The 59,340-nt window shown below is 52.8% G+C and overlaps 1 protein-coding gene across 1 annotated transcript; it reads right to left on the reverse strand.

Moving 5' to 3' along the window:
• Positions 1-26,478: 26,478 nt before the first annotated feature.
• LOC121271586 (lysoplasmalogenase-like protein TMEM86A) lies at positions 26,479-32,249 on the reverse strand. Its single transcript, XM_041177619.1, has 3 exons — positions 32,199-32,249; positions 30,111-30,375; positions 26,479-26,906 (listed from the first exon to the last, which is right to left on the reverse strand). Exons 1-3 carry the CDS (start codon positions 32,247-32,249, stop codon positions 26,479-26,481), a joined length of 744 nt encoding a protein of 247 aa, XP_041033553.1.
• Between the last annotated feature and the right edge of the window lie 27,091 nt (positions 32,250-59,340).

Below are 59,340 nucleotides of genomic sequence, written 5' to 3' on the forward strand. Positions count from 1 at the left end.
ATTCTTCCTTCAACAAGACCATGATGATGATTCCTTTTTGTTGGAAAGTGAGATCGTTCCAGAGGCATAATGCGGCAGCAAAATTGCCTCCTCTTTCAACACGGGGCCAAGATTGGACGGACTTGGGGTTGGAATCTGCCCAGCCTCCAACAATGAGCTGTTGAGAGCAGTGTTAGGTTTAATCTAGGGTTGCCCATGTGCAAGAGGCAAGTTGAGAGAAAATGCTGCCTCCTGTGTTTCTGGGATGTGCAACAGTCACTCTTCTCTTCTCCTCCACCCCCCCCCCACCCCACCCCACCCACCTCCTCCCCCCTCCCACTCCCTTACCACAATAGAATGGTAGCTTCCTCACCTTGGCGAGGGGTTGCAGCCCCACTGTCTATTTCTGCAACAACATTTGCAGTCCTCCTACGCAGTGGCTGTAAGTGGTGTTTGCTGCTGTCTGCCTGTATAATTTTAATCATTTGCCTTTGTTAGATATTGGCTTTTAATGTACAGTTAGAGGTACAGTGTGTTTACTGGCTGGGGTGTAGTCCCCTCATTGTAAATGTTCATTCAAAATAATTAAAAGTACATTTTTAATAAACTTTATCTGCTTATTTTATGTAACTGTTGTAGGAATGATTTAACGTGTGCCCCAAGTCGAGATTAAATTTCCGCTTCCAGGCCCGTTACTGTTGGGGAGTTAGTAGAAAATCCAGTGCGCTGCTGAATGTAGACAGTTTGACTTCACCTTGATATGTCTGAACTTTCTCTTTGCTTCAACCCATCGTTTTTTAGGAATGATGTCGAGCCCTTTTTTGAGATGAGATTTACCAGAGGCTGGAGAAGCTGAGGTTGTTCGTCTTCAGAGCAGTCGGTCTCACTTTTTGCCTTGCTGCATGGGATCTTTTACCCTGAAGACATCTACTAGCCCTTCCCCAACCAGCACAAAAAAAAGAACAAGCCATCAGAATTAATGAGAATTTATGGAAACCTATAAAATAGTTTTTTTTGCCTGTAAATGCAATAAATTGTGCTTTCTTATCCTGTAGGGATTTGAGCCCAAAATGGAGACTGGCACTCCCAGTGCAGTACTAAGTGGGTGCTGCACTATCTTTTGCAAGAGTTATTGCTCTGCCTGGCCTCTCCAGTGATGTAAAATCTCCCATTCTTTCTATTTGAACATGAGTAAGGGAATTCTCTCTGGTGTCCTGGTCCATATTCCTTAACCAACATCACTAAAACACCTTGCAAGTTTGTGGGATCTTGCTGTGCCTTTCCTACATTACAGCTTCAGAAAAGTATTTAATTGGTTGAAAAGTGCTTGAGATTGTGAAAGGCACAACGGAAACCTAAGTGCTTTCTTTCTATCCTTCCCTATTTTATTATTTATACAGAATGTATCGGGAGAGGACTGACAGACCAGGGCTCTTTTCTCTTGGAGAAGAGAAGGCTGGAGGTGGGGATAGGGGCGACCTAATAGAGGTCTTTAAAATTCTGAAGGGTTTTGATAGAGTGGATTATGGAGAGAATGGTTCCTCCTGTGGGGACGAGCATAACTCATGGCCATCAATATAAGATAGTCACCAAGAAACCCAATCAGGAATTCAGAAGAAAAGCCTTTACCCAGACAGTGGTGAGAATATGGAACTTGCTGGCACAGTGTGTTTGAAATGGATAGTATAGATACCTTTTAAGGGGAAGCTGGAAAAGCATTTGAGGTCAAAGGGGACAGGGGGTTACGATGGTGGCTTTAGATGAGAAGAAGTTCGAGTGGAGCTTAAACTCCAGTATGGACTGGTTGGGCTGAGTAGCCTCTTTTTGCGTTGCTTATCTTCTGCATCACCGGTTAGCACAGGCTGGTGGTATTGGAAAGCAAGTTTTATGATGTTCCTTCAGTCAGAGCCTGAGCAATCGCTGGTGCTGTACCTTTGCCAAGAGTTCCACATTAAGCGGAAACCTATTACTCAACTCCAGAAGTCTATGTTTGGTCAACCCTGTAAATCACCTCGAAGAAAAGTGTATTTCGGTTAATGTCTAGTATAACAGTGCCAGAAGGTAAAAGATCAGTGTGTCAGCACGTGACCCAACGGTCACCAACATGGTTTGAGATCTTTTTGTTCATGGGATGAGGGCATCACTGGCAAGGCCAGCACTTGTTACCTATCCCTAATTGTCCTTGAGTGTCAACCACATTGCTGTGGGTCTGGAGTCACAGATAGGCCAGATCACGTAAGGATGGCAGATTTCCTTCCCTAAAGGGGCATTAGTGAGCCAAATGGGCTTTTGCAGCAATCAATGATAGTTCCATTGTCACAATTACCGAGACTAGCCTTTGGTTCCAGACTTTTTCACAAATTGAATTTTAATTCCTCCAGCTGCCATGGTGGGATTTGAACCCTCATCCCTCCCAGCGTTAGCCTGGGCCTCTGGATTACTAGTCCAGTGACATTACTACTATGCATTCTCTAATTCTCTTCTACAGAGTGATGGGAAAAACACAGGGAGAGGGTAGCAACGTGATGTGAAGTCTCCTTGCTGCACAAGGAGTGTTTTTCCCAACCACCTGTGGTGTTGCTTATTGCAGGGCTATAGGGAACGAGCAGGAGGGAGTGCAATTAATTGCAGCTCTGGGGTCAAAAGGCCTTCTCCAGTGCCGACAGATTCTATGATATATGGTGATAATGATGTGGCAGTGTCACCTGTCATATTTCTCCTCATCACCGCTTCACATCCTTAGCCAGCATTAGTCACTCTGGTGGAGAGAAGTTAACAGTTCCTTTACCCCTCACTGTCAGTGAGTTAAGTAAGGAACATTTAAAAAAAAAAAAATTAATTTGTGGGATGTGGGCGTCGCTGGCTAGGCCAACATTTATTGCTCATCCCTGATTGCCTTTGTTCAGGGGGCATTTTTAAGAGTCAACCTCATCACTGTGGGTCTGGAGTCACGTGTAGGCCAGACCAGGTAAGGACAGCAGATTCCCTTCCCTAAAGGTCATTAACGAACCAGTTGAGTTTTTACAACAATCAGCAATGGTTTTATGGTCATCATTAGACTTTTCATTCCAGATTTTTTATTGAACTCAAAAAATTTCACCATCTGCTGTGGTGGGATTGGAACCCAGGTCCCTAGAGCAATACCCTGGGTTTATGGTATACTAGTCCAGTGACAATCCCACTACCTCCCCACTGCATAGGAACAGGAGGAGGTCATTCAGCCCCTTGAGTCCTTCCTATCACTCATTTAGATCATGGCTGGTCTGTATCTTAACTCCCGCTACCTGTCTTGGTTCCCTAAACCTTACCCACCAAAAATCTGTCCATCTCAGTGTTGAGATTTCCAATTGAACTTCCCAGCTTGGCTCTAATTTTAAAGTTCTGCCCCCCCCTTGTTTTGGACTCTCCTCGCTGTGATATTTTGGGCTTTAGGCTAGAATGAAGCAAGGAATGAAGGGTCACCTGATAAACGTGTTAATATGACCGCTGGACATTAAATTATTTCTCCCCCTTGTTTCACTTATTAGAAAGCTGACTACAGAGAGACAAATTTTGGGGACCGTTGTAGGATTTTTCTTTCAAGGAAGAGGAGATGATTCCAATTTGTGAACAATAATTCCCTTTTTTTGTAAAATCGACAACGTGCTGCTGATTGGAGGTGAGATGGTGAGTTTGGAGGATCAGTGAATGGGGCTGATGTGTGGATTGGAATGAGGCAGCAGGTGTAATGCTCTGTTCAGCAGCAGAGGGCAGGCTAACCTAATCAAAGGGAAGAGCAAACAAAGATGTAAATGCATTAACAGTGACTCTTACACGATGATTGAGTCATAGGTCCCTTCACTAACACACTGCAATGTTGCGGAGTGTGCCAGAGAAAGAAATAGGCCGACCCCTCCTAAAAAGAAATAACTTGCATTCTTATAGCGCCTTTTGCAGCCTCTCGATATCACAAAGTACTTTACAATCAATGTAGCTCTTTTTTGAAGTGTGTAGTGTTACGAGGATGTGCTTTTTTTAAAAACAAAAGCGATACTCTCCAAATCTTTATCTGGCTGGATTAAAAAGAAACACGCAGTAAGTCTATTAAGACTGCCAGTCAGAATATATAACTTACATTCCTCCCGTGTTTGATGAAAAGTGAACAGACACACACTGGGGAGTGTGAAAGACCCCATCTCCTGTTGGATTTCACGCTATCCTGAAACTCTTCAAACAGTTCTGAGATGAGACATCAGAATCCAGCTGCCTGTTCTACAAAACGATGATTGCAGCCGACATGGTAATCACATTCCCCTGGAATATACAGGCAGCAGGGCTTTAAAGAGCTGTTTACCAAGCCACAGAGATCACAAGGAGAGATCAGAATGAAAGGCTACAAAGAAGCTGTTTCTCCCTCTCTCTCTTTCTCTTTTAAGTATTGTGCCAGAATTTGCAAAATAATCATCCTGAGAAGGGAACTCTGCTGCAAACCGAGATCTTTTGAGAGTAAAATGTAGAAGTCAGCTCCATACAACTACACCCAGGGAGACAAAATGGCCACAACATGGAATCTCTGCATCGCCAAAGGACAGTTAACCGTATATTTCTTTGATTGTCTGCTTCACAGAATGTAAAACATCTTTAAGCCTTATTCTACCCTCTGTACCAGTGTGTGTGTGTGTCCCAGGGAATGTGTGTGATGTATGAATGGTGGCTGTGATTTACCTAGTTCTTTTTAATTTGGGAAGTAGTATCATTAAACTTATCTTGTTCTGTGTTTTAAACTCAGAAAACCTGTCTAATTCTTTATAATCTGCAAGTGTACACGGTGAGACTCCCGCAGAATTGGCAAGGAAGCTCCTCGCTAAGTTCCCAAAAAACCTGGTTTCAGTCAGACTTGGAGTGGTAGGATACAGGAGTCATTTTACTTCACCTCACATGGTTGTAACAATACTCACTGTTCTAACATCAGAAACTCAGCATTCAATTCAGGCACAGTAAGATCCCACAAGCAGCAATGTGATAATCGGCAATGCTTTTCGATCTTAGGGGTTAAATTCTAGCCCCAGGATACCAGGGAGAAATCCCCGGCTCTTCCCTGAACAGTGGCTGTGGGATCTTTCATGTCCACCTGAGAGGGCAGACAGGGTCCTCCTGGTTTAACACCTCATCAAGGAGGGAACATAATCTCCAACACTCCCTCAATACTGCTTTGAATTTCATACACCAACTCTCTGGAAGGGGTGGCTTAAGCCTTCTTACCCAGCATCAAGACTGCCATCAACAGAGCCAGGGCTGACTTCTATGAATACGATATAAAAAAAGTATCTCCAAATTCACTCCCAAAAACTCTACACCAGGAATCTAAATATTGACAGAGTGAGCGTGGCTGGCTAATTTTAACCCCATTGATAAAACTGTCTTTAGTCAAGGAGAGGAGGACATTGAGAGATCTGTGAGCCTGGGTGATGGTAGTGTGCCTGAATGTTTAACTGGTGTCAGGCATCAATCATCAGTCACCATTTAATCACTCCAGGAAAGTTCCACAGGAAAATGAGCAGAAAGACGTCACATACTGGGCATGCTGTTTGCAAACATCTCTCCGAGAGCCAGCTGATATCCTGTGTGTGTTTTTTATTGCCTTTTTTTTAACCTTGTATCGGTTTTAACAGACCCAAAGCTTCAGCTGAAGGTCCGTTTAAAAAAAAAATGGTGGAAGGATAAGCCCAGCAGCCACCAGTTTAACCTCGGCAGTAGGAAAGCGTTTAGAAACAATAATTCAGGAGAAAATTAACAGTCACTTAAGCAAATGAGGGTTACTTAAAGAACCCCAACATAGATTTGTTTAGGGTAAATCATGTTTCACTCACTTGCTGGAGTTTGTTGATGAGGTAACAGGGAGGGTTGATAATGCTGTTGATGTATGTACATGGACTTCTAAAGGCATTTGATAAAGTGCTGTGCAACAGAGCAAAGTTCGAGCTCATGGAATAAAAGGGACAGTAGTAGCATGGATACGAAATTATCTGACTGACAGGAAACACAGGGCAGTGATGAACTGTTGCTTTTTGGACTGGAGGAAGATCGATGGTGGAGCTCCCCAGGGATCAGTTTTGGGACCCCTGCTCTTCCCGATACATACCCATGACCTAGAACTTGGTGTACAGGGCACAATTTCAAACCTTGTGGGTGATACGAAGCTTGGAAGTGTGGCGAACCATGAGGAGGACAGTGTAGAGCTTCAAAAGGATATTGGTGGAATGGGCGGACAAATGGCACATGAAATTTAATGCAGAAGAGTGTGAAGTGATTTGTTTTGGCAGGAAGAGTGTGGAGAGACAATATAGAAGAAAAGGTACAACTCAATAGGGGATGTAGGAACGGAGGGACCTGGGTGTATACGTGCATAAATCATTGAAGGTGGTAAGACAGGTTGAGAGAGCAGCTAATCAATAGGGGCCTAGAGTACTTGAGCAAGGAAGTTATGTATTAAAAACTTGTTTGGCCTCAAGCGGGGTATTCCACCAAGTTCTGGACACCACACAGGACGGAATAGATAGGGAGAAACTGTTCCTATTGGTAAAGGATCAAAAACCAGAGGGCACAGATTTAAGGTAAAGCCATGAAATTAGTGGTGCAGTAACGTGAGTGCAGTATGTTATATCAAGCAGTTGCAGTAACCATGGGACCTGGCACAGGAGAGACCACCATGGAAAGGGACTGTAACATCAAAGTTCAGCCTATTCAAGACAGCTGACTAACTGTTTATTTGCTATTCACAGGTCATTCACACATTGGGAACTGGTATAGATGCTTAACCATTAGAGCCTGCCCTGCACCTATTTCCAGTCCCCGAGGAAGGCAGCCTTGGCACACTCATCTCCGTAGGAGACAGTCATGAGTTTGAAACCCATTCCATAGATGTGAGCCCCCCTGATCTCGACTGGCACTCAGTGCAGTGCTGAGGGAGGCGCTGTATTTCAGGGATGGTGTGGCCAGTTAACTGGATATTAAAAATCCGACAGCCACTATTTTGGGGAAAAAAATGGGCAGCAGAGTTTTTCCTGGTGTTCTGGGATCTTTCCTTCAACTAACATCACCAAAAAAACAGGCCATCCTGGTGATCATGACTTTGCTGTTTATGAGATTTTTATGTGGGATGTTTGGCTGCTGTGCTCCCTGTGTTACTACAATGGGTACACATTCCAAACAAAGGCTACTTATTTCGCTATAAAGCTCTTTGTGGCATTCTGATGTTGTGAAAGGCTCCTATATAAATCCAAATATATATTTATAGTTTTTTTCTTTTTTACTTTGCTTATTAGGATGTTACTACATTGGAGGTTGTGAGACTGAAAGGTGAGGACTCTTCACTCGCTAATCTCAAATCAACAGTAATTTGAAGTGGAAAGCTAAAATATTGACAGAGCAATGAGTCTTTGAATGAAGTTGATTGTTTTAACTCTGTTGTTTTATCTAGTGACTGAGGGCTGGCTGACAGGTCTGTCAGATTTAGAAAGGCTCTATTTATGGTCACACGCAAATATATTTTAAGCTGGTCTTACAATTGTAATGACAGCTGTTTGACACCTTACCAACAGGTCAAACCACTTCTGGGTGTTCCACTGATGAGGGAGATTGGGAATATTCCATGGCTGAGAGTTAATCTTATTTTCCACAAATTTTGTGCCCAGCAAGATGAGGGATCTTAGTGCTTAGAATAGAAGGTTTTCCATCTCTGTGTCCTCATCAAACACTCCCAGGACAGGTACAGCACAGGGTTAGATACAGAATAAAGCCCCCTCCACACTGTCCCCATCAAACACTCCCAGGACAGGTACAGCACAGGGTTAGATACAGAGTAAAGCTCCCTCTACACTGTCCACATCAAACACTCCCAGGACAGGTACAGCACGGGGTTAGATAGAGATCTCCATATTAAACATTCATTAGATATTAAGTTAGGGAATCTCCTTATCTCAGTGATCAACAGACTGTAGATGTTATAGATGCAACAGGTTCAACAATGACACATTTAACAGAGAACACCTTGTACCTGATTTACCTCAATGTTTTGGCTGCTGTTATCTTGGCCTAAGGCTGTTGTTAGGTGACCCTGGAGTCCTGTGCCCATGTCCGAACCCATTTGTATTATTCGTTTAAACTAGTGGGACTGGGAATAATAAGAAAGATTTGCCTTTCTGCATCACCTTTCGCAACCTCCAGATGCCACAAAGTGCTTTGCAGCCAATGAATACAGCACCTGTTGTGCTGCATGAAACACAGGAGCCAAATTGCACACAGCAAGCTCCCACAAACAGAAATCTGATAGTGGCAAGATTATATGTTTTGTAATAGTTTAGGGATAAATAATGGCCAGGACAGAAGAAAGAGCCCCCTTGCTCTTCTTCAAAATAGTGCCATTAAACTTGGATCCAGTGACTTATGCCCAATTTGGTAGCTCTAGGCTCATGGCTGGTGGGAACCAACGCAATCTCATGCCAGCAGGTGTTGTTAAGGAGACTCAATGCTGCACACAAGGTCCACAGTAATGATGCCGATAGATACAAAACTCTCAAAGAAAGCTGGCACGGTAAGAGTGCCTCTCTGTGCCATGCGACAGTCGAGGCATTGAGTCAAAATTCCTCTCTGGGGAGGCCACATGGTGGTTGTGAACCCAAACTGCAGACCACATGTGCTTAGGTTGTGCGATGATCTGGTCAGATGGCTTTGAGAACTACATCCAGTCATGGTTATGGATAGAGGCAGTGGAGAAAATTACCATGAGGCTGACCCCTGGAATCTGCTTGGTAGAGGAGTGCAGAACCATCGGTCCAGGAAGAGGCCATTCAGATCCTTGGGCCTGTCCTGCCATTCAATGAGACCAAGGCTGACCTATACCTCAACCCCATTGTTTTCATATCCCTTCATGCCTTTTCCAAATAAAAATCTGCCAATCTCAGTCTTGAAACTTCAAATTGACCTCTAACCTCACAGTGTTCTGGGGAAAGCATTCTAGATTTCCATTACCCTTTGTGTAAAGAAGTGCTTTCTCATATTGCCCCTGAATAGTTTAGCTCTAATTTAAATTTAAATCTAAAGGAAGTCATGGTGAAACTTTATGAAACCCTGATTAGACCTCAACTGGAGTCCAGTTCTGGCCACTGCACTTTAGAGAGGCTTTAGAGAGAGTGCAGAAAAGATTCACGAGAATGTTTCCAGGGATGAGGGACTTCAGTTACGTGGGTAGGGTGGAGAAGCTGGGGCTGTTCTCCTTGGAGAAGAGAAATTAAGAGGAGATTTGATAGAGGTGTTCAAAGTCATGAGGGGTCTGGGGCGGAGTAGTTGGAGAGAAATTACTCCCATTTTCATCTTCAGTGCAGCAGTGCATGACACGGCTGTGAGAGTGACCATTGGAGTTGAAGTTCCTTCCTCTCAGGTCAATAAGATAAAAGCAAAATACTGCAGATGCTGGGAATCTGAAACAAAAATAAGAAAATTCTGGAAAAACTCAGCAGGTCTAACAGCATCTGTGGAGAGAAAGACAGAGTTACCTTTTCGAGTCAGCATGACTCTTTTCTGAGCTCTGCAGAAGAGTCATACGAATTCGAAACATTATCTCTGTTTTTCTCTCCACAGATGCTGTTAGACCTGTTGAGTTTTTCCAGCATTTTCTGTTTTTGCTTCTTCTCAGGTCCTTCCCCAGTGTGCTTTGGGGGAACAGAATTTTCCTGGAAGAGTCCTAATTTCTCCTTTTCTAGTTTAATGAGTCCAAAGGTCGATGTCCTTCAGTCTTCTCTCTTCTGCATCAGTCTTTCTTTGACAGAGAGCTACTGCCCTCACAGTTCAATAATCCTGAAGTCTGCACTCAGATCACCGCAGTCCTGCCAAGTTCCATTTTGCTGATGATGATGTCCTTCAAGGAAAAGAGGAACGTCCACATGTCTCCAAGACGTCTTCCCTAAGGAGTGAGAACACTGAGAGACTGAATTGCTCATTACAGTGACTTGGGGAGCGGGAAGAGTAGGAATAGGAGTTGGGTAGAATCTGTAGCAGTAAAAGGGAGTTACAGAAATAGAACGTAAATAGTTTAAATCATAGGTTCAGATCATTGTTGAGAAGTTGATGGAATACTTGGGGGAAGGTGTAGTGTAATGGATTAATAGAATAAATATGCTAATGTTGGTGTAGATGATAATGTATCAGTGACATCAGGCAGTCAAGAGAGGATGGAACACTCTGTGCTCAGGAGAGACATACCTACCCTATAGCCTGTTTATATATTGTGTTGATAAAATAGTTTAAAACAAGCACCAGAGTAAGACTACAGTCAATCTTTGGAAGATAGGTCTCACAAACACCAGAATCCAGAATCTATGCCAAGAATACACAGAACATGGTGGCAGTAACAAGCACAGAGGACACCGATTTAAGATGATTCGCTGAAGAACCAAAGGCAACATGAGGAATAACATCTTAATGTAGCAAATGGTTAAGATCAGGAATGCACTGTCCGAGAGTGTGGTGAAGGCAGGTTCAGTCGTGTCTTTCAAAAGAGAATTGGACAATTATCTGAAGGAAAAAAAATAAAATTGCAGGACTATGGGAAAAAGGTGGAGCCGTGGAACTAGCTGAATAGTTCCTATAGAGAGCCAGCATTGACACAAGGGGCTGAGTGGCCTCCTTCTGTGCTGTAACCATTCTATGATTGATCCTATCATTTTAAGGTTATACCTCCTTGTTCTGGACTCTTTCCACCAGAGGAAATCATTTCTCTCCATCAAAACCCTCCTTCAGTTATTTAAAACACCTCAGTTAGTTTGTCCCATAATCGGCTATGCTCAAGGGGTCACTGGGGGATGGATGACAGTTTGCAGATGGGAGACAGTTTGTAGTTCACTGTGGTGCTTTGGGAAGGTGATCCACATTTGCTGTTGGGATTGAGGGGTGAGGCGGGTGCTGAAAAGAGATACGTCCCTGTACTTGGAGAGAATGGATTATAGAGCATGAGTAACCTCATATTAATCTCAGGCTAATCCGACCCACCTTAATTCACCCAACAAGGAAGATCACACAGCCTCCATCACCACATTTAACAGGCTCCTAAGGTTTTACCTTCCATTACTCCACCCATAAGTTTATTCCAAAGGGTGCCTAGTCTTGTTGAAAACAAACTTCCTAATAGCAATTCTAACTTTGTCTTCACAATTCCCTGTCACCCCTGAGCTCACTGACCTACATTGGCTCCTGGCCAAGCAACATCTTGACTTTAAAATTCTCATCCATGTTTCCATGGCCCCTCCCCTCCCCGTCTCTGTAATCTCCTCCAGCCCCACAGCCCCCTGGGATACTTCCACTAATCTAATTCTGGCCTCTCGAGCAACCCCAGCATTGGTGGCTGCAGCTTCAGTTGCCCAGGCCCTAAGCTCTGGAATACCTTCCTCCACCTGTCTACCTCACTTTCCCCCTTTAAGATACTTCTTAAAACTGATCTCATCGCCCAAGCTTTTGGGCATCTGATGTAATATCTCCTTGGCCTGGTGTCATATTTTGTTTTCTAATGCTCCTGTTTTATTACCTCAAAGGCACCATATAAATATAAGTTATTGTAAACTAATTGTGGATTCTGAACTTCTTCCATAAAAAAATGAAAAGTAAGTTTCTGGATTAACTGTTCCCATTCTCCAAACTACCTCATTAACCTGTGAACGACCTGCTCTCAAGCATGTTTCTTTTCCCTTTGCTTGCTTTATAATTATCAGTTGGTAGCACCAAATGTGAATATTGCTGAAAAGAGAGACATGTTGCTGAAGCTTTTCGTCTTGCACTCATCAGGACAAATGCAAGAATACCAAATTTCAAATGATCACAATAATTTATACTATAGGAGAAAAGGGTGCTGATTGGTTGGCAAGTCGATATGATCAACCAATCATAATGCCAACCAATCAGCACCCTTGTTAACTCACTTCAAAGTACTTCCTTAGCTGTGAATTGCTTTGCAAAAGGTACTATAGTATCTTTCTTATCTTTTCCCAGTTTGGCTGAATGTGTCAGGTTCAATAAACAACACAGAGGAGGCATTGTGACTGTTGAAAATATTTATTAATGTCTCTTCAATGCTTCGCTTTTCACACGAAACACAAGTCAGTGAGCTACTTAAGCACAATCTCACATACAATATAAACAGCAACATGCAGCCATGGCTTAGGAGGAGGAGAACACCTTGGGGTGGTGGGGGGAGCTTTCAAACATTCCTTTCTTTCCAGGAATACACTAAGATTTATAAAATCCCTCAAGTGGGTCAAGAAGAAGGGGCCTCACCATCTTCTCAGGGCACCCAGGGATGGGCAATAAATGCGGACCTTGCCAGCGATGCTCAGGTCCTGAGAATGAATTAAAAATGACTAAAAGCCTTATACTGAGGGTGGAGGGAAACACAGAATGTGATAAAACTGAAAGTCTTCTATTGAGGGTGGGGTATATGACAAAGAGAATGTTATAACTGAAAGTCTCATATTGAGGTTGGGATGTAACAGAGCGAGCGTGAGAACCGAGAGTCTTATATGGACAGTGGGGTAACATTGTGCTGTATAAGTTGGTTCCATCCTGTGCCCTGTTGTCCCCATGATTAAAATCCTGGTCACACGACAGAAATTCAGGAACAGCGGGATGAGGGGAGATACATGGTCAGGCGGGTTGCATATGTTCAGCAGAGTTGAGCTGATTCCAGGTATCATCCAGTTGGACAGTTTGAACAGTGGATCCCAGTGGAGCTGAACAGGAGGGAGAAGAGACGGATTAATTATAAATCAGGAAAAATGACTGTGCTTTGATCTCTATAATATAATAGCTTCTTAATCAGATCAATCAGGACCCATGTGCTAAATTAAAGTTGTTTTTGCTGATTATTATAGGCTGGTAGACCTCCTGTGGTGTTGTTCATCAAAGGGATCACGGTTTTATAACAAGGCTGATGTCACCCATAAACTGTGACAATGAATGTGTTACAGGAAGGCTGCATGACATTATAGGAAATACATTCCATATACGAGACTATTAATGTGTTATCAATTTTCAGTCCACATGTGTTAACCCAGATGTGATGACCCAAATGTTACAATCTAGATATTAAAATCCAGATGTTACAATCTAGCCCTTACAGTCCAGATATTATAATCCAGATGTTCCCTGGGTCTTTAATAAAAAAACAAAAACATTCATTTTTATCCCCAAAAATATACTTCATTCATAAAATGCCTAAAAGTTCATTCCAAACCATTTCATATTGATCATTACGGAAAGTGATACTTAACTTTTCTCCATGTAGCATGTTGCACCTCTGAGGTGCCTCAATACAATTACATTTACTGTGTACATTCAATGACAAGCATACAACCCAAGGGGCTCTACAATGTTACCAACCCCTCGGTACACTATGGCTGAAAGGTCTTAGGTAGTGACCTTTTCCCATTGTGTCTTTGCGGCGGCTGCCCCAAGCTTTACTGCGTCCCTCAGCACGTAATCCTGGACCTTGGAATGTGCCAGTCTGTAACACTCGGTCGGGGACAACTCTTTGCCCAAGTTTCAGGCAGATCAAAGAGCGTCTTTCACTGAGTTGATGATCCTCCAGCTGCAGTTGATGTTTGTCTTGGTGTGTGTCCCTGGGAACAGCCCGTAGAGCACAGAGTCCTGTGTCACAGAACTGCTCGGGATCAACCTCGACAAAAACCACTGCAGCTCTCTCCAGACCTTCTTTGTAATGGCACGTTCCAGAAGGAGGTGTGTGAAGGTCTCTTCCCCATCGCAGACACTTCAAGGTGGTGCAGAGACTTGGGGCATGCTTGAAAGATCTGACGGGGAGGGCCTTTCTCACCACTAACCAAGCTATGTCTTGGTGCTTGTTTGAGAGTCTGGCGATGAGGCATTCTGCCAAATGACTTTGACAGTCTGCGCAGGGAGCCAACTGGCGGAATCCACGGTCACTGTTTCCCGCAGGGCCTCCAGGACATTATGTGCCAACCACTGCCTGATGGACTTGTGATCAAAGGTGTTTGTCTGCACCAACTTTTCCGCGAGGTCCAGCTGCTTGGAGAGTCAGGGTCAGACTCAACGCTCGCAATACTGGGGAAGAGGTCGTACCTCAGCACCTAGTGCCACTTCATGTTTGCTTATCAAGAGCCATGGTACAGCTTGATGCAGCTGCACATGAAGGTGGCCATCAGGATGAGGGCAATGTGGGGTGTGCTCCCCACCTTCTGTCAGAGCTTCATACATGGTGCAAACCATGACTGGATTAACTGCCGACATTCACTGTCTAACCTCACACAGGAAGAATGGAGGCTTGAGTGAGGTACCAGTGGCTGTAGTCCTACCCCCTCCCTGTCTAAGAGGAAGGCGAACCTTTGGAATTCTCTACCCCAGAAGGCTGTGGAGGATCAGTCATTGAGTATATTCAAGGCAGAGATTGATAGATTTCTGGGTATTAAAGACATAAGACCATAAGACATAGGAGCAGAAATTAGGCCATTCGGCCCATCGAGTCTGCTCCGCCATTCAATCACGGCTGATAAGATTCTCAACCCCATTCTCCTGCCTTCTCCCCATAACCTTTGATCCCCTTATCAATCAAGAACCTATCTATCTCGATCTTAAATACACTCAATGACCTGGCCTCCACAGCCTTCTTTGGCAATGAATTCCATAGATTCACCACTCTCTGGCTAAAGAAGTTTCTCCTCATCTCTGTTCTAAAAGGTCTTCCCTTTACTCTGAGGCTGTGCTCTCGGGTCTTAGTCTCTCCTACTAATGGAAACATCTTCCCCAATCCACTCTATCCAGGCCTTTCAGTATTCTGTAAGTTTCAATCAGATCCCCCCTCATCCTTCTAAACTCCATTGAGTTTTTGTTTTGCAAAAGACATCAAGGGATAAGGGGATAGTGAGGGAAGGTGGTGTTGAGATAGGAGATTGGTCATGATCTAGTTGAATGGTGGGGCAGGTTCAAGGGGCTGAATGGCCTACTCCTGCTCGTGTTTCCTCTGTTCCTACGCCCTACCTGTGCGAGTTAATGGAGTTTCCTACACATGAACCTCTCGGCGTTTTCTCCCGAATGTCTTCGCCCCGACGTCAGTGGGAATGAAGTTGCTGCTCAGTGCTCCAGCGCGGCTCAGAAAGTTGGCCAGGCGATGCGTCACACATGTGGCCGTGTTGCAGGAACGCTTCTGCTTGCGGAGCAGGAGCAGCCTGCCCAAAAAGAGCGGGAAAGAATGGGTTAAAATCGCTGGCAAGACAGTCAGGCAATCAGGGCAGCGAGGGAGAGAGGGAGGCATAGAGAGAACAGACAGGTTACAAAGCTGGCAAACTGGGGAGATAGAGGGACGGACGATGGAGATCCAGACAGACTGAGAGACAGACAGACAGAACGACAGGGCCAGACAGCAACACAGGCAGGGAGACAGACAGGGTCAGACAGTCAGATAGGGCCAGAAACACACACAGACAGATAGCCAGAAATGTAGAGAGGCAGAAAAGGAGAGAGTCAAAGGGCACACAGGGTGGTAGAGATACAGGGAAACTGAGAGTTGGATAGAGGGACTGACAGACAAATGGGGGAACACCTTCTCGTTCTCTGGTTATGGTGTTCCTGCATGTAGGATGTTGTGGGATTGAGCAGCTGGAGTTGCCCACTTGATCCTGTTGAATAATGTCCATGAACATGAATCTTTCCAAAGTGTTGGCTTGCTGGAGATCTGAAACAGAACAAAATCCCAGGGGTCAGCGGCTGAAGCAGGCACAAGGTAAGGCACTCAGTCAGAATAGCGCACGCACCTCAACTCACACTCCACGCTCATTTCTGAACCTGCAGGTCAGTGGGTTCAAGTCCCACTCCAGAGACTTGAGCACAAAATCCAGGTTGACTCTCCCTGTACTGAGGGAGTGCTGCACTGTCATGTGTGCTGTCTTTTGGATGAGCCATTAAACCGAGTCCCCCACTCTTCCCTCTGAGGTGGATGCAAAAGATCCCATGACCACTATTTGGAAGAGGAACAGGAGAGTTCTCCCCGGCGTCCTGGCCAACATTCATCCTTTGACCAACATCACTAAAATGGATTATCCGATCATTGTCACTTTGCTGCTTGTGGGATCTTGCTGTGCTCAAATTGGGTGCTATGTTACCTATATTGTAACAGTGACTACACTTCAATGAGCATCTCATTGGCTGTAAAAGTGCTTTTGGGACATCCTGAGGTTGTGAGATGCGCTATATAAATGCAAGTCTTTCTTTATCCTTCTTTCTACATGGTCCCAGGTTAAACGAGGAAGTAGAAAGATTTTAAAAATATATATACACCCCATTACCCTCCCGAGAAGCCACTTGGTGTGCAACGGTGCACAGGAAGATCCCAAGTCCAATTTCGGATCTGTGCTGTTAGTGGATCTCAGACTGCGCTGTGTTGGTGACTGAGAGAGAAAGTTCCACTCGAGTTCCCTGGATACTGTTTCTGGAAAGTGCTTCTCACTAGCCTCAGTTGGGATACACTTTATGGACAAAAAGCTTCATTATCTAGGCAATTTAAGTCCTGGAATTGCACTGCAGTGAGAATCAGTCCCATAACAGAAAAATCTGCAAACAAACGAGATTCCCAAGTTCCCTGCTCCCCACACCAGCCCCCGCCCAGCTCCTTTCCCCCCACTGAGATCCCCCACCAGTCCTGATCCTGATCTGGATCCAGAACTGAATCAAGATCCACCCCACCAGGGAACACTGGATCACCCACCTCAAAGAAGAAATGTCTGAATCAGTCGTCAGTGCCAATGTACAAACCAGGGCCACAGAGAGAGGAAAGGTCAGAAAAACCATGGCAACCTGAAAATAACACATGGCAGGGTGAGAGGGCATCACTGCCCAGTTCCTCACTGGGCAAAGTACCAACCAGAATGGAAACACCATCCTCAGTATAAGACTTTCAGTTATAACACTCCCTCTGTTACGCAGCCAACTCTCAGTATAATAGCCACTTAGTATAAAACTCCCACTCTCACACCCCAACCCCAGGACTAGCTCTACAAACCCTGAACTGGAGAAGGGGTAAAAAGAATCAGTCAACGTTCCCATTCCCAATTCCTAAGTGTTTACCCAGGTGGAAGATAACAAACCGCCCCCCCAGCACCCCCCCAGCCCCCGGTGTGAGTTTACTGCGGGTGTGATTTCCTGGGGTCCTTTCTCAGACATGCAGTGAGCGGAGCCTGTGAAAGTCCACACCTCCAGAGAAAAAGAGGAAAGTTTAAAACTGGGGAGTGGGAGAGTGAAATCAGATAGAACTCTCTATTGCGATCACAGCACCCTGTAGCATGCCTGGGAGGAGTGGAGTGACTCTGTAATAATGAAAACATTCTCTCCCTATCTGTTTAAAATAAAAACAAGCAATAATTAGGGAAACAAGTTGAGATGAAATTGAGGAGCTAACCCTTACCTCTCTGAGCAACGATGCTGTTTAAAAGCTTTGGTCCCTTGCTGTGTTCTGCCTTTTCTGCTTCTGATGTTGTCGGGAGCTGCCTGCAGTCTTTTATAGACTCAGGAACAGGTAGAAAAGGTGCAGATGTCAGTCAGATGGGACAAAGCCAATCTCTTTCCAGAACTAAGGAGTGTTTTTTTTTCACCCTGTTCTCTGGTGACAGGTAGGATGTGGCTGCAGAATAGCTGCTCCCTCCTGAGGTGGGACCATCCTCCGAAATAGGAACAGAAGGAAAAGCAAACTTACCTTTCAGTCCAGGAATCGACCTCTCTCTCTGTCTCACCTCCTGCCTCTATAAGATTTTCCTTCAAATTCACCCCTGACCAAATCTGTTGGCCCTTTTTAAATATTTCCATCTTTGCCCTGGTCTCAGTTTGTATCTGATGATGCTGCTGTGAAGCACCTTAGGACCTTTCACTTGGTTAAAGGTGCTATACAAATGCAAGTTGTTGTTGCGCACCACACTTGGAGCATTGTGCGCCATCCCACATGACAGACAGGATAGGTAGGCACAGGAGAAGATGGGGTAAAAAAACAGACTTACCAGGATAACCCTGCAGCTTAGAGATTGTGAGGACTGAACAGATGAGGGCTTCATTGTCCAGAGAAGTGAAGGCTTGAGGCTGACCCATGAGAGAGCTTTGAAATTATGAATGGGTTTCGATAGGGTAGATGTGGAGAAAATGTTTATGACTGTCGGGGGAGCGCAGAACTATAGGCTAGAAATACAATACAGCCACTAAAAGATCCAATAGGGAAATTCAGGAGAAACCTCTGTACCCAGAGAGTGGGAGAATGTGGAACTCGCTATCACAGGGAATGGTTGAGTTAAGTAATGCAGATACATCTAAGGGGAAGCTGGATAAACACACGAGGGAGAAAGGAATAGAAGGATATGCTGATTAAGTGAGATGAAGTGGGGTGGACTCTCAGGTGGAGCATAAACAACATGAACCAGTTGGGCTGAATGCCTGCTTCTGTGCGGTAAACTTGAGGTAATGTTATGTATGGAACAGCAAAATAATTGAATTCACCCCCATGGTTCCCACTCTTCCTTTGAAGACACTGACTATTACTGGGGTGCACTTCCAAAGGGGTTGGGGGTACAGAGTCATCCAGTCTCACTGGGTAGATCGTCCCTCAACTCTGAGACTGGAATAGTGGGCAAGGCTAAGAGTTCTGCAGTCCTCAAGGAGTTAATACAACTGGAATCACATAGACACTGCCCTCTGCTGGAAGATAAATTCAATCCAAAACATCAGGAACAGAAGAAGGCGAGAAGGGGGGAATTTGTCAAGAAAGTCAGAGGAGAGACAGGGAAAGAAAATGTAAGTGGGCGGGATATAAGAAAAGTGAAAAAAGAAGAGAAGGACACTTAGAGAGGAATAGAAAAAGTGTGTATTAGAATGGCTCAATGGGTAGCACTCTAACAAGGTTGTGGGGCCAAGTCACAGTACAGAGATTTGAGCAGCAAATCCAGGCGGACACTCTCAGTACATTACTGAGGGAGTGCTGCACTGTCAGAGGGTCAGTACTGAGGGAGCGCTGCACTGTCAGAGGGTCAGTACTGAGGGAGTTCTGCACTGTCGGAGGATACGTATTGAAGGAGCATTGGACTGTCAGAGGGTCAGTGCCGAGTGAGTGCAGCACTGTTGGAGGGTCAGTACTGAAGGAGCATTGCACTGTCAGAGGGTCAGTACTGAGGGAGTGCCGCACTGTCAGAGGCTCAATATTTAGGGAGTGCTGCACTGTCAGAGGCTCAATACTTAGGGAGTGCTGCACTGTTGGAAGGTCAGTACTGAGGGAGTGATACACTGTCGGAGGTTCAGTACTGAGGAAACGCTGCACTGTTGGAGGGTGAGTACTGAGGCTACTGCCTGTTGGAGTGTCAGTATTGTGGGAACCCTGCACTGTCGGAGTGCCAATACTGAGGGAGTGCTGCATTGTTGGAGTGTCAGTACTGAGGGAGTGCTGTACTGTCAGTGAGTCAGCACCGAGGGAGTGCTGCACTGTCAGAGGGTCAGTACTGAAGGTATGCTGCATTGTTGGAGGGTCCGTACTGAGTGAGTGTTGCACTGTCAGTGGGAAGTACTGAGGGAGAGCTGCACTGTCAGAGGGTCAGTACTGAGGGAATGCTGCACTGTCAGAGGGTCAGCACTTTGTTTTATTCACTGGATGGGGGCATCGCTGGCTGGGCCAGCATTTATTGCCCATCCCTAGTTGCCCTTGAGAAGGTGGTGGTGAGCTGCCTTCTTGAACCGCTGCAGTCCATGTGGTGTAGGTACACTCACTGTGCTGTTAGGGAGGGAGTTCCAGGATTTTGACTCAGCGACAGTGAAGGAACAGCAATATATTTCCAAGTCAGGATGGTGAGTGGTGTTCCCATGTACCTGCTGCCCTTGTCCTTCTAGATGGGAGTGGTCTTGGTTTGGAAGATGATGTCTAGGGAGCCTTGGTGAGTTTCTGCAGTGCATCTTGTAGATGGTGCACACTGCTGCTGCTGTGCGTTGGTGGTGGAGGGAATGAATGTTTGTGGATGTGGTGCCAATCAAGTGGGCTGCTTTGTCCTGGATGGTGTCGAGCTTCTTCAGTGTTGTGGGAGCTGCACTCATCCAGGCAAGTGGGGAATATTCCATCACACTCCTGACTTGTGCCTTGTAGATGGTGGACAGGCTTTGGGGAGTCAGGAGGTGAGTTACTCATCACAGGATCCCTGGTTTCTGACCTGCTCTTGTAGCCACAGTATTTTTATGGCTAGTCCAGTTCAGTTTCTGGTCAATGGTAACCCCCAGGATGTTGATAGTGGGGGATTCAGTGAAGGTAATGCCATTGAATGTCAAGAAGCAATGGTTAGATTCTCTCTTGTTGGAGATGGTAATTGCCTGACACTTGTGTGGCGTACATGTTACTTGCCACTTGTCAGTCCAAGCCTGGATATTGTCCAGGTCTTGCTGCATTTGGACATGGACTGCTTCAGTATCTGAGGAGTCATGAATGGTGCTGAACATTGTGCAATCATCAGAGAACATCCCCACTTCTGACTTTATGATGGAAGGAAGGTCATTGATGAAGCAGTTGAAGATTGTTAGGCCAAGGATACTACCCTGAGGAACTCCTGAAGTGATGTCTTGGAACTGAGATGATTGACCTCCAAAAACCACAACCATCTTCCTTTGAACTAGGATAAAAGCAAAATGCTACAGATGCTGGAAATCTGAAACTAAACAGAAAATGCTGGAAAAACTCAGCAGGACTGACAGCATCTGTGGAGAGAAAAACAGAGTTAATGTTTCGAGTATGTTTGGCTCTTCTCCAGCTCTGAAGGAGAGTCATACGGACTTGAATCATTAACTCTGTTTTTCACCACAGATGCTGTTAGACCTGCTGAGTTTTTCCAGCATTTTCTGTCTTTGTTCCTTTGTGGTATGACTCCAACCAGTGGAGAGTTTCCTCCGATTCCCATTGACTCCAGTTTTGCGAGGGCTCTTTGATGCCACACTCGGTCAAATGCTGCCTTGATGTCAGGGGCAGTCACTCTCACCTCACCCCAGGAGTTCAGCTCTTTTGTCCATGTTTGAACCAAGGCTGTAATGAGGTCAGGAGCCCAAACTGTGCGTCATTGAGCAGGTTATTGCTAAGCAAGTGTTGCTTGATAGCACTGTTGATGGCCCCTTCCATCGTTTTACTGATGATCGAGAGTAGGCTGATGGGGCGGTAATTGGCCATAGTGGATTTGTCCTGCTTTTTGCGTACAGGACATACCTGGGTAATTTTCCACATAGCCGGGTAGATGCCAATGTTGTAGCTGTACTGGAACAGCTTGGCTACGAGTGCAGCAAGTTCTGGAGCACAAGTCTTCAGTACTATTGCTGGAATATTGTCAGGGCCCAGAGCCTTTGCAGTATCCAGTGCCTTCAGCCATCTCTTGATATCATGTGGAGTGAATCGAATTGGCTGAAGACTGGCATCTGTGATGCTGGGGACCTCCAGAGGAGGCCAAGCTGGATCATCTACTCGACACTTCTGGCTGAAGATTGTAGCAAATGCTTCAGCTTTATCATTTGCATTGATGTGCTGGGCTCCCCCATCATTAAGGATGGGGATATTTGTGGAGCCTCCTCCTCCAGTGAGTTGTTTAATTGTCCACCACCATTCACGACTGGATGTGGCAGGACTGCAGAGCTTAGATCTGATTGGTGGGTTGTGTGATTGCTGAGCTCTGTTTATTGCAGGGTTTCCCAAACTGTGTTCCGCAGAACCTTGGGGTTCCGTGTGATCTGTCAAGGGTTCCGGGGTAGGTCTGGCTTGTGCAACTCATGGCGTTCAACCCTTTCAACTTTGTACATTTGAAAAATGCTATAAAGCTGCTTCTCCAATCAGAGGCTGGTTTCTCCCTGCATTAGTCAGCAGCCAATGCAGTGAGAAACCAGCGTGTGATTGGATGAGCTGGTAACAGCAGGAAAGTAAGTTTTCAATGTAAGTTCCAGGTCAAAAGCGAGGGAGAGAGTGGACCACAGAGTGAGGAAGAGAGCATACCCGAGAGTGAGAGGTAGAGCACGCTGTGGAACAAGGGAGAGCCGGCCATGGAGTGAAGGAGAGAGCAGACCTTAGAGTGAGAGGTAGAGCGGGCCCTGGAGTGGAAACGAGAGTGGGAGTGGGACAAGGAGGAGAGCGGTGAGAGTGTATGGGTTTGGGAGAGAGGAGACAATGTGCGTGTGTGAGAGAGAGGCTAGAATGTGTGAGCAAGAGAGAGGAGCAGAGAGTGTATGCGTGTGAGAGGGAGTGAGGAGGGGAGAGTGTGTGTGTGTGAGAGGGAGTGAGGAGGGGAGAGTGTGTGTGTGTGAGAGGGAGAGAGGAGCAGAGAGTGTGTGCGTGTGAGAGGGAGTGAGGAGGGGAGAGTGTGTGTGTGTGAGAGAGAGAGGAGATGTGAGTGAGGGAGAGAGGGGAGAGTGTATGTGCGCGAGAGAGTGTATGAGTGTGTCTGTGTCTGATATGAGAATCCATCTCTCCAGCATCACCCCTAATATTAAATAAATTTGAAACCAAAATAAGCAGCATCACTCCTCCCGTTAAAAATGACAAAAGAAGGTAAGGCTTAAGTGCTTTGATGAAGAAGAGAACTTTTTAATGATAATAAATGTATGTATATAAGAAATAGAAACAACTTATATAAATTTGTTTTTGTATGTTTGTATATTTGCACAAAACCATAATATTTCTTATGGGTTCTGTCAATACTCTAGGGAGGTCAAGAGGGTTCCCTGTCCGGAAAGGTTTGGGAAACACTGATCTATCAAACGCTGCTTCCACTGTGTGGCATTTAAATAGTCTGTGTTGTAGCTTCACCAGGTTGGCACTTCAATTTTAAGTATCCCTGGTACTGCTTCTGCCCTCCTGCTCTCTTCATTGAACCAAGCTTGATCTCCTGGCTTGATGGTAATGTTAGAGTGGGGGATAGGCCGGGCCATGAGGTTACAGATTGTGTTTGAGTACAATTCTGCTGCTGCTGATGGCCCACAGCGCCTCATGGATGGCCAGTCTTGAGTTGCTAGATCTGTTTGAAATCTATCCCATTTAGCACGGTGGTAGTGCCACACAACACGATGGAGGGTATCCTCAGTGTGAAGACAGGACTTTGTCTCCACAGGGACTGTGTGGTGGTCACTCCTACCAGTGCTGTCATAGACAGTTGCATTAGATTGGTGAGGACGAGGTGAAATATGTTTCTCTCTCTTGTTGGTTCCCTCACCACCTGCCGTAAACCCAGTCTAGCAGCTATGTCCTTTAGGACTCGGCCAGCTCGGTCAGTAGTGATGCTACCGAGCCACTCTTGGTGATGGACAATGAAGTCCCCCACCCAGTGTGCATTCCTGTGCCCTTGCCACCCTGAGTACTTCTTCCAAATGGTGTCAAACATGGAGGATCACTGATTCATCAGCTGGGGTGGCGGGGGGGCGTGGGGAGGGGGGGGTTGCAGTAGGTGGTAACCAGCTGGTGGTTTCCTTGCCCGTATTTGACCTGATGGCATGAGACTTGATGCGGTCTGGAGTCAATGTTGAGCACTGGCATAGGGTCAGTACTGAGGGAGCGCTGCACTGTCGGAGGGTCAGTACTGAGGGAGTGCTGCGCTGTCGGAGGGTCAGTACTGAGGGAGTGCCGCACTGTCGGAGGGTCAGTACTGAGGGAGTGCCGCACTGTCGGAGGGTCAGTACTGAGGGAGTGCTGCACTGTCAGAGGGTCAGTACTGAGGGAGTGCTGAACTGTCAGAGGGTCAGTACTGAGGGAGTGCTGCACTGTCAGAGGGTCAGTACTGAGGGAGCGCTGCACTGTCGGATGGTCAGTGCTAGGAGAGAGCTGCACTGTCAGAGGTTCAGTTCTGAGGCAGTGCTGCACTGTTGGAGGGTCAGTACTGAGGGAGCACTGCACTGTCGGATGGTCAGTGCTAGGAGAGAGCTGCACTGTCAGAGGTTCAGTACTGAGGCAGTGCTGCACTGTTGGAGGGTCAGTACTGAGGGAGTGCTACACTGTCGGAGGGTCAGTACTGAGGTTGCGCTGCACCTTCGAGATGTCAAACCAAGGCTATATCTGCCCTTTCAGGTGGATGTAAAAGATCCCATGGCCAACTCTACAAAGGGAACCCTGGTCTCTGGCCAATGTTTATCCCTGAACTAACATCAGGCAAACTGGTGATCTGGTCGTTGCCATGCGTGGGATCTTGCTGTGCAACAAATATCTGCCTAGTTTCCTACATTACAACGGTGACCAGACTTCAAAAACCCCATAAAGTGCTTTGGGAGGTCCTGAAGTTGCGAAACCTGCTGTCAAAACGGAAATGATTTCTCCCTCCCAGCAGTTTCTGGCTTCTAATCCCTCCCCTGACCGCGTGGTTGTCCTCTGGGCGGGAGCAGAGCTTCTGAGTGCAAAGGCCTGCTTGAAGTGGCTCGGGTTTTCCCTTTTGAGTGACACAGTTCGAGTTTCCACCTAGGACTCATTTGCAGAGTCGTAGATATAAACCCTCTCGTGGGCCAGGGACAACGTTCAGCTTTTCTGACCCTTTCGAGAGGTGACCTGGTGCAGGGTTATTAATGCACCCAGAATGGGGCTTGTCACACACAAAAAAAAAAGCTGTCAATTTTAATAAGCGTTTTAATTAATGAGAAACCTGATTTCTAATCACTGAGAAAGGATTATAAAAAGCTGCACTGAACCACTGACGAGTTTCACTGGTGTACGGTTATTAAACATATTAAGTATTCCTAAATTCGTAAAACTTTTTTAGCGTGCCAGCCCATTCATTTGCCGAAGACTCCACATGGGCAAAATCGACAGACACGAGCTGTGATCATTAATTCGATCTGGGGGTGAGGTACTGTTTCAGAGGTAGGGGGTAGGGGGGTAGGAGGGAGGGAGTGGGAGTTGAGGGTGGGTCAGTTTTGGGCTGGGTCAGTTTGAATGGCAGAGTCACATTCCGGCATCACTCGTTTTCTCGGTCCCCGCACCGAGGATCACGGAAACTCGGGCGTTAGAAACTCCATGATCTCTTGCGCTGGCTCGGCCGAATTCAGCCGGGTCTCACTGGTCAAACCAGAGCCGCAGTCTCGAGTCTCTGGTCCCTCGAGCAGTGAGAGTTAGCAACACCAGGGTACAGTTTTTTTTCCCCTTTAATTCTTTCATGGGATGTGGGCATCACTGAAAAGGTCAGCATTTGCTGCCCATCCCTAATTACCTTTGAACTGAGTGGCTGTCTAGGCCATTTCAGAGGGCATTTAAGAGGCTGTGGGTCTGGAGTCACATGTAGGCCAGACCAGGTAAGGAGGGCAGATTTCCTTTCCTAAAGGACATTAGTGAACCAGATGGGTTTTTGCAACAATCAATGATAAGAACATAAGAAATAGGAGCAGCAGTAGGCCATTTGGCCCCTCAAGCCTGCCCTGCTATTTAACAAGATCATGACTGACCTGCCCCAGGCCTCAACTCCTCTTTCATGCCAGCTCCTCATAGCCCTCAACTCCCCGATATTTCAAAGATCTATCTACCTCCTCTTTAAATACTTTCAGTGATCTAGCCTCCACAACTCTCTGGGGTAGAGAATTCCAGACATTCACTACCCTCTGAGAGAAGAAATTCCTTCGCATCTCAGTTTTACATGAGTGTCCCCTTATTCTGTAACTATGTCCCCGAGTTCGAGATTCCCCCACTAGTGGAAACATCTTCTCAACATCTACCCTGTCAAGCCCCCTCAGAATCTTGTCCGTTTCAATAGATCACCCCTCATTCTTCTAAACTCTAATGAATAAAGGCCTAACCTGTTTAGCTGTTCTTGATAGGTCAACCCCTTCATCCCAGGAATCAGCCTAGTGAATCTCTTTTGAACTGCCTCCAATGCCAGCATATTCTTTCTTAAATACGGGGACCAAAACTGTACCCAGTACTCCAGGTGTGGCCTCACCAACACCCTGTACAGTTGTAACAAAACTTCCCTATTGTTAAACTCCAACCCTCTAGCAATACAGGCCAAAATTCCATTTGACTTCTTAATGACTTGCTGCACCTGCATGCTAACTTTCTTGTGTTTCATGCACAAGAACACCCAGATCCCTCTGCGCTGCACTCTTTTGGAGTCTCTCTCCATTTAAATAATAGTCTGCCTTTTGATTTTTCCTACCAAAGTGCATGACCTCACACTTTCCTACATTAGTTTTATGATAATCAGATTTTATTAATTGAATTTAAATTCTACCAGCTGCCATGGTGGGATTTGAACCCACATCCCTAGAGTATTAACTTGGGGCTCTGGATTACTAGTCCAGCAGCATTGCCATGACACCTCTGTCTCCCCAGACAACACCCAGGACCTGAAGTTAAATAAGGACTGCTTGCATACGCAGATTTAATTCATATTAAACACTCTTATTCACTTGCACCATTCACGTTACATTATGTCTGAGTGGAAAACGCCTGCTTTTAGTCCCTTTGAACAGCTGCTGAACAGTTTTCTGCTTTTAATTCCTCTTCCAGAAATTGTCCTGGTCACTCTGCTCAATGATGGACAGGGTGATGAGCATCTGGGCTGTGTAGTAGGTCGACATGATGAAGGCACGGGCGTGGGCCAGGGGGAAGCAGAACCGGTCAACAGCCAGGACGAAATCGGAGACTATGAAGACCACAGCTCCCGCCGTTGTGCAGCCGCGGCCCCAGGACCGTCTGTAGCGGGAACAGGCTGCCCGTGCCATTGCTCGCCAGCTCATCATCCCCAGCACCAAGATGTAGCCCGCCAAGGCATAGACCATGGGCCCCTGCAGGTAGGAGTAGACCGCAGTGTAGAAAGCTGCTCCGAGTGCCATCAGCAAAAGAGCTAACCAAAGTCTCAGTGGTCGTAACCCAAACGCCCAACTGTACAGAATGTGGGAGATCCCAAACATCGCCATACCTGGAAAAGCAAAAAACGCAACTCTCTGAGTCAAAAAAATAATAATTCTGGATTGCCTCCCGCCCTTGATTTTAAAATCCTTACCTTGTTTTCAAATCCCCTCCATGATCACACACCTCCCTATCTCTGTAATCTCCAAATGTTTTTCTTAAATTCATTCATGGGATGGGATGCAAGCATTTATTGCCCATCTCTAATTGCCCTTCTTTACTTCACTTAAGAGTCAACCACAATGCTCTGGGTCACATGTAGGCCAGACCAAGTAAGGACAGCGGGTTTCCTTTCCTAAAGGACGTTAGTGAACCAGATGGGTTTTTACAACAATTCCAGATTTTTGTTGGATTCAAATTTCACCCATCTGCTGTGGTGGGCTTCACACCCTGGTCCCCAGGGAATTACCCTGTGTCCCTGGAATGCTAATCCAGTGACAACACCTCGGTGGCACTGCTTGCCCATGTTAAGCCCTCTAAGATCTCTTCCACTGCCCCAATTTTAATCGCTCCATCATTGGCGGCCGTGCCTTCAGCTGCCTGGGCCCCAAGCTCTGGAATTCCCTCCCTAAACCTCTCCGCCTCCCTGTCCTCCTTTGAGATGCTCCTTAAAAGCCATCTCTTTGACCAAGCTTTTGGTCACCTGGCCCAATATCTCCTTATGTGTCTCAGGATCAACTTTCATCTGATTTGCATTATTCTGAAGCATCGCAGGGTGATTGACTCCCTTAGGGTGCTGTGTAAGTGCAAGTTGTTGTTGTAGATAGCAAATTTTGGTAGCATGTGCCACTTTGGGGGGCATCACAAGCTGCCCTCACCTGCTATTGGAATGCACTTCCTTTTCACAGCCTCACCCCTTTCAACGCACTCCACGTGTAGCCACTGATGTAACCTGGAAAACGTGGCAGCCAATTTGTGCACAGCAGGATCCCACAAAAAGTAAATGTGGTAATGACCAGAGCATCTGTTTTAGTGATGTGGAATGAGGGATAAATATTTTGACCCAGGCACAACTCCCCTGCTCTTCTTCAAACTAGTGCCTGGGAGCTTTTACGTTCACCTTAGACTCAGTGTAACATCACACTTGAAAGACAACACCTCTGACAATGCGGCACTCCCTCAGTCCTGCACTGGGACTGTCAGCCTGGATCCTGTGCTTAAGTCTCTGTAGTGGGACTTGAACCCACAGCCTGCTGACTCCAAGGTGAAGAGTACTACCCACCAGCCATGATTTGTTTTGGAATTAAAACTTGCCACAGCATCCTGCCAGCAAATCCCAACAGGCAAGTTGCCCATGGGGGGCTTCACACTTTGACTTTAATGGGTGAGGGCAGGCCTTGATGCCCCCCACAGCAGCACAGTGTCACGTCCCATCAACATCTGGTTTCTACAACAACAACCTGTTTTAATATAACGCCTTTAGTGTAACCAAGGTGCTTCATAGGAATGCAAATCTGATCGAATTTGTCACCAAGTCACATACAGAGGACCGGTGAGCAGAAGCTTGGTCAAAGAGTTGGATACTAAGGAGTGTTTTAAAGTGGGAGAGAGGTTGTAAGGTTTAAGGAAGGAACTCCTGAACAGGTAACTGAATGCACTGTCACCAATGGTGGAGCGATTAAACTCAGGAGTGCAGGTGGCCAGGGTGTGGTATAGCTGGTGTCCATCAGGTGGTGCTGATGAGTGAGATTCACCTTCAGCTACATTGGTACAGGAGAGAGTTCTTCAGCCAGTAACTAACTCGATCTCAAAATAGTGTTCCCTGAACTGTTTAACATCTCCCTGCTCTCTCTCTCTCTCTCTCTCTCTCACACACACACACATAAACAAACATACACACGCACACACACACACACATAGACACATGCATGCAAATGCACACACAGAAATGTACACACTTGCACAAACAGAAATGTACACACACACACACACACACACACACACACACACACACACACACACACACACACACACACAAACACACGTACAGAGGAGGGAGATATGCCCCAGCTAAATTTACCAGCTTTAATGAGTTCAGAGTTGGTCAGGGGGACTAGGTAAGCGTCAGCAAAATAAATTTTGATCACAGTCCTTTGCTCCCCTGATACTGAAAATTGGCTGAGAAATGAAATTTTTCACAAATACTGAAAAATATTCCCCCAAAATGACAGTTTTAATCTGGCCATTGCAGCATTTGTTGAAGTGAACTCTAGGACTTTGACCTGCCGACTTGCGATGTGATTGCTTTAAAAATGGCAGAAATGTGACACACTGTGCAAAGCCCAGCGAACAGAAAAATGAACTTCCGATTCTTTGTGAACCCAGCAGTGTCACACCTTAAACTCCGCCTCTCACTGTGACATGGATACTGAGATAACCAGAGGGTGGCTCAGATTGAATCAGTGGTCCAAAGTCTGAATGCAGAGGTGGCAGTGAGGTAAAAAGAACCAAGTGCATTGAGATAGCGGTGGGGGCGGGAGTGTGGTAATGATATCGTGAGGCAAGTCTCAGAGCAGAGCTCGCTGGAAGTTGTAATGAACAGACTCAAGGACATCAAAATTCACAAGCAGAGCAGCCCTTCCAGCAACACATAATCACCTCAAATTTAAAACTCTCGTCCTTGTTTTCAAATCCCTCCACGGCTTCACTCCTCCCTGTCCCTGTAACCCCCTCCAGCCCCGCAGCCCTCCGAGATCTCTGCACTCCTCTAATTCTGGCCTCTTGTGTATCCCCGATTTCAATCGCTCCACCCTTGGTGACCATGTCTTCAGCTGCCTGGGTCCCAGCCCTGGAATTCCCTCCCTAAACCTCTCCGCCACTCCCGATCCCTCCTTTAAGTGGTTGCCTTCTCTCCGTGACCAAGCTTTGGTCAGCTCTGCTGATATCTCCTTATGTGGTTCAATGTCAACTTTTTGTCCGATTTTGCTTCCTTCAAGGTGCCAGGTAAAGACAGCCTAAGATGGACAACCCTGGACTGTGGAGGGTAAGGATCAGCCTGGACCCCTGCCCCTCACTTTCAGTGAGTTCCTTCTGGTGGATAGTCCCCTGTGCATGGCTGCTAAACACTGAGAATTGGCCGTGTATATAAAGATAACTTTACAAACCCTACCACTGCGCCGCCCGCCCCCCCCCCCCCCCCCCCCACCCCCCCCAAAACGCACTCCCTGCCCAACACAAGGACTGGCCTGGGAGACCTTAACTGTCGAAGACTTACCATGGATGAAGAATCCTTGGTCGCCCCAAGTGAGGAAAACGTCACCAAGGGCAGAGAAGAGGAGGCCGACAAGGATTTTCTTGGAGTACGATGGGAACATCCGCAGACCAACGCCATGTGCCAGCACAAAGAAAGCCAGGCAAAGTACGGGTAGACACTTAATCAACGCACTGAACCACGACGGGTTGGAGGTGGGCAGCCACAGCACAAAGTAAATGCAGGAGGTTTTCAGGAAGGGTATCAGCTTCGGACCAACGCTCTTTATCTGTAAAATGAGAGGAGGGGAGAACATCAAACGTTGAGTCAAAGTAACAACCTGAATTCTGTGTCGTCGTAGCACCTGAACCTCAGTTTGTTCTGCTTCCAATTTTCCTCTTTCCGTGACCCCACTGCACGTCCGCTCTTGGCGCTGACTCTAGTTATTGTCCAGCTCCGTCGGGCTTCGAGCACTTCAGCCGACTGCCCCTTTGTCAATTGGGAGCCAATGATGGGCCTGTGTCACAACCAAGACTGGAGTTGGCGGATGGATGAGGGAGATGGGGGTGTAGGTGGTAACTTCACCAAATTAGTAATCTAGAGGCCCAGGCTAAATTTCCATTGGGTGGGGGGGGGGGGGGACATGGGTTTAAATTCCACCACGGCAGCTGGTGGAATTTAAATTCAACTAATTAATAAATCTGGAATCGTAAAACTAGTCTCCGTGAAACTATCATTTTTTGTTGTAAAAACCCATCTGGTTCACTAAAGCCTTTTAGGGGAGGAAATCTGCCGTCCTTACCTGGTCTGGCCTACATGTGACTCCGGACCCACAGCCATGTGGCTGCCTCTTAACTGCTCTCTGGAATGTCACCCGGTTGTACCAAATTGCTACATTGAGAGGTCAAACCAGTCAAACCAGATGGACTGCAGTGGCTCAAGAAGGTGGCTCACTACCACCTCCTCCTCGAGGGAAGCTCAATAAATGTTGCCCTTAAAAAAAAAAGGTCACTCAGAGTTTACTTACATATGGGGCTGCTGTTTGTTCCCGTCTCTGGGACATGGTACCATCGGTCTAGAGACCTCCTGTATGTGTTGGGGATTGAACCTCGGATCTTCATAGAGCACAATTCACCTACAGTTAGCAGGAAACTCGATCCCTGCAGATCAAATGTCTGCAAAGTGCTATGTGAAAGTTCAGACAGGCGACTGCAGTTATCTAGCTGCCTGAACACTGCCTGCCTGCCTGTGCCTGACTGTGTAAAGAGGCAAGTGCTGCTGGAGTGCATCCAGGAATGGCCAAGAGAGACTGAGTGACCTTGATTTATCTGGGCCTTAGGGTTGCTGAGGTAAGTGACACACAGTTCAGTGGAAGCCATTGCGAGTGCAGTCCTGGAGTGAACATTGCCAAATTTGATTACAGCTGGGTTTTATTGGAAGGGTATCAATGGGGCCACGGAACAGGGTGAAGGGGTGGTGCAATGTCCTTCCCTCCCTTGGCCAACGAGTTGTCCATTTCAGTTGCCTCCTTGCACAGGGAGATCTGTCACTCTGTTAGAATTGGATATCAGCTTGTCTTGACCTAAACCTTCTTCAGCTAAACCGACTACACACACGCGTGCACACACACACACGCGTGCACACACACACGGGTGCACACACACATGTGTGCACACACACACACACATGCGTGCGCACACACACACACACACACACATATATTTGGGAGGCAATGGGGTAGTGGTATTGTTGCTGGCCTAGTATTCTAGTCGACCCAGAGTAATATCTGGGGACCTGGGTTCAAATCCCACCACAGCAGATGGTGAAATTTGAATCCAATTAAAATCTGGGATTAAAAGTCTAATGATAACCATAAAACCATTGTCAATTGTTGTGAAAACCCATCTGGTTCACTAATGCCCTTTAGGGAAGGAAATCTGCTGTCCTTACCTGGTCTGGCCTACATTTGACACCAGACCCACAGCATTCTTAAATGTCCTCTGAACAAGGGCAATTAGGGATGGGCAATAACACCCGGATCCCATGACTGAATAAAAAAACCCGCGCCACACATGTGGACACTCACTGCTTTGGTACATGTTCACTGCTTACCGTCACTGACGCCTTCTTCCATCTCCTCTCATTATAACCCATAATATCCATTTTCCTCTGTTCCTTTCTCCTTTTTATTCCCCCCTCTCTCTCTCTCTCTCTCTCCCTCTCTGTTGTCTGTCGTAGGTTTCCTGAGTTACTGCTTTATCTGGTGTGTTTGCGGACTTTCTCCTCCATTATCTCACACTTGCTGATAATTCAGGCATCTCAGATATTGGCCATGTGCAGTAAATAGCAGGATGTACCTGCAACCACCAACTAAATGACAAGCAGGGGTCAAAATTCAACAGTGTCCCGTCTATTACGTATTATTATCGTATCTACTATCGGCTTTCCTTTTAGGACATCCCTTTTTCGGCAATTTTGACTTGTTGCCTTGGGGATGGTGGTTTCACAAGAGATTATTTCTGCCCTTCCAATACCTCACCTGAACCCTCAGTGGGCAGCACTCCAGAGTAAGCAGGTCAGGGGTTCAAATCCCATTCCAGAGATGCGAGCACCAAAATCTAGGCTGACACTCCCACTAGAGTCCCTGAGTGAGTGCCACACTGTCAGAGGTGCCGTATTTTGGATCAGGTGTTAAACTGAAGCCCTGTCTGCCCTCAGGTAGACATAAAACATCCCACGATCGCAATTTTGAACAGAAGCCGGGAGTCCGTCCATCCCCCCCGCCCACCCCCAGTCCTGACTGACCAAGTCATCCTCAACCAATGCTTAAGATAGATAAGCTGGTCGCTATTGCTGTTTGTGGGATCTTGCTGTGTACAAACTGGGTGCCTCATTTCCTATGTTACTACATTTCAATATAAAGTGTGTTGGGACGTCCAAAGATCATGAGCGGTGTTGTAGAAATGCAAAGCTTTCTTAATTACTTTTTCCTTAGTAAGTGGCCGTTTGTCAGTGAGTGCTGACATATAACCCCTCCAATGGGTGGATGGTACTCGCTCCCGAGTCCTGTTCTCGCCCATGGTATGAGCCCCAAGTCACTTCCCTTCTAGAGTCGCTGGGATAATGATCAAGAGTGGAATAGCCCTGGCTTTCACTGCCCACCATGACCTCTTGTAGCAACCCCAGCCATTGACCCACCCACAGAGGATTGGTGACCTTGCCACAGACTGAGTATTAAAACTCCAGCATGGCTACTCACTGAACCAACTCACTAAACCATGAGGCGACAGCTCTGTGTTTGTGGGCAGCTATTTCAGTTCATTAATTTATCAGTGCGCTGCGGAGGGTCAGTTTTGAGGCTCAGCATTGGGCATAGAATGGGTTGGATGCAGAGCCCAGGCCAGTTTATACAAACTCTGACACAGCACCTCCATTATCTACCTCACACGGGCTGCAATAAAGGTTCCCTGGACTTGTTCCTGGAAAGAGAGAGCTGTCATATGACAAGAGATTGAGAGGCTGGAAGAATGAGAAGCGATCGCATTGAAATGTATTAAATGCTTGGAGGGTCTGACAGGATAGACGCGGAGAGGCTGCCTCCCCCTGGCTGGTGAGTCGAGAACGTGGTGGGTTGGGGGGTCACAGTCTCAGGATGAGGGGGTCGCTCATTCAGGACCAGAACGAGGAGACATTTCGTCACTCAGAGGGTGTGAATCTTTTGGAATTCTCTGCCCAGGGATGGTCCATCATTGAGAGCACATCCAAGATCAAGAGCTCGATTGACGATCGGACACTGAGGGAATCAAGAGAAATGGGGTGGGGAAGTGGAGTTGAAGTATCAGCCATGGTCTTATTGAATGATGGAGCAGGCCTGAAGGCCTACTCCAGCTCCTATTTCTTATAACAGTATGCGTGCTGTCAGCGATCTGATATCCCTGGTGGAGCATGGATCCACCAGAATGGCCTCCAAGGGCTAGCTTGTGAGGAGAGATTACGCAAACGAGTCCCAGTGTCCCCTGGAATATAGAAGGATAAGGGGCTGATTTGAAGTCAGGATTTTAGGACTCTTGAAAGGGATTGATAGGGAAGATAAAAGGAAACATTTCCAGCTGTTGGGAAAGTCTAGGACAAGGAGACATAACCTTAAAACCAGAGCCAGGCCATTCGGGAGGGAAGCTAGGGAAACACTTCTTCATACAAAGGGTGGTAGGAAGGTGGAGCTCTCTCCCACAAACAGCAGTAGGTGTCGGCTAAATTCACCATTTTAAATCTGAGACCAATAAATTTTTACTTGCCCAAGGACGATAAAGGATATGGAGCCAAAAACGGGTGGATACAGATTAGCCTTGATCTACTGAATGGCATGACAGGCCTGAGGGGCCGAATGGCCTCCTCCTGTTCTACATTCCTCAATACAATTACAGCCTCCATAATGACCCTGACTGGTAAGGTTGCCAACCCTCCAGGATTGGCCTGGAGTCTCCAGGAATTGAAGATCAATCTCCAGGACGCGGCTGTGTGTCACCCTGGAGAAAAATCATCGGGACTTTGTGAAAAGGATTGTTTCTTTTTTTTTCTCTCACTCATTTTCTTTGAACTTTTCTCTTTACCAGATATCAAAAAACAGAAAATGGGGGGGAAAAAAGGCTGTTTGACTGACGGTCAAGCATCATCCTAAAGGGGTAATGAGTCTCTTTGCTTTCCAATTGGCGTAGGAAGGCCGTACTTCACAAGGATGGGTGTGTTGGTCAAATAATGCCAGCAGTGGGGGAGCAGATCATGTGATGATAGCTCCAGGAATACATTTAATTGTAGTTGGCAACACTACTCACTGGGCCAGATTGCATCCACTTTCTGCACTGGAAAAAACACCCTGGAAAACTTTCTTTAAAAAAAAAATCTACAGATGTCCCTGCTTCTGCTTAATTTCTTTCCCTCTCGTCCTCAATCCTCATCCCCCCTCGTTGGCCTGTGGGCTGAGATTTTCCCAAGTTCCAATTGAGCATGTCGGCTATTGACTGGTTAACTGGTCTTTGGGGACCCCTGGTGTTGGGCCTGATCATAGCAGGTGCTCCAGCATCGCAGTTGCCAACCTTCCCGATTTGCGTTGGGGTCTCCAGGAATTGAATTTCAATCTGCAGGATACTGCTTCGGGTGGCACCCAGGAGAAAAATCATAGAGGCTTTTTAAAAAAAAAAAGTTTTTCTTTCATTTTCTTTGAACACTTTCCTTTATTAGTTAAAAAGATATAGGCGTTGCAGGAAAAAAAATCTGTTTGACAGCTGAGAATCATCCAATAGAATCATGGAAAACCTGTTTGTTTTCCAATTAGCTGAGGGAAGGCTGTTGCTATGAGGATGAATGTGGTGGGCAATTGCTGGGGCAATGCATCCATTGATGAAACCTCTAGGAATGCATCCAGTCAGAGTTGGCAACCCTTGGTATAAGTGGGATAGACTGGTGCTCAACATGCCTGTTAACCAGGGAAAATGGAGTAAGGAATCTGGCTCAGCAAATTCACCAGGAGGTCAAAGGATTTGTGTTGAAGGCTTCTTTAATTGAGAAACTTGGGAGAAGGGACAAGAGGGGGTGCAAGAACAGAGGGATCTGGAGGATATATGTGCACAGATCATTGAAGGTATGCAGGATAGGTTGAGAAAGTGCTTAATGGGGCATACAGGATTCTGGACTTGATAAATAGAGGCACAGAGTACATAAGCAAGGAAATTATGATGAACCTTTATAAAACATTTGTTCCAGCCTCAACTGAAGTAATGTGTCCAGTTCTGGGCACTGTAGCTTAGGGTGGATGTGAAGGCTTTAGAGAGAGTGCAGAAAGAGATTCACAAGGTTGGTTCCAGGAATGAGAAACTTCAGTTACCTCGATAGATTGGGGAAGCTGGGACTGGTGTTCATGGGGAAGATAAGATTAAGAGGAGATTTGATAGAGGTATTCAAAATCATGAGGCAACTGGACAGAGTGGACAGAGAGAAACTGTTCCCATTGACAAAAGGATTGAGAACCAGAGGGCACAGGTTTAAGGTGATTGGCAAAAGAAGCAATGATGACATGAGAAAACCATTTTTACTCAGTGAGTGGTTAGGATCTGGGATGCATTGGCTGGGAATTGGAGAATTCATTGAAAAGAAAAGCTTTTCATGGTGGTATGGCACAGTGGATGATAAATGCTGACTTGCTCAAATCCCAGAGGGAAACTTGAAACAGCTACCACAACTGTTTTGCAATTTGTATTTTATTTTGAGATGCATGTCTTGAATTCAGTAGTCATAAATTCACCAAGTCTTAGAGGTATTTGCAAAACTAAATTACATCCTCCTCACCTCTGTTTTAAATAGGTGACCCCTTACTCTGAGGTTATGCCCTCTGGTCCTAGACTCTCCCACAAGGGGAAACAACCTCTCAGCATCTACCCTCTCAAGCATTCTAAGATTCTTGCATGTTTCAATAAGGTCGCCTCTCATTATTCTAAACTCCAATGAGTGCAGGCCCAACCTCTCCTCTTAAGAAAATCCTTTCATACCTGGGATCAACCTAGTGAACCTTCTTTCAACTGCCTACAATGTCAGCATGTCTTTCCTTAGATAAGGGGAACCAAAACTGTTCACAATATTCTAAATGTGGTCTAACTAGTGTCTTGTATAGTTTTAGCAAGACTTCCCTATTTTTATACTCCATTCCTTTTGCAATAAAGGCCAACATAAGGAAGTCTTCAATGAACTGTATGATACTAGGAAGTTCTAAGGAACAAAGGGACCTTGGCGTGGGTATTCATAGATCTCTGAAGGCAGAGGGGCATGTTTGTTGGGTGGTGAAAAAGGCATATAGGACACTTGCCTTTATCAATTGAGGCATAAATTACAAAAGTAGGGAGGTCATGTTGGAGTTGTAAAGAACCTTGGTGAGGCCACAGCTGGAGTACTGTGTGCAGTTCTGGTTGCCACATTATAGGAAGGATGTGATTGCACTGGAGGGGGTGCAGAGGAGATTCACCAGGATGTTGCCTGGGATGAAACATTTAAATTATGAAGAGGTTGGATAGACTTGGGTTGTTTTCATTGGAGCAGAGAAGACTGAGGGGTGACCTGATCGAGGTGTACAAGATTATGAGGGGCATGGACAGGGTGGATAGGGAGCAGCTGTTCTCCTTAGTTGAAGGGTCAGTCATGAGGGGAAATAATTTCAAGGTGAGGGGCAGGAGGTTTAGGGGGGATGTGAGGAAAAACATTTTTACCCAGAGGGTGGTGGCAGTCTGGAATGCGCTGCCTGGGAGGGTGGTGGAGGCGGGTTGCCTCACATCCTTGAAAAAGTACCTGGATGAGCACTTGGCAAGTCATAACATTCAAGGCTATGGGCCAAGTGCTGGTAAATGGGATTAGGTAGGTAGGTCAGGTGTTTCTCACGTGTTGGTGCAGACTCGATGGGCCGAAGGGCCTCTTCTGCACTGTGTGATTCTGTGGTTCTGTGATTCTGTAAATTAAATATTTATTAATAAAAGGAAAGATCTTAAGCACATACATAGGCCTACAAATTACTACCATAATAACTCCTAAATTCCCTAATTTATCTGACTCCCATTAACACCCCCATTAAGGCAACAGTAAAAACAAATAGGTTTCAACAGGCCCAGGCAAAGCACACAATACCCTGTACAGGGATATCAAACTAAGTTTTCTTAGCTTCAGTTCCTGTAGACGGGAACTTGATGCACAGAAGCTGGAGGCATTTCACACTTGTGTTAGATCTTAGAATACCTTCCACTTATACATAACCTCATCTCCTTTATACATGTTTCTCCCTTTTTAATGTAAATTCCATTGTTCCAATATGTCTTTGTAACTCAACTTTTCTCACAATATAAATCTTTCATAGTACTCATATTATCAGTAACCTTTGAGAAAAGTAAATGTTTGGCTTAGCTTCTTATGGCTAGGTGTAACATCTTACCATCTCTTTGAAATTCAGACTAATCCAATTTATCTGAAAATGCAAATGTACCTCACACCTCACATTCTAAAACTTCAGCCATGTTTATGCATTTAACATTTCAAACCTAGCTTTCCTTCGCACAACTCAAAATCTCCAGACCAGCTGTCTCCAATTCAATCAAATCCCACCCCCAAACACACATCCACACAGAGAAACTAATCCAAACCTCACTACTAACTTATCTTTAAAATAAGTCACAATAATATTATGAAAGTTATTATATTTTCATGACAAGGGCTGTGGGGAAAAGGCAGAGGAGTAGGAATAACTGAGTAGCTCTTACAGAGAGTCGGCACGGACAAGATGGGCCAAATGGCCTCCTTCTGTGCTGTAACCGTTCCATGATTCTAAGACCCTAAAGGGTTGACAACAGGAAGATTAAAAAGAGCAGAAAAATTGTCAATATACATCGAAAGAAAAAAAGACTTTTATTTCTATAGTGTCTTTTTCAACCACCCAAGTGTCTCAAAGCTCTTTACAGCCAATACTTTTGAAGTTTGGTCACTGTTGTAATGTAGGAAATGTGGCAGCCAATTTGGTACAGCAAGCTCCCAGAAACAGCAATATGATAATGACCAGATCATCTAATTTTTAGTAATGTTGGTTGAGGGATAAATAATGGCCCCAGGGCCAAGAAATATGGGTGAGGTAACAGACAGAAATGTAGACTGGCATGTAGAAAACAGACAGTGAGAAAAACAGATGTCAGAGTGAGAGGCTGGGAGAGAGGCAGACAGAAGAAGTGAGAGAATCAGACAGAAACACTGAGAGAGGCAGACAGATAGTGAGAGAGAGACACAGAGAGAGAGAGAGAGAGAGAGACAGTGGGAGACAGTAAGAGGGAGCAAGACAGTGAGAGAGTAGTAATTAGAGATAGTAAGACTGAGCCAGACAGAGATAGTGAGAGACAGAGATAGTGAGGGAGACAGAAACAGTGAGAAAGGCAGACAGAGACAGTGAAGCAGACAGAAATAGCGAGAGAGAGAGACAGACAGAGAGATGTGGGAGAGAGGTAGACAGAGACAGTGAGAGGGAGACAGAGACAGTGAGAGGGAGACAGAGAAAAAGAGATATGGAGACAGAGACAGTGAGAGGGATTTAGGGAGAGAGAGCGAGACAGAGACAGTGAGGAGACAGAGAGTACTGAGCATAACCAGTGAGAAGCTCCTTTGTGGTTTCTGGTGCTCCTGGGCCCCAGCTTTTCTCACTTACTAATGAAGGTTGTTTACCTGTTTCTCCCAGGTGTTAAATTGTGTTCAGACATGTCACTGTTGTTCTGATGGTGCTTTGATATTTATGGTTTTCAGAGAGGCACTGGAGCAACTACCAGTACTGGCGATGAGCCTGTTACCACAGACTTTGTAAAGCAACTCCTGGCACCTGAGATCAGCAGTCTGCACCCCACGTCCTCGTTTAAGTGAAAGTTTAGATCAAGTGGATCCAAAATCCTTTCTCTTCCAATTTGTATTCCTCCTGTCCTATTGGTGCAGTGGGTACCCCAGGTTCAAGCGGCAGTTTTCAATGTATGATAGCGAGTGTCCATGGGCCATGCGGTCAAAGGAGGCATCACAGCCGAGTTGATGTCTAGCTAACCTATCACCGCTCTTTTGGATGACTGATGAATATTTCACGCTGCTCCAGACACAGGGGCTAGTGTCCCGACAGGAGGCCGTCCCAGGGACAGGAAGAGGGAGGGGGTTATACTGAAGAGCAGAGAGACATTTGAGGGGTAGATGGTTTCATTCTGAGAGATCAGCGCGAGAGAAGGTCAAGGAGCAGCATTGATTGGGTAGGTCATGGACAGTGATGGGAGGGTCTGTGAATGGCGGTGTTGAGTGACAGGTGTCAGTCACCGAGCCAAGGAAGCCGAGTGATTTCTGTGAGCTTGAATCAGATGCAGAGTTGTCTGATCACTTTCCTATTGCAGAAGTTCCACTCTGTCAAATATCAGCTCAGAGCCTCCCCTTAAAACCTGCGTTATTTGCATTTGACTTACCACAGTGAAAACTGGCACCATGCTGGTCTGGATTGCTCAGCTGGACACCTCCTGTTTCTGTCTTTTCTAACCTTGCTTTGACTCTTCCTGCTGTGTTCATGTAAGGCCTTCACCTTGCTATGACCACAGCTGCCCTGAGAGGCTCTGGGGTGGAGACTGTCAGGCTGATTTACAAAGCACGCACTGAGTTAATAAGTTACTGAGCAGCACTGTGACACAGACAGCACAGGGAGGCAAACAGCTCACCATCTGAAATACAGAGGAACAGGAATGAGAGAGTAGGGAGGGGCAGGAGAGCAGGGGAAGGGAAGAGGGAATTAAGAGAGGGGAGGGATGGGAAGGATAGGAGAAAGGAGGGAGGAGGGCGAAAATAGGGAAGAAGGGAGAGGAGGGGAGGGGAGAAAAGAGGGGAGGAGGAGAGGAGGGGAGAAGGAGATGGGAGGAATGAGGGTGGGGAAAGAGAGGAGGGTTTGGAAGGCGGTGGTGAGGGGAGGCAAAGGAAAAGAGAGAAGAGAGGAAGGAGGAGAGGGGAAAAGAGGAGGTGAAGAGAGGGGAAGAGGGAAAAATTTGACTCAATTACTCCTTGTGGTAGTGAGTCCCACATTCTCACCACTCTCTGGGTAAAGAGGTTTCTCCTGAACTCTCTATTGGATTTATTAGTGGCTATCTTATATTTACCGCACTCGTTCTGGTCTCACCTCTATGAGTGGAGCACCTCTATAGTCTCTTTGTGTCAACCTATCAGGCATTTCCATCATTTTAAAGATTAATCTCCAGGACACTGCAAGCAAATTCAGGGGAACAATCTCAAAGAGACATTCAAACAGCTAAGTTGCTACGCAAAGGCAAGTTTCCCTTGTTCCAGGGTCAGGGTTGGATGCAGCTGTGATGCACACCATGGTCAAATAACCAGCTGCTACTCACTGTCTTGCTCCAGGCACGAAGAATGGGGAAATGGGCAGTGTGCCCCAAGGGCAGTCAACATTTTTGGCATTGTACACCGCCCATCAACTCAGCAAGAGTCGGTGCTTTTGTGTTAGCTCGGTGACTCTAGAGAGTTTCCTTCGGAGCTGGGGAGGTTCCAGGTGATCAGTGTTGTTAAGGTAAATAAGGAGAAACGGTTTCTACTGACGGGTGGATTGGAAAGCAGGGACAAAGATGTGAGACATTTGGCGCAAGAGCCTAAGGGGAGTTGAGAAGGGAAAACCTTCTGCATGGCAAGTTGTTGTGAATGGGAAGGGTGATGGAAGCAGATTCAATAGGAACTTTCAAAAGGGAATTGGATAAACACTTTGAAAATGAAAGTGTTTGCAGGATTATGGGGGAAAGAGCCGGCGGGGTGGGGGGGGGGTGGGGTGGGGTGGTGGTGGTGGGGGCAGGGGTGTGGGAGATGGAATAGCTTTTGGTCACAGCCAACAGTTTCTTTTTGGTGTGAATGAGGACATGAAGCTGGGGGGTGGGGGGGTAGTGGGACTAATTTGATAGCACTTTCAAAAGGCTTGCGCAGCCACAATGGGCCGAGTAGCCTCGTTTTGCGCTCTATGATTTTGTGAAGGAGGGGTGGTGTTAAAACCTGATGTAACCTGGTGAAAGGTTAATCCATCTTGAAATAATGAAACTGGTGTCACACAGGCAATATCTGCGAGAGAGATAAAAGCAAAAAACTGCGCTTGCTGGAAATCCAAAACAAAAAGAAAAATACCTGGAAAAACTCAGCAGGTCTGGCAGCCTCTGCGGAGAGGGACACAGTTAACGTTTCGAGTCCGAATGACCCTTCAACAGAACTAAGTAAAAATAGAAAAGAGGTGAAATATAAGGTGGTTTAAGGGGGGCTGGGACAGGTAGAGCTGGATGAAGGGCCAGTGATAGGTGGAGATAACCAAAAGAAGTCACAGACAAAAGGACAAAGAGGTGTTGAAGGTGGTGATATTATCTAAGGAATGCGCTAATTAAGGGTAGAAAGCAGGACGAGCAAGGTACAGATAGCCCTAGTGGGGGTGGGGGTGAAGGAATTGAAAAAGGCTAAAAGGCAAAGATAAAACAATGGATGGAAATACATTTAAAAATAATAGAAATAGGTGGGAAAAGTAAAATCTATATAAATTATTGGAAAAAAAAGGGTGGGGGATCGGTAGGGGTTGGGGATGGAAGGGGAGCTAGGTCTGTCCTGAAGGGGCTGTGGGGCAGTGAGCTCACCAGGGAAGCACAGATCACTGAAGCTGCCGGTTTCAAAGCTCCTGTGGCCTGGGTAATCGCCCTCCTCCTGTCAATATGCCTCTGTTGTCAGACATCCCTATGTAGGAGAGGAGAGGAGAGGAGATGAGGGGAGGGGAGGGGAGGGGAGGGGAGGGGAGGGGAGACGGGGGGAGGGGAGGGGAGATGAGGGGAGGGGAGGGGAGATGAGGGGAGGGGAGACGGGGGGAGGGGAGACGGGGGGAGTGGAGATGAGGGGAGGGGAGTGGAGACAAGGGGAGGGGAGGGGAGACGAGGGGGGAGATGAGGGGACGGGAGACGAGGGGGGGGAGACGAGGGGAGGGGAGACGAGGGGTGGGGAGTAGAGATGAGGGGAGGGGAGGGGAGACGAGGGGAGGGGAGGGGAGACGAGGGGAGGGGAGGGGAGACAAGGGGAGACAAGGGGAGACAAGGGGAGGGGAGACAAGGGGAGACGAGGGGAGGGTAGACGAGGGGAGGGGAGGGGAGACGAAGGGAGACGAGACGAGGGGAGAGGAGGGGAGGGGAGAGGAGATGAGGGGAGGGGAGATGAGGGGAGGGGAGAAGAGGGGAGGGGAGATGAGGGGAGTGGAGATGAGGGGAGGGGAGGGGAGACGTGGGGAGGGGAGTGGAGACGAGGGGAGGGGAGACAAGGGGAGACGAGGGGAGGGGAGACGAGGCGAGGGGAGACGAGGGGAGGGGAGATGAGGGGAGGGGAAGAGAGGGGAGAGGAGATGAGGGGAGGGGAGATGGGGAGGGGAGATGGGGGAGGGGAGGGGAGACGAGGGGAGTGGAGACGAGGGGAGGGGAAGGGAGGGAAGGGGAGATGGGGGAGGGAAGGGGAGACAAGGGGAGGGGAGATGAGACGAGACGAGGGCAGGGGAGGGGAGGGGAGGGGAGATGGGGGCAGGGGAGACGAGGGGAGACGAGGGGAGACGAGGGGAGATGAGGTGAGAGGAGGGGAGAGGAGACGAGGGGAGGGAAGGGGAGGGGAGACGAGGGAAGGGAAGGGGAGACGAGGGGAGGGGAGGGGAGGGGAGGGGAGATGAGGGGAGGGAGGAGACGAGGGGAGGGGAGGGGAGACGAGAGGAGGGGAGGGGAGACGATGGGAGGGGAGATGAGGGGAGGGGAGACGAGGGGAGGGGAGACGAGGGGAGGGGAGACGAGTGGAGGGGGGATGAGGGGAGGGGGACAAGGGGAGGGTGATGACGGGAGGGGGACAAGGGGAGGGTGACGGCGGGAGGGGGACATGGGGAGGGTGACAGCGGGAGGGGAGATGAGGGGAGGGGAGGGGAGGGGAGGGGAGGGGAGACGAGGGGAGACGAGGGGAGGGGAGACAAAGGGAGATGATGAGAGGGCAGGGGAGACGAGAGGAGGGGAGGGGAGATGAGGGGAGGGGAGACGAGGGGATGAGAGGAGGGGAGACGAGACAAAGGGAGGGGAGGGGAGGGGACGGGAGAGGAGGGGAGGGGAGATAAGGGGAGACAAGGGGAGGGGAGGGGAGACGAGGGGAGGGGAGACGAGGGGAGGGGAGGGGAGGCGAGGGGTGGGGAGGGGAGAGGAGGGGAGGGGAGAGGAGGGGAGACGAGAGGAGGGTAGAGGAGGGGAGGGGAGAGGAGGGGAGATGAGAGGAGGGGAGATGAGAGGAGGGGAGACGAGAGGAGGGGAGGGGAGGGGAGAGGAGGGGAGAGGAGGGGAGGGGAGACGAGGGGAGACGAGGGGAGGGGAGGGCAGACGAGGGGAGGGGAGACGAGGGGAGAGGAGGGGAGACGAGGGGAGGGGAGAGGAGACGAGGGGAGGGGAGGGTAGAGGAGGGGAGGGGAGGGGAGGGGAGGGGAGGGGAGAGGAGGGGAGACGAGAGGAGGGGAGGGGAGACAAGTGGAGGGGAGGGGAGATGAGGGGAGGGGAGGGGAGATGAGGGGAGGGGAGACGAGGGGAGGGGAGACGAGGGGAGGGGAGGGGAGACGAGGGGAGGGGAGTGGAGACGAGGGGAGGGGAGGGGAGGTGAGACGAGGGGAGGGGAGGGGAGACGAGGGGAGGGGAGAGGAGACGAGGGTAGGGGAGAGGAGACGAGGGGAGGGGAGGGGAGGGGAGGGGAGACAAGACGAGACGAGATGAGGGGAGGGGAGACAAGGGGAGGGGAGGGGAGGGGGGATGATGGGATGGGGACGATGGGAGTGGAGATGAGGGGAGGGGAGACAAAGGGAGGGGAGGAGAGGGGGATGATGGGATGGGGACGATGGGAGTGGAGATGAGGAGAGGGGAGACGAGGGGAGGGGAGACGAGGGGAGGGGAGACGACAGGAGGGGAGGGGAGGGGAGACGAGGGGAGGGGAGATGAGGGGAGGGGAGGGGAGATGAGGGGAGGGGAGGGGAGATGAGGGGAGGGGAGAGGAGACGAGGGGAGTGGAGGGGAGGGGAGACGAGGGGAGTGGAAGGGAGATGAGGGGAGGGGAGTGGAGACAAAGGGAGGGGAGTCGAAGGGAGTGGAGGGGAGGGGAGGGGAGGGGGAGACAAGTGGAGGGGATGGGAGACGAGGGGAGTGGAGGGGAGGGGAGACGAGGGGAGTGGAGGGGAGGGGAGGGGAGGGGATGGGAGGGGAGGGGAGGGATGGGGAGGGGAGTCGCGGGAAGGGGTGGGGAGACGAGGGGAGGGGTGGGGAGACGAGAGGAGGGGAGGGGAGACGAGGGGGGAGACGAGGGGAGGGGAGACGAGAGGAGGGGAGGGTAGACGTTAGGAGGGGAGAGGAGACGAGGGGAGGGGAGACGAGGGGAGGGGAGGGGAGGGGAGACGAGGGGAGGGGAGAGGAAACGAGGGGAGGGGAGACGAGTAGAGGGGGGATGAGGGGAGGGGGACAAGGGGAGGGTGACGATGGGAGGGGAGATGAGGGGAGGGGAGGGGAGATGAGGGGAGGGGAGATGGGAGGGGAGACGAGGGGAGGGGAGACGAGGGGAGGGGAGACAAGGGGAGGGGAGACAAGGGGAGATGATGGGAGGGCAGGAGAGATGAGAGGAGGGGAGGGGAGACAAGGGGAGGGGAGACGAGGGGAGGGGAGACGAGGGGAGATGAGGGAAGGGGAGGGGAGACGAGGGGAGGGGGACGAGGGGAGGGGGACGATGGGAGGGGATGGGGGGGGGACGAGACGAGGGGAGGGGAGGGGAGATAAGGGGAGACAAGGGGAGGGGAGACGAGGGGAGGGGAGACGGGGGGGGGAGGGGAGTCGAGGGGAGGGGAGGGAAGGGGAGGGGAGACGAGGGAAGGGGAGGGGAGACAAGACGAGGGGAGGGGAGGGGAAGGGAGGGGAGATGAGGGGAGGGGAGGGGAGACGAGGGGAGGGGAGATGAGAGAAGGGGAGGGGAGACGAGGGGAGGGGAGATGAGAGAAGGGGAGGGGAGACGAGAGGAGGGGAGGGGAGACGAGGGGAGACGAGGGGAGGGGAGGGGAGACGAGGGGAGGGTAGACGAGGGGAGGGGAGGGGAGACGAGGGGTGGGGAGGGTAGAGGAGGGGAGGGGAGAGGAGGGGAGACGAGAGGAGGGTAGAGGAGGGGAGGGGAGAAGAGGGGAGATGAGAGGAGGGGAGACGAGAGGAGGGGAGACGAGGGGAGGGGAGAGGAGGGGAGAGGAGGGGAGTGGAGACGAGGGGAGACGAGACGAGGGGAGGGCAGATGAGGGGAGGGGAGACGAGGGGAGGGGAGGGGAGATGAGGGGAGGGGAGAGGAGACGAGGGGAGGGGAGGGTAGAGGAGGGGAGGGGAGGGGAGGGGAGAGGAGGGGAGACGAGAGGAGGGGAGGGGAGAGGAGGGGAGGGAAGGGGAGATGAGGGGAGGGGAGACGAGGGGAGGGGAGACGAGGGGAGGGGAGACGAGGGGAGGGGAGACGAGGGGAGGGGAGACAAGGGGAGGGGATGGAAGGAGAGACGAGGGGAGACAAGGGGTGTGGAAGGGAGATGACGGGAGACAAGGGGAGGGAAGACAAGGGGAGAGGAGGGGAGGGGAGACAAGTGGAGGGGAGGGGAGATGAGAGGAGGGGAGGGGAGATGAGGGGAGGGGAGGGAGACGAGGGGAGGGGAGACGAGGGGAGGGGAGGGGAGGGGAGACGAGGGGAGGTGAGGGGAGGTGAGACGAGGGGAGGGGAGGTGAGACGAGGGGAGGGGGTGTAGACGAGGGGAGACAAGGGGAGGGGATGGAAGGAGAGACGAGGGGAGACAAGGGGTGTGGAAGGGAGATGACGGGAGACAAGGGGAGGGAAGACAAGGGGAGAGGAGGGGAGGGGAGACAAGTGGAGGGGAGGGGAGATGAGAGGAGGGGAGGGGAGATGAGGGGAGGGGAGGGAGACGAGGGGAGGGGAGACGAGGGGAGGGAAGGGGAGGGGAGACGAGGGGAGGGGAGGGGAGACGAGGGGAGGGGAGGGGAGACGAGAGGAGGGGAGGGGAGGGGAGACGAGGGGAGGGGAGGGGAGGGGAAAGGAGGGGAGACGAGGGGAGGGGAGAGTAGATGAGGGGAGGGGAGAGGAGACGAGGGGAGGGGACACAAGGGGAGACGAGGGGAGGGGATACGAGTGGAGGGGGATGAGGGGAGGGGGACAAGGGGAGGGTGACGACGGGATGGTGACAAGGGGAGGGTGACGATGGGAGGGGAGACGAGGGGAGGGGAGACGAGGGGAGGGGAGACGAGAGGAGGGTAGATGGGAGGGGAGACGAGGGGAGGGGAGATGGGAGGGGAGACGAGGGGAGGGGAGACGAGACGAGGGGAGACAAGGGGAGACGATGGGAGGGCAGGGGAGACGAGAGGAGGGGAGGGGAGATGAGGGGAGGGGAGACGAGGGGAGATGAGGGGAGGGGAGGTGAGACGAGGGGAGGGGGACGAGGGGAGGGGGACGATGGGAGGGGGATGAGGGGAGGGGAGATGAGACAAGGGGAGGGGAGGGGAGGGGAGGGGAGGGGACGGGAGAGGAGGGGAGGGGAGATAAGGGGAGACAAGGGGAGGGGAGGGGAGACAAGGGAATGGAAGACGAGGGGAGGGGAGGGGAGACGAGGGGTGGGGAGGGGTGAGGAGGGGAGGGGAGAGGAGGGGAGGGGAGAGGAGGGGAGACGAGAGGAGGGTAGAGGAGGGGAGGGGAAAGGAGGGGAGATGAGAGGAGGGGAGACGAGAGGAGGGGAGGGGAGAGGAGGGGAGAGGAGGGGAGACGAGAGGAGGGGAGGGGAGAGGAGGGGAGGGGAGGGGAGATGAGGGGAGGGGAGAGGAGACGAGGGGAGTGGAGGGGAGGGGAGACGAGGGGAGACGAGGGGAGGGGAGAGGAGACGAGGGGAGGGGAGGGTAGAGGAGGGGAGGGGAGGGGAGAGGAGGGTAGAGGAGGGGAGAGGAGGGGAGACGAAAGGAGGGGAGGGGAGAGGAGGGGAGGGGAGTGGAGATGAGGAGAGGGGAGACGAGGGGAGGAGAGACGAGGGGAGTGGAGACGAGGGGAGGGGAGACGAGGGGAGGGGAGACGAGGGGAGACGAGACGAGGGGAGGGGAGACGAGGGGGGGGAGACAAGGGGAGAGGAGACAAGGGGAGAGGAGACAAGGGGAGGGGATGGAAGGAGAGACGAGGGGAGACAGGGGGTGTGGAGGGGAGATGACGGGAGACAAGGGGAGGGAAGACAAGGGGAGAGGAGGGGAGGGGAGACAAGTGGAGGGGAGGGGAGATGAGGGGAGGGGAGGGGAGATGAGGGGAGGGGAGACGAGGGGAGGGGAGACGAGGGGAGGGGAGGGGAGACGAGGGGAGGGGAGTGGAGACGAGGGGAGGGGAGGGGAGGTGAGACGAGGGGAGGGGAGGGGAGAAGAGGGGAGGGGAGAGGAGACGAGGGTAGGGGAGAGGAGACGAGGGGAGGGGAGGGGAGGGGAGGGGAGGGGAGACAAGACGAGACGAGATGAGGGGAGGGGAGACAAAGGGAGGGGAGGAGAGGGGGGATGATGGGATGGGGACGATGGGAGTGGAGATGAGGGGAGGGGAGACGAGCGGAGGGGAGACGAGGGGAGGGGAGACGACAGGAGGGGAGGGGAGGGGAGACGAGGGGAGGGGAGATGAGGGGATGGGAGGGGAGATGAGGGGAGGGGAGAGGAGACGAGGGGAGTGGAGGGGAGGGGAGACGAGGGGAGTGGAAGGGAGATGAGGGGAGGGGAGTGGAGACGAAGCGAGGGGAGTCGAAGGGAGTGGAGGGGAGGGGAGGGGAGGGGGAGACAAGTGGAGGGGAGGGGAGACGAGGGGAGTGGAGGGGAGGGGAGACGAGGGGAGTGGAGGGGAGGGGAGGGGAGGGGAGGGGAGGGGAGGGATGGGGAGGGGAGTCGCGGGAAGGGGAGGGGAGACAAGGGGAGGGGAGGGGAGACGAGAGGAGGGGAGGGTAGACGATAGGAGGGGAGGGGAGACGAGGGGAGGGGAGACGAGGGGAGGGGAGGGGAGGGGAGACGAGGGGAGGGGAGAGGAAACGAGGGGAGGGGAGACGAGTAGAGGGGGGATGAGGGGAGGGGGACAAGGGGAGGGTGACGATGGGAGGGGAGATGAGGGGAGGGGAGGGGAGATGAGGGGAGGGGAGATGGGAGGGGAGACGAGGGGAGGGGAGACGAGGGGAGGGGAGACGAGGGGAGGGGAGACAAGGGGAGGGGAGACAAGGGGAGGGGAGACAAGGGGAGACGATGGGAGGGCAGGAGAGATGAGAGGAGGGGAGGGGAGACAAGGGGAGGGGAGACGAGGGGAGGGGAGACGAGGGGAGATGAGGGAAGGGGAGGGGAGACGAGGGGAGGGGACGAGGGGAGGGGGACGATGGGAGGGGATGGGGGGAGGGGAGACGAGGGGAGGGGAGGGGAGATAAGGGGAGACAAGGGGAGGGGAGACGAGGGGTGGGGAGACGAGGGGAGGGGAGGGGAGTCGAGGGGAGGGGAGGGAAGGGGAGGGGAGACGAGGGAAGGGGAGGGGAGACAAGACGAGGGGAGGGGAGGGGAAGGGAGGGGAGACGAGGGGAGGGGAGGGGAGACGAGGGGAGGGGAGATGAGAGAAGTGGAGGGGAGACGAGAGGAGGGGAGGGGAGACGAGGGGAGGGGAGGGGAGGGGAGGGGAGAGGAGACGAGGGGAGGGGACACAAGGGGAGACGAGGGGAGGGGAGACGAGTGGAGGGGGGATCAGGGGAGGGGGACAAGGGGAGGGTGACGATGGGAGGGGGACAAGGGGAGGGTGACGGCGGGAGGGGGACAAGGGGAGGGTGACAGCGGGAGGGGAGATGAGGGGAGGGGAGGGGAGAGGAGACGAGGGGAGGGGTGACGAGGGGAGGGGAGACGAGGGGAGACGAGGGGAGGGGAGACGAGGGGAGTGGAGACGAGGGGAGGGGAGACAAGGGGAGACGATGGGAGGGCAGGGGAGACGAGAGGAGGGGAGGGGAGACGAGGGAAGGGGAGACGAGGGGGGAGACGAGGGGAGATGAGGGGAGGGGAGGGGTCGGGAGACGAGGGGAGGGGGATGAGGGGAGGGGAGACAAGACAAGGGGAGGGGAGGGGAGGGGAGGGGAGAGGAGGGGAGGGGAGATAAGGGGAGACAAGGGGAGGGGAGAGGAGACGAGGGGAGGGGAGGGTAGAGGAGGGGAGGGGAGAGGAGGGGAGACAAGAGGAGGGTAGAGGAGGAGAGGGGAGAGGAGGGGAGGGGAGATGAGAGGAGGGGTGGGGAGGGGTGGGGAGGGGAGGGGAGGGGAGAGGAGGGGAGAGGAGGGGAGGGGAGACGAGGGGAGACGAGGGGAGGGTAGACGAGGGGAGGGGAGGGGAGACGAGGGGTGGTGAGGGTAGAGGAGGGGAGGGGAGAGGAGGGGAGACGAGAGGACGGTAGAGGAGGGGAGGGGAGAGGAGGGGAGATGAGAGGAGGGGAGACGAGAGGAGGGGAGGGGAGATGAGGGGAGGGGAGACGAGGGGAGGGGAGGGGAGGGTAGAGGAGGGGAGGGGAGGGGAGGGGAGGGGAGGGGAGAGGAGGGGAGGGGAGACGAGGGGGGGAGACGAGGGGAGCGGAGACGAGGGGAGGGGAGACGAGGGGAGGGGAGACGAGGGGAGGGGAGACAAGGGGAGGGGATGGAAGGAGAGACGAGGGGAGACAAGGGGTGTGGAAGGGAGATGACGGGAGACAAGGGGAGGGAAGACAAGGGGAGAGGAGGGGAGGGGAGACAAGTGGAGGGGAGGGGAGATGAGAGGAGGGGAGTGGAGATGAGGGGAGGGGAGGGAGACGAGGGGAGGGAGACGAGGGGAGGGGAGGGGAGGGGAGACGAGGGGAGGGGAGGGGAGGTGAGACGAGGGGAGGGGAGGTGAGATGAGGGGAGGGGGTGGAGACGAGGGGAGGGGAGAGGAGACGAGGCGAGGGGAGACAAGGGGAGGGGAGGGGAGGGGGGATGATGGGAAGGGGGACGATGGGCGGGGAGACGAGGGGAGGGGAGACGAGGGGAGTGGAGACGAGGGGAGGGGAGACGAGGGGAGGGGAGACGACAGGAGGCGAGGGGAGTGGAGGGGAGACGAGGGGAGGGGAAATGAGGGGAGGGGAGGGGAGATGAGGGGATGGGAGGGGAGACGAAGGGAGAGGAGTCGAAGGGAGTGGAGGGGAGGGGAGGGGGAGACAAGTGGAGGGGAGGGGAGACGAAGGGAGGGGAAGGGAGACGATGGGAGGGTAGATGAGTGGAGGGGAGGGGAGATGAGGGGAGGGGAGAGGAGACGAAAGGAGTGGAGGGGAGGGGAGACGAGGGGAGTGGAGGGGAGGGGAGATGAGGGGAGGGGAGGGGAGACGAGGGGAGGGGAGACGAGAGGAGGAGAGCGGAGGGGAGACGAGAGGAGGGGAGATGAGAGGAGGGGAGGGGAGACGAGAGGAGGGGAGACGAGAGGAGGGGAGTGGAGACGAGAGGAGGGGAGGGGAGACGAGGGGGGAGACGAGGGGAGGGGAGACGAGAGGAGGGGAGGGTAGACGATAGGAGGGGAGGGGGGACGAGGGGAGGGGAGACGAGGGGAGGGGAGGGGAGGGGAGACGAGGGGAGGGGAGAGGAAACGAGGGGAGGGGAGACGAGTAGAGGGGGGATGAGGGGAGGGGGACAAGGGGAGTGTGACGATGGGAGGGGGGATGAGGGGAGGGGAGGGGAGATGAGGGGAGGGGAGATGGGAGGGGAGACGAGGGGAGGGGAGACGAGGGGAGGGGAGACAAGGGGAGGGGAGACAAGGGGAGGGGAGACAAGGGGAGGGGAGACAAGGGGAGACGATGGGAGGGCAGGAGAGATGAGAGGAGGGGAGGGGAGACAAGGGGAGGGGAGACGAGGGGAGGGGAGACGAGGGGAGATGAGGGAAGGGGAGGGGAGACGAGGGGAGGGGGACGTGGGGAGGGGGACGATGGGAGGGGATGGGGGGAGGGGAGACGAGACGAGGGGAGGGGAGGGGAGTTAAGGGGAGACAAGGGGAGGGGAGACGAGGGGAGGGGAGACGAGGGGAGGGGAGGGGAGTCGAGGGGAGGGGAGGGAAGGGGAGGGGAGACGAGGGAAGTGGAGGGGAGACAAGACGAGGGGAGGGGAGGGGAAGGGAGGGGAGACGAGGGGAGGGGAGGGGAGACGATGGGAGGGGAGTTGAGAGAAGTGGAGGGGAGACGAGAGGAGGGGAGGGGAGACGAGGGGAGGGGAGGGTGGGGAGGGGAGGGGAGAGGAGACGAGGGGAGGGGACACAAGGGGAGGGTGACGGCGGGAGGGGGACAAGGGGAGGGTGACAGCGGGAGGGGAGATGAGGGGAGGGGAGGGGAGAGGAGACGAGGGGAGGGGTGACGAGGGGAGGGGAGACGAGGGGAGCGGAGACGAGGGGAGGGGAGACAAGGGGAGACGATGGGAGGGCAGGGGAGACGAGAGGAGGGGAGGGGAGACGAGGGAAGGGGAGACGAGGGGGGAGACGAGGGGAGATGAGGGGAGGGGAGGGGTCGGGAGACGAGGGGAGGGGGATGAGGGGAGGGGAGACAAGGCAAGGGGAGAGGAGGGGAGGGGAGGGGAGAGGAGGGGAGGGGAGATAAGGGGAGACAAGGGGAGGGGAGTGGAGACGAGGGGAGGGGAGGGTAGAGGAGGGGAGGGGAGAGGAGGGGAGACAAGAGGAGGGGAGATGAGAGGAGGGGAGGGGAGGGGTGGGGAGGGGAGGGGAGGGGAGAGGAGGGGAGAGGAGGGGAGGGGAGACGAGGGGAGACGAGGGGAGGGTAGACGAGGGGAGGGGAGGGGAGACGAGTGGTGGGGAGGGTAGAGGAGGGGAGGGGAGAGGAGGGGAGATGAGAGGACGGTAGAGGAGGGGAGGGGAGAGGAGGGGAGATGAGAGGAGGGGAGACGAGAGGAGGGGAGACGAGGGGAGGGGAGGGCAGATGATGGGAGGGGAGACGAGGGGAGGGGAGGGGAGATGAGGGGAGGGGAGAGGAGACGAGGGGAGGGGAGGGTATAGGAGGGGAGGGGAGGGTATAGGAGAGGAGGGGAGGGGAGGGGAGAGGAGGGGAGGGGAGACGAGGGGGGGGAGACGAGGGGAGGGGAGACGAGGGGAGGGGAGACGAGGGGAGGGGAGACAAGGGGAGGGGATGGAAGGAGAGACGAGGGGAGACAAGGGGTGTGGAAGGGAGATGACGGGAGACAAGGGGAGGGAAGACAAGGGGAGAGGAGGGGAGGGGAGACAAGTGGAGGGGAGGGGAGATGAGAGGAGGGGAGGGGAGATGAGGGGAGGGGAGGGAGACGAGGGGAGGGAGACGAGGGGAGGGGAGGGGAGGGGAGACGAGGGGAGGTGAGGGGAGGTGAGACGAGGGGAGGGGAGGTGAGATGAGGGGAGGGTGTGGAGACGAGGGGAGGGGAGAGGAGACGAGGGGAGGGGAGACAAGGGGAGGGGAGGGGAGGGGGGATGATGGGAAGGGGGACGATGGGCGGGGAGACGAGGGGAGGGGAGACGAGGGGAGCGGAGACGAGGGGAGGGGAGACGAGGGGAGGGGAGACGAGGGGAAATGAGGGGAGGGGAGACGAGGGGAGGGGAGACGAGGGGAGGGGAGACGACAGGAGGCGAGGGGAGGGGAGGGGAGACGAGGGGAGGGGAGATGAGGGGAGGGGAGGGGAGATGAGGGGAGGGGAGGGGAGACGAAGGGACGGGAGTCGAAGGGAGTGGAGGGGAGGGGAGGGGAGGGGGAGACAAGTGGAGGGGAGGGGAGAAGAAGGGAGGGGAGGGGAGACGAGGGGAGGGTAGATGAGGGGAGGGGACGGGAGATGAGGGGAGGGGAGAGGAGACGAAAGGAGTGGAGGGGAGGGGAGACGAGGGGAGTGGAGGGGAGGGGAGATGAGGGGAGGGGAGGGGAGACGAGGGGAGGGGAGACGAGAGGAGGAGAGCGGAGGGGAGACGAGGGGAGGGGAGATGAGAGGAGGGGAGGGGAGACGAGAGGAGGGGAGACGAGAGGAGGGGAGTGGAGACAAGGGGGGAGATGAGGGAAGGGGAGGGGAGGGGAGAAGAGGGGAGGGGAGACGAGAGGAGGGGAGGGGAGGGGAGACGAGAGGAGTGGAGGGGAGGGGAGACGAGGGGAGGGGAGACGAGGGGAGGTGAGGGGAGGGGAGAGGAGGGGAGACGAGGGGAGGGGAGAGGAGATGAGGGGAGGGGAGAGGAGACGAGGGGAGGGAGACGAGGGGAGGGGAGGGGAGGGGAGACGAGGGGAGGTGAGGGGAGGTGAGACGAGGAGAGGGGAGGTGAGATGAGGGGAGGGTGTGGAGACGAGGGGAGGGGAGAGGAGACGAGGGGAGGGGAGACAAGGGGAGGGGAGGGGAGGGGGGATGATGGGAAGGGGGACGATGGGCGGGGAGACAAGGGGAGGGGAGACGAGGGGAGCGGAGACGAGGGGAGGGGAGACGAGGGGAGGGGAGACGAGGGGAAATGAGGGGAGGGGAGACGAGGGGAGGGGAGACGAGGGGAGGGGAGACGACAGGAGGCGAGGGGAGGGGAGGGGAGACGAGGGGAGGGGAGATGAGGGGAGGGGAGGGGAGATGAGGGGAGGGGAGGGGAGACGAAGGGACGGGAGTCGAAGGGAGTGGAGGGGAGGGGAGGGGAGGGGGAGACAAGTGGAGGGGAGGGGAGAAGAAGGGAGGGGAGGGGAGACGAGGGGAGGGTAGATGAGGGGAGGGGACGGGAGATGAGGGGAGGGGAGAGGAGACGAAAGGAGTGGAGGGGAGGGGAGACGAGGGGAGTGGAGGGGAGGGGAGATGAGGGGAGGGGAGGGGAGACGAGGGGAGGGGAGACGAGAGGAGGAGAGCGGAGGGGAGACGAGGGGAGGGGAGATGAGAGGAGGGGAGGGGAGACGAGAGGAGGGGAGACGAGAGGAGGGGAGTGGAGACAAGGGGGGAGATGAGGGAAGGGGAGGGGAGGGGAGAAGAGGGGAGGGGAGACGAGAGGAGGGGAGGGGAGGGGAGACGAGAGGAGGGGTGGGGAGGGGAGACGAGGGGAGGGGAGACGAGGGGAGGGGAGGGGAGGGGAGAGGAGGGGAGACGAGGGGCGGGGAGAGGAGATGAGGGGAGGGGAGAGGAGACGAGGGGAGGGGACACAAGGGGAGACGGGGGGAGGGGATACGAGTGGAGGGGGGATGAGGGGAGGGGGACAAGCAGAGGGTGACGACGGGATGGGGACAAGGGGAGGGTGACGATGGGAGGGGAGATGAGGGGAGGGGAGACGAGGGGAGGGGAGACGAGAGGAGGGTAGATGGGAGGGGAGACGAGGGGAGGGGAGATGGGAGGGGAGACGAGGGGAGGGGAGACGAGACGAGGGGAGACAAGAGGAGACGATGGGAGGGCAGGGGAGACGAGAGGAGGGGAGGGGAGATGAGGGGAGGGGAGACGAGGGGAGATGAGGGGAGGGGAGGGGAGACGAGGGGAGGGGGACGAGGGGAGGGGGACGATGGGAGGGGGATGAGGGGAGGGGAGATGAGACAAGGGGAGGGGAGGGGAGGGGAGGGGAGGGGACGGGGGAGGAGGGGAGGGGAGATAAGGGGAGACAAGGGGAGGGGAGGGGAGACAAGGGGAGGGGAGACGAGGGGAGGGGAGGGGAGACAAGGGGTGGGGAGGGGAGAGGAGGGGAGGGGAGAGGAGGGGAGACGAGAGGAGGGTAGAGGAGGGGAGGGGAGAGGAAGGGAGATGAGAGGAGGGGAGACGAGAGGAGGGGAGACGAGAGGAGGGGAGGGGAGGGGAGAGGAGGGGAGAGGAGGGGAGGGGAGACGAGGGGAGACGAGGGGAGGGGAGGGCAGACGAGGGGAGGGGAGACGAGGGGAGAGGAGGGGAGAGGAGGGGAGGGGAGAGGAGGGGAGATGAGAGGAGGGGAGACGAGAGGAGGGGAGACGAGAGGAGGGGAGGGGAGGGGAGAGGAGGGGAGAGGTGGGGAGGGGAGATGAGGGGAGACGAGGGGAGGGGAAGGCAGACGAGGGGCGGGGAGACGAGGGGAGAGGAGGGCAGACGAGGGGAGGGGAGAGGAGACGAGGGGAGGGGAGGGTAGAGGAGGGGAGGGGAGGGGAGGGGAGGGGATGGGAGGGTAGAGGAGGGGAGAGGAGGGGAGACGAGAAGAGGGGAGGGGAGAGGAGAGGAGGGGAGGGGAGATGAGGGGAGTGGAGACGAGGGGAGGGGAGACGAGGGGAGGGGAGACGAGGGGAGACGAGACGATGGGATGGGACACGAGGGGGGGGAGACAAGGGGAGAGGAGACAAGGGGAGAGGAGACAAGGGGAGGGGATGGAAGGAGAGACGAGGGGAGACAAGGGGTGTGGAGGGGAGATGACAGGAGACAAGGGGAGGGAAGACAAGGGGAGAGGAGGGGAGGGGAGACAAGTGGAGGGGAGGGGAGATGAGGGGAGGGGAGGGGAGATGAGGGGAGGGGAGACGAGGGGTGGGGAGACGAGGGGAGGGGAGGGGAGACGAGGGGAGGGGAGTGGAGACGAGGGGAGGGGAGGGGAGGTGAGGGGAGGGGAGGGGAGATGAGGGGAGGGTAGGGGAGAGGAGACGAGGGGAGTGGAGGGGAGGGGAGGGGAGGGGAGGGGAGACAAGACGAGACGAGATGAGGGGAGGGGAGACAAGGGGAGGGGAGGGGAGGGGGGATGATGGGACGGGGACGATGGGAGTGGAGATGAGGGGAGGGGCGACGAGGGGAGGGGAGACGAGGGGAGGGGAGACGACAGGAGGGGAGGGGAGGGGAGACGAGGGGAGGGCAGATGAGGGGAGGGGAGGGGAGAAGAGGGGAGGGGAGAGGAGACGAGGGGAGTGGAGGGGAGGGGAGGGGAGGGGAGGGGAGACAAGACGAGACGAGATGAGGGGAGGGGAGACAAGGGGAGGGGAGGGGAGGGGGGATGATGGGACGGGGACGATGGGAGTGGAGATGAGGGGAGGGGCGACGAGGGGAGGGGAGACGAGGGGAGGGGAGACGACAGGAGGGGAGGGGAGGGGAGACGAGGGGAGGGCAGATGAGGGGAGGGGAGGGGAGATGAGGGGAGGGGAGAGGAGACGAGGGGAGTGGAGGGGAGGGGAGACGAGGGGAGGGGAGATGAGGGGAGGGGAGTGGAGACGAAGTGAGGGGAGGAAGGGAGTGGAGGGGAGGAGAGGGGAGGGGGAGACAAGTGGAGGGGAGGGGAGACGAGGGGAGGGGAGGGGAGACGAGAGGAGGGGAGGGGAGATGAGGGGGGAGACGAGGGGAGGGGAGACGAGAGGAGGGGAGGGTAGACGATAGGAGGGGAGGGAAGACGAGGGGAGGGGAGACGAGGGGAGGGGAGGGGAGGGGAGACGAGGGGAGGGGAGAGGAAACGAGGGGAGGGGAGACGAGTAGAGGGGGGATGAGGGGAGGGGGACAAGGGGAGGGTGACGATGGGAGGGGAGATGAGGGGAGGGGAGGGGAGATGAGGGGAGGGGAGATGGGAGGGGAGACGAGGGGAGGGGAGACGAGGGGAGGGGAGACAAGGGGAGGGGAGACAAGGGGAGGGGAGACAAGGGGAGGGGAGGCAAGGGGAGACGATGGGAGGGCAGGAGAGATGAGAGGAAGGGAGGGGAGACAAGGGGAGGGGAGACGAGGGGAGGGGAGAGGAGGGGAGATGAGGGAAGGGGAGGGGAGATGAGGGGAGGGGGACGAGGGGAGGGGGACGATGGGAGGGGATGGGGGGAGGGGAGGCGAGACGAGGGGAGGGGAGGGGAGATAAGGGGAGACAAGGGAAGGGGAGACGAGGGGAGGGGAGATGAGGGGAGGGGAGGGGAGTCGAGGGGAGGGGAGGGAAGGGGAGGGGAGACGAGGGAAGGGGAGGGGAGACAAGACGAGGGGAGGGGAGGGGAAGGGAGGGGAGACGAGGGGAGGGGAGGGGAGACGAGGGGAGGGGAGATGAGAGAAGTGGAGGGGAGACGAGAGGAGGGGAGGGGAGATGAGGGGAGGGGAGGGGAGAGGAGGGGAGGGGAGGGGAGAGGAGCGGAGACGAGAGGAGGGGAGACGAGAGGAGGGGAGACGAGAGGAGGGGAGTGGAGACAAGGGGGGAGATGAGGGAAGGGGAGGGGAGGGGAGAAGAGGGGAGGGGAGACGAGAGGAGGGGAGGGGAGGGGAGACGAGAGGAGGGGAGGGGAGGGGAGACGAGGGGAGGGGAGACGAGGGGAGGGGAGGGGAGGGGAGAGGAGGGGAGACGAGGGGAGGGGAGAGGAGATGAGGGGAGGGGAGAGGAGACGAGGGGAGGGGACACAAGGGGAGACGGGGGGAGGGGATACGAGTGGAGGGGGGATGAGGGGAGGGGGACAAGCAGAGGGTGACGACGGGATGGGGACAAGGGGAGGGTGACGATGGGAGGGGAGATGAGGAGAGGGGAGACGAGGGGAGGGGAGACGAGAGGAGGGTAGATGGGAGGGGAGACGAGGGGAGGGGAGATGGGAGGGGAGACGAGGGGAGGGGAGACGAGACGAGGGGAGACAAGAGGAGACGATGGGAGGGCAGGGGAGACGAGAGGAGGGGAGGGGAGATGAGGGGAGGGGAGACGAGGGGAGATGAGGGGAGGGGAGGGGAGACGAGGGGAGGGGGACGAGGGGAGGGGGACGATGGGAGGGGGATGAGGGGAGGGGAGATGAGACAAGGGGAGGGGAGGGGAGGGGAGGGGAGGGGACGGGAGAGGAGGGGAGGGGAGATAAGGGGAGACAAGGGGAGGGGAGGGGAGACAAGGGGAGGGGAGACGAGGGGAGGGGAGGGGAGACAAGGGGTGGGGAGGGGAGAGGAGGGGAGGGGAGAGGAGGGGAGACGAGAGGAGGGTAGAGGAGGGGAGGGGAGAGGAGGGGAGATGAGAGGAGGGGAGACGAGAGGAGGGGAGACGAGAGGAGGGGAGGGGAGGGGAGAGGAGGGGAGAGGAGGGGAGGGGAGACGAGGGGAGACGAGGGGAGGGGAGGGCAGACGAGGGGAGGGGAGACGAGGGGAGAGGAGGGGAGAGGAGGGGAGGGGAGAGGAGGGGAGATGAGAGGAGGGGAGACGAGAGGAGGGGAGACGAGAGGAGGGGAGGGGAGGGGAGAGGAGGGGAGAGGTGGGGAGGGGAGACGAGGGGAGACGAGGGGAGGGGAAGGCAGACGAGGGGCGGGGAGACGAGGGGAGAGGAGGGCAGACGAGGGGAGGGGAGAGGAGACGAGGGGAGGGGAGGGTAGAGGAGGGGAGGGGAGGGGAGGGGAGGGGATGGGAGGGTAGAGGAGGGGAGAGGAGGGGAGACGAGAAGAGGGGAGGGGAGAGGAGGGGAGGGGAGGGGAGATGAGGGGAGGGGAGACGAGGGGAGGAGAGATGAGGGGAGTGGAGACGAGGGGAGGGGAGACGAGGGGAGGGGAGACGAGGGGAGACGAGACGATGGGATGGGACACGAGGGGGGGGGAGACAAGGGGAGAGGAGACAAGGGGAGAGGAGACAAGGGGAGGGGATGGAAGGAGAGACGAGGGGAGACAAGGGGTGTGGAGGGGAGATGACAGGAGACAAGGGGAGGGAAGACAAGGGGAGAGGAGGGGAGGGGAGACAAGTGGAGGGGAGGGGAGATGAGGG

This window comes from Carcharodon carcharias, chromosome 31 (assembly GCF_017639515.1).
Source record: "Carcharodon carcharias isolate sCarCar2 chromosome 31, sCarCar2.pri, whole genome shotgun sequence".
NCBI classification, from domain to species: domain Eukaryota; kingdom Metazoa; phylum Chordata; class Chondrichthyes; order Lamniformes; family Lamnidae; genus Carcharodon; species Carcharodon carcharias.

Bases quoted from the DNA above. Each gene is read 5' to 3' on its own strand.
- LOC121271586 (XM_041177619.1), bottom strand. From the start codon at position 32,249: ATGGATATTATGGGTTATAATGAGAGGAGATGGAAGAAGGCGTCAGTG. The intron at 30,376-32,198 runs GTAAGCAGTGAA...CTCATTTTACAG, and splicing joins GGAAGAAGGCGTCAGTGACG to ATAAAGAGCGTTGGTCCGAA. The intron at 26,907-30,110 runs GTAAGTCTTCGA...TTGCTTTTCCAG, and splicing joins CCAAGGATTCTTCATCCATG to GTATGGCGATGTTTGGGATC.